General features: G+C 47.8%; 1 protein-coding gene and 1 pseudogene across 1 annotated transcript; both read right to left on the bottom strand.

The window, feature by feature from the left end:
* Window positions 1-4003: 4003 nt before the first annotated feature.
* On the bottom strand, window positions 4004-22689 carry LOC147119266 (uncharacterized; annotated as a pseudogene).
* A 414-nt stretch (window positions 22690-23103) lies between these two features.
* On the bottom strand, window positions 23104-30691 carry LOC147119265 (uncharacterized). The gene is made up of 4 exons (XM_085984059.1): window positions 30362-30691; window positions 30072-30277; window positions 27945-29063; window positions 23104-25115 (listed from the first exon to the last, which is right to left on the bottom strand). Exons 1-4 carry the CDS (start codon window positions 30608-30610, stop codon window positions 23273-23275), a joined length of 3417 nt encoding a protein of 1138 aa, XP_085840185.1. The 5' UTR covers window positions 30611-30691; the 3' UTR covers window positions 23104-23272.
* Window positions 30692-63142: the final 32451 nt, after the last annotated feature.

Raw genomic sequence — 63142 nt, 5'->3', positions numbered from 1 at the left:
CCCTGCCTTCTCCCCATACCCCTTGATCCCATTAGCCTTGAGAAATATATCCAACTCCTTCTTGAATATATTTAATGAATTGGCCTCTACTGCCTTCTGTGGTAGAGAATTCCACAGGTTCACCACTCTCTGGGTGAAGAAATTCCTCCTCATTTCTGTCCTAAATGGCTTACCCCTTATCCTTAGACTGTGACCCCTGGTTCTGGACTCCCCGACCATCGGGAACATCTTTCCTGCATCTACTCTCTCCAGTCCTGTCAGAATTTTATAAGTTTCAATGAGATCCCCTCTCATTCTTCTAAACTGCAGCGAGTACAAGCCCAATCGACCCAATCTCTCCTCATACGTCATTCCTGCCATCCCAGGTATCAGCCTGGTGAATCTTCGCTGAACTCTCTCCATGGCAAGAACATCCTTCCTCAGATAAGGCGACCAAAACTGCACACAATACTCAAGGTGTGGTCTCACCAAGGCCCTGTACAACTGCAGCAAGACACCCTTGTTCCTGTACTCGAACCCTCTCGCTACGAAGGCCAACATACCAGTTGCCTTCTTAACCGCCTGCTGCACCTGCATGCTTACCTTCAGCGAGAGGAGAAGAGAGGTGAAGGAAGAGAGAGTTTTATATTCAACTTTCCAGGTGATGTTAAATTAGGAGGCACAGTAAGATGTGTAGATGGGAGCAGGAAGTTACAAAGGGACAGAGACAGATTAAGTGAGTGGGCAACACTGTGGCAGATGGAGCTCAATGTGGGGAAATGTGAAGTCGTCCACTTGGGATGCAAGAAAGATAAACCCGAGTGTGAGAGACTGGGAACTGTGGAGGAGCAGAGGGATTTGGGAGTCGATGTACACAAATCACTAAAAGCCAGGGCACAGATACAGAAAGTAATGACAATGGTAATGGAATGTTGTCCTTTATCTCGAGGGGCTGGAGTACAAAGGGGGGAAATGATGCTTCAGTTGTACAGAGCCTGGGTCAGAGCCCATCTGGAGAACTGTGTTCAGTACTGGGCACTGATCCTCAGGAAGGATAGACTGGCCTTGGAGGGGGTGCAGTGCAGATTCACCAGACTGATACTGGGGCTTGAAGGCTTCAATTATGTCAGGTTGTATAAACTTGGTTTCTAACATTGAGGGGTAATCTGATCAGGGTATTTAAAATGAGAAAGGGATTTCCTAATGTCCAAATAGAAACTATTTTCTCTGGTAGGCGAGTCCAGAACAAGAGGGCATCACCTTCAAATTAAGGCTCGGCCACCTAGGAGTGAAATCAGGAAGCACTTTTTCACAAAAGGGTAGTGGAAATCTGCCCAGGGTGATTGAAGTGAACCTTGTGATATAATAGAATTTTCTGCCCCGTCAGACTTGGACATCTTGTAGATCCATCTTTTAAATATTACACAGAATACACAGCACAGAAACAGGCCATTCGGCCCAACCAGTCCATGCCGGTGTTTATGCTCCACTCGAGCCTCCTCCCGTCTTTCCTCATCTAAATCTATCCGCATAACCCTCTATTCCTTCCCCCTCATGTGCTTATCTAGCCTCTCCTTAAATGCATCTACACTATTCGACTCAACGGGATTCTTTTATTTTTCCTACCACTGATGTTAAGCTGACTGGTCTATTGTTCCTTGGACATATTCTATCTCCTTTCTTAAATATAGGTATTACGTTAGCTATCCGCCAGTCCTCTGGCACTACACCTTTTCGTAAAGAATTATTAAATATGTGTAACAGTGTCTCTGCTATGTCTTTGGATTCTTTTAAGATGTGCGGATGAAATCCATCCGGACCAGGGGATTTATCTTCTTTGAGTTTGATTAGTTTACTTAATATTTCTCTTTTTATTTTAAATACGGTTATATCATTTCTAATCACAGCTTCCGATGTCATGCCCACCTGCTCTGTCTCCATGGTAAATACTGAAGCAAAGTAATTAATATTTCTGCCATTTTGCCTGTGAGATTATCCTGTCCATCCCTTCGTGGCCCTATTTCCATCCCAACTTTCCCTTTTTTTAATTTATGTGTCTGTAGAACATTTTACTATTTTGTTTTGGATTCCTTGATAATTTAATTTCATAGTTCCTCTTTGCCTTCCTAATTGTTTTTTTGACTTCTCTCCTAATCTCTTTGTATTCTCTCTTGTCATGCTCATCCCTGCTGTCCACGTACTTAGTCTATGCCTCTTTCCGTACCCTCAATTTGTCCCTCATGTCTTTATTCATTCATGGTGACCCATTACTGTTTAGTCTGTTCTTTTTTTTAGCGGAATATATTATTCCTGGACTCTGTTGAACACCGTTTTAAATGTTTCCCATTGCTGTTCTACATCAATGTTTGCCATTATTGTTGTCCATTTGATTTTCCCAAGTTCTATTCTCAGCTCCTCAAAATCGGCTTTTCTCTAATCTATTACCCTGGTCTTTGTCATGGTTGTGTCATTATCATTTATTATCTTAAAGCATATTATATTATGGTCACTATTGCCTCGATGTTCCCCTACTTTTATTTCTCTTATCTGCTCTGGTTCATTCCCCATTACTAGATCAAGTAGCAAATCCTCCCTTGTTGGACTTCTTACACACTGGGTTAGAAAGGAGTCCTGTACACATTGTACGAACTCCATTCACTTATCCCCTTTACCTATCTCTTCTGGCCAATTAAGTTTGGGACAATTGAAATCCCCCATGATTATTATTCTGTGTTTTACGTTGTTTGCTTGTTTCGTCCTCCAGCTCCCTTTCTCTATTAGTTTGACTGATCCTTTATTATCTTTTATCTCCATTCACATGGATTCTATTTCTGTCTTTCTACTGCCATTCTGTTATCTCTAATAAGTACAGATACTCCACCTCGCCCTTTTCCCTCTGTATCTTTTCTAAATATGTTATACCCTGCAATGTTTAAATCCCAGTCTTATTTTTTTCTGTAACCATGACTCAGTAATCCGTACTATTTCTGATTCCTTGCAACATATTATTGCCTCCAGTTCCCCTTTTTTATTATGGGCAATCTGTTCTTGGAACACAGTTCCAAGATTGCACTCACTTCATAACAAGTCCTCAATCAGCTCGTCTTATCATGAAGATATCAAGGACTAGACACACTGGGGGAAAAATTGGGTGAGTAGCGCCACCTGTTAGCGCCTAAAGAGGCAGTCAGTGGCTGTAGCACCAGTGGCTGCGCCTCCCGCGATATTCAGCAGGGGCGCTAATGGTGGCGTTAGCCATTTGCGCTGCGCCGCCACCGATGACGTCATCGGTGTGCGCAGCGCCCCATTCACGCCCCGTTCGCGATATTTGGTAACGAACGCTGCAGTTGTGCCGTTCGCTACCCGCGCCCGGTTCACGGGGCCTTACTGTGCCGGCAGCGGCACAAGTTAAGGTGGAGGTGCGGGGCGGTCGCCTTTTTCAGCGGCCGCCTGCCAGCACCTCCGTCCCCGGCCTCCTGACCGCCCCCCCCCCCCGCGGCATTGCCGGCTGTTTCCCGAGAGCCCGGCACTTCTCCTTGGTGCCGGGCTCATTTGCCGGCACTCGCAAGTGGGGATCGCGCTGTTGCAGGCCCCTCCCCCTTAACAATGGGGGGAAGGCCTGCAGTACCGCAGCGTGCCGTGCCGCAGCGTGTGGCGCTGCGGCACGTTGCGCTGCGATATTCAGTTTCAGTGCCCTAAGAGGGACGCGGAGCGCCTCGAGCCTCGCCCCATCTCCCTGTAGGGGCAATGAAACTGAATATCTGACGATCGCTAAAGCCTCGAACGCTGCGCTAAATCCTGTGCTCAGGCGGCTTTGGCGCCAGTTTGGCGCCCCAACCCAATTTCTAGGCCACTGTGTTTAAAAGAAAGCTGATATAATTGACATTTATCCAGAATATCAAACTATCGCCCAGTTATGGATGTTATTAACATCAGCAGAAACAAACCCCAACTATCAGAATGAACATGGTTCAGTCCTGGTTGTGATTAACAGCAGCAAAACTGCAGAATCCAACCCTTGCAGTCATTTGTGAACTCGCTGGTGTCTCAGCAGGTGGGATGAATAAGTGAATCTCATCCCACACACGGAGCATGTGAATGGCCTCTCCCCAGTGTGAACTCACTGGTGAATCTGCAGGTTGGATGACCGAGTGAATCTCTTCCCACACACAGCGCAGGTGAACAGCCTTTCCCCAGTGTGAATGCGCTGCTGTGTCAGCAGTTCCCTTCTGCATTTAAAGCTCTTCTCACAGTTAGAACATTGAAAAGGTCTCTTATCAGAGTGAACCCGTTGGTGGTCAATCAGGGTGGATGAATTAAAGAATCCCTTCCCATACACGGAGCAGGTGAACAGTCTCTCCCCAGTGTGAGTGCATTCGTGTCTCAGCAGATCACTTCTGCTTTTAAAGCTCTTCTCACAGTCAGAACACTTAAAAGGTCTATTATCAGAGTGACCACGTTGGTGTTCAATGAGGTGAGATGACTGAGTGAATCCCTTCCCACACACGGAGCAGGTGAACGGCATCTCCCCAGTGTGACTGCGTTGATGAGTTTCCAGCTCACATGGGTAATTGAATCCCTTCCCACAGTCCCCACATTTCCACGGTTTCTCCGTGGTGCGGGTGTCCTTGAGTCCCTCGGTTGAAGCCTCGGTCACACACAGAACACGTGTACGGTTTCTTCCCGCTGTGAACGGTGTAATGTTTTTTCAGGCTGTGTAACTGTAACTGTGTAACTGTGTAACTGAAAGTTACTCTTTCCACAGTCAGTGCACTGGAACACTCTCACTTGGGTGTGTGTGTCTCAGTGCTTTTCCAGTCACACTGATGTTTGAAATCTTTTCCCACAGACAGAACAGACAAACATTTCTCCTTCCACATTCAGAGGATGATGATATTCGGGTCCTGATTAATGGAGTGACTCTGTCAGATCTCGATGTGATGTTTGGTTTGAGTTTGCGGTGTGTAAATGCTGCCCTTCTCACAGCCTGTAAAAGGAGTTTACAAAAGCCATCACTGTGAGTCCAGGATAGAAATTGACAAGATTCTCTCCTCCTGGTTCCTGGCCAAGGGGGCCGCACATGCGCCCTGCTGCCCCCTGAGCCTCTCAAGATGGCGGCCGTTACCCCGGACCTGTCACCGGGAGAAAGCCCCGCAGCTGCCGCCCCGCTCGGGGCAAACGCCCGGCCCGGAGGCTCTTGTTCGGGCCTGAGGCCCACCCCGGGTGTGTGTGAAGCGGATAATGTTGAGTGTTTTAATTACGGAGCCTGGGGCCGCACTCGGGGTGTGAGCAGCCCACGCCCCCCCCCGGGGTTCATGAACCCGCTCCCGAGCTCTCTCACCTGATGTGTCAGCGGCTGCTGCCAAGTCCGCGCATGTTCAGCTCACACCGCCCGGGTGATTGACGGAGCTCCGGACCAATAAGAAGTGCGAGGTGGGGCGGGAGGAGCGAACGGGCGGCGGGTCCTCCAACCAATGGCGGCGCAGCAAGGGGGTAGGACCTGGTGAGTAGCTCAGGTGCGCTGGGGCCGATTGTGACGCGCTGTCCCCAGGTGAGAGCAGCTCAGTCAGCACAGAGCTGGGGCTGGAATCTGGGAGAGGGGCCACAGTCAGCACAGAGCTGGAGCTGGAATCTGGGAGAGGGGCCACAGTCAGCACAGAGCTGGGGCTGGAATCTGGGAGAGGGGCCACAGTCAGCACAGAGCTGGGGCTGGAATCTGGGAGAGGGGCCACAGTCAGCACAGAGCTGGGGCTGGAATCTGGGAGAGGGGCCACAGTCAGCACAGAGCTGGGGCTGGAATCTGGGAGAGGGGCCACAGTCAGCACAGAGCTGGAGCTGGAATCTGGGAGAGGGGCCACAGTCAGCACAGAGCTGGGGCTGGAATCTGGGAGAGGGGCCACAGTCAGCACAGAGCTGGGGCTGGAATCTGGGAGAGGGGCCACAGTCAGCACAGAGCTGGGGCTGGAATCTGGGAGAGGGGCCGCAGTCAGCACAGAGCTGGGGCTGGAATCTGGGAGAGGGGCCGCAGTCAGCACAGAGCTGGGGCTGGAATCTGGGAGAGGGGCCACAGTCAGCACAGAGCTGGGGCTGGAATCTGGGAAAGGGGCCACAGTCAGCACAGAGCTGGGGCTGGAATCTGGGAGAGGGGCCACAGTCAGCGGGCCCGGCATATGGCCAGAGCCACAGCAGCTTCACTAAAGAAGGTTATTTAAAGACAAATTTCCTGCAGTTTCACAGGCAGCCTTGGTCACTCTGCAAAAACTGAAATGTTTAATAATGAAATAAGGGAGTGAAAACCATCAGGTGAGTCAGTTTAAAAAGACAGTCCCTGACTAGAGATTGCTGGATGCTGACACTCGGTGCTCACAAGGATAGAATGTCCCATTCCCCGGGCACTGACATCCAGCACCTCGATGACAGCAAATATTCACAAAACAATGGCAATATAACTTGGAGCAGAGATGGTTAAGTGAAGATGTGATAAAGATGTTAAAATTACGAGGGTTTTTTAAGAGCAAAGAAGGAGAAACTGTTGTCGCTGGCAGGAGGGTCGGAAACGAGAGGACACAGATTTCAGATAATTGGCAAAAGAATCCAGAGGGGGAATGAGGAGACATTTTTTTACGCAGCGAGTTGTTATGATCTGGATTGCACTGCCTGAATGGGTAGTTGTGATATCCGAGTGGTAAGGTCAGAAACTGAGATAAGCCAGACTTCAGGAACCAAAACTTTAACTTTTTAATTACACGGTTTAGGAGAGAAACATCGCTTACAGGCTGCAAAGCAAAGCACTTCCAATTCTTACTGCACGAGCAAGATGAAGGATCAACCTCTGAGTCATACCCAGAATGCAATGCCACTACCTTAATAAGTGGTGTGCCAGGACATTACCTTAAAACACTAGTAATTGTGATCCCTTACTATTTGTCTCCATCTGGTGGATAACTTAAGCATTACATCCTAGATTACTATATCAGTAGAAGCAGATTCAATAGTGACTTTCAAAAGGGAATTGGATAGATACTTGAATGCAGAATTTTGCAGGGCTGTGGGGAAAGAGCAGGGCAGTGGGACTAATCGCATCGCTCTTTCAGAGAGCCGGCACCAGCACGATGGGCTGAAAGGCATCCTACTGTGCTCTGTGATTACGTAACATCAGCTTCTCTCTGCTCACTAGTACTGAGAGAACAGCGAATAATCTTTATATCCAGCCCAGTTATTGGGGGCTCTTAACATTAACAAGCCCCAGTTGCCTGAATTAGCATGGTTCAGTCCTGGATGTGATTAAAGGCATCGGAATCAGTCAAATCGAACCACCGCAGTCACAATGTGGACACTCTGGTGTGTCAGTGGGTGGGATACACCAGGGAATCCCTTTCCACACACTGAGGTTGACTCCAATGATCGGGAGTCACAGGGTTTCAGATACCAGATAATCAAGCTCACAAGAACACAAATTGTCTCTCCAGGCTTTGTAAGGGCGCTGCATAACACAGATCTGGTGATCATTTCCTCAATCTGGAGAACAGAAGTACAGTGGATTCACGCCTGATCTTCTCCAGTCTGTTCCAACTGACAACGTGGCCTGTTCTTATACACAAGCTTGGTTACCGCTCCGGAAATGGGATTGTTTGGAGCTGTCTGTTGACCACCTCCTGAACACCTGATAATTGGGGGAATTTAGTTCATCTGTGACCAGACTATAACCACAAACATGTCTGGTTATCACACCTATACGGTCCGTGAGCTTATTATTAGATTAACACCCAGACATTGTGCCTTTACTTGTCTGGCACTTCATCCCATAACAGGGGTACAGGGCCTCAGCAATGTTTCATTCATCAGAAAAAGAAAAAGTACAGCAGCGTACTGATCAGCTTAACAGAATCTCATCATATTTATGGGGCCATAAATATAAGATGGTCACTAATAAATCCAGTAGGGAATTCAGGATAAATTTCTTTACCCACACCTCCATCCTCCACCAGGACGGCCTTCGGGTGATCCGTTTCTTCCTTGAACAGAGGCCCAACCAGTCCCCATCCACCACCACCCTCCTCCGCCTGGCTGAACTTGTTCTCACATTGAACAACTTCTCTTTTGACTCCACTCACTTCCTCCAAATTAAAGGTGTTGCTATGGGAACCCGCATGGGCCCTAGCTATGCCTGCCTGTTCATGGGATATGTGGAACATTCTTTGTTCCAGTCCTACTCAGGTCTCCTCCCTCACCTCTTTTTCCGGTACATCGATGACTGTATTGGTGCCGTTTCCTGCTCTCGCCCTGAACTAGATAAGTTCATTCACTTTACTTCCAATTTCCACCCTTCCCTCACCTTCACACGGTCCATCTCCGACTCTTCCCTTCCCTTCCTTGACTTCACCGTCTCCATTTCTGGCGATCAGCTTTCGACAAACATCCACTACAAGCCCACCGACTCCCACAGCTACCTGGACTACACTTCCTCCCACCCCGCTTCCTGTAAGGACTCTATTCCATTCTCCCAGTTTCTCCGTCTCCGCCGCATCTGCTCCGACGATGCCACCTTCCATACCAGTGCTTCCGACATGTCTTGCTTTTTCCTCAACCGAGGATTCCCCTCTACCGTGGTTCACATGGCCCTTGACCGTGTCCTTTCTATTTCCCGCACTTCTGCTCTCACCACTTCCCCTCCCTCCCAGAACCACGATAGGGTTCCCCTTGTCCTCACCTTTCACCCCACCAGCCTCCACATTCAACGGATCATCCTCCGCCATTTCCGCCACCTCCAACGTGATCCCACCACCAAACACATCTTCCCCTCACCTCCCCTTTCAGCATTCCGAAGGGACCGCTCCCTCCACAACAACCTGGTCCACTCCTCAATCACCCCCAACAGCCCTTCTCCTTCATCTGGCACCTTACCGTGCAAGCGCAGGAGATACATAGAAACATAGAAGATAGGAGCAGGAGTAGGCCATTCGGCCCCTCGAGCCTGCTCCACCATTCAATGCGATCATGGCTGATCATCCAAATTCAGTACCCTGTCTCTGCTTTCTCCCCATATCCCTTGATCCCTTTAGCCTTGAGAAATATATCCAACTCCTTCTTGAATATATTTAATGAATTGGCCTCCACCACCCTCTGTGGTAGAGAATTCCACAGGTTCACCACTCTCTGGGTGAAAAAATTCCTCCTCATCTGTCCTAAATGGCCTACCCTTATCCTTAGACTGTGACCCCTGGTTCTGGACTCCCCGACCATCGGGAACATTCTTCCTGCATCTAGTCTGTCCAGTCCTGTCAGAATTTTATAAGTTTCAATGAGATCCCCTCTCATTCTTCTAAACTCCAGCGAGTACAAGCCCAATCGATCTAATCTCTCCCCATACATCATTCCTGCCATCCCAGGTATCAGCCTGGTGAATCTTTGCTGAACTCCTTCCATGGCAAGAACATCCTTCCTCAGATAAGGCGACCAAAACTGCACACAATACTCAAGATGTGGTCTCACCAAGGCCCTGTATAACTGCAGCAAGACATCCTTGTTCCTGTACTCAAACCCTCTCGCTACAAAGGCCAACATACCATTTGCCTTCTTAACCGCCTACTGCACTTGCATGCTTACCTTCAGCGACTGGTGCACAAGGACACCCAGGTCTCGTTGCACTTCCCCTTCTCCCAATCTATTGCCATTCAGATAATAATCTGCCTTCCTGTTTTTGCTACCAAAGTGGATAACCTCACATTTATCCACGTTATATTGCATCTGCCGTGCTTCTGCCCAATCACCCAACCTGTCCAAATCATCCTGGAGTTTCTCGGCATCCTCCTCACAGCACACACGCCCACCCAGCTTTGTGTCGTCTGCAAATTTGGAGATATTACATCTAGTTCGCTTGTCTAGATCATTAATATATATTGTGAATAGCTGGGGTCCAAGGACCAATCCCTGCGGTACCCCACTAGTCACTGCCTACCACTCGGAAAAAGACCCGTTTATTCCAACTCTTTGCTTTCTGTCTGCCAACCAGTTCTCTATCCAAGTCAGTACCTTGCCCCCAATCCCATGTGCCTTAACTTTACACGCTAATCTCTTATGCGGGACCTTATCGAAAGCCTTCTGAAAGTCCAAATACACCACATCCACTGGTTCTCCCTTATCTATTTTACCAGTTACATCCTCAAAAAATTCCAGTAGATTAGTCAAGCACGATTTACCCTTTGTAAATCCATGTTGACTTTGTCCGATCCGGTCACTGTTTTCCAAGTGCTCTGCTATTGCATCTTTTACAATGGACTCTAGCATTTTCCCCACTACCGATGTCAGGCTTACCGGTCTGTAATTTAATGTGGTAAACCACTGTTTGTATTCCACTGTGTACATGCCTGGATATGCCTCGGCTGACTCCTCCCACAAGTCCTAGTATAAAGGTGACTGCTCCCCAGCCCCTTTGTATTCTGGACCGGTCGACCACTCGAGGCAGACCTTCATTCTTTTGTTAATAAAAGCCTTTAGTTACTCTCTTAGCTCTCAGTCTTTTATGAGTAATTGATAGCGCATCAATTTTATTAACAAAATTTTTATAATGGAGAAGATCCTCACACCAGCATGCCTGGACTTAGATCATCGGGAGGCGGACTCATCCACCAAGTTTACTCACTGGCTTAAGTGTTTCGAAAAATTCCTGACCGCCTCCGCAGCAATCAAATCGGACGAGGACAAACTGGATGTCCTGACCTCCAAAGTGAACCACCGAGTGTACTCGGTCATCCAAGACGCGACCTCGTACGCGGACGCTATCAAGCTCCTCAAGGACCAGTACACGCGCCCAGTGAACGAAGTGTACGCCAGGCACCTTCTGGGGAGTCGTAAACAACAACCTGGGGAATCGACCGTGGAATACCTTCAGGCACTGTCTGTGCTTGGCCGGGCCTGTGGTTGTAAGGATGTAAAGGCCGCCGTGTACACAGAGGAACTTATCCGGGACGCTTTTGTAGCGGGCCACAGATCCAATTACACCCGACAGCGACTGTTGGAGCAGAGTGACCTCGACCTCAACAAGGCCTCTGAACTCGCACTATCACTGGATGCAGCCTACCGGGGCATGGATGCCTACTCCTCTGCACCGTGGACGCCGCGGGGAATGACAGCCTGGGACACGGTAGGACCGCCTCATAGCGCCGTGCCACCCCAGCCACACCCCAGCAACGGCCCAACTACCGCAGCAGTGTCCCAAGGCCAGACAGCAGTGCCCCAAGGCCAGAAATGCTACTTCTGTGGCCAGGCAAAACACCCCAGAGCGCGCTGCCCGGCGAAAAATGCGATCTGCTCAGGCTGCGGGAAGAAGGGACACTACGCTAACGTCTGCAGGGCCAAAGCCACCCCGAACCCCAGCAGCGCCGCGTGTGGGCCATGCGGGCCGCCATCTTGGGCCTCCCCGGCCATGTGCGAACCACCGGTACAGCAGCCATTTTGGACGCCTCCAGCCACATGGGGATCATGGACGCCGCCATCTTGGACGACAGCCGGAACGCAGCACCGCCTCATCTGATACCCGCAGCGACACACCGACCCCTACGCTGGCATCCGTTACACTGGACCAAGCGAGACCGCACCAACTGGCCAGTTCCACAATGGACATTAAGGTAAATGGCCACGATACAATCTGCCTTTTTGACTCTGGGAGCACGGAGAGCTTCATCCACCCCGACACGGTGCGGCGTTGCTCCCTCCCAGTCCTGCCTGCGCACCAGCGGATTTCTATGGCCTCCGAGTCCCAGTCGGCGGACATCGGCGGCTACTGCGTCGTGACACTCGTAGTAGACGGGACCGTGTACGATCATTTTAAACTTCTGGTCCTGCCCGACCTCTGCGCTGCCGTCCTGCTGGGGTTAGATTTTCAGTGCCACCTTAAAAGTGTTACGATGGCGTACGGTGGACCCCTACCCCCACTCACAGTCCGCAGCCAGCAGCTCCCAAATTGCCCGCCGCGCACCAGGTGCAACCTCTCCACACTCAGAGTCACCCCCCCCCCAACTGTTTGCTAACCTCACCCCCGACTGTAAGCCCATCGCCACAAAGAGCAGGCGATACCGTGCCGGGGACAGGGTTTTCATTAAAACCGAAGTGGAGCGGCTCCTGAAGGAAGGGATTATTGAGGGCAGCACCAGCCCCTGGCGAGCCCAGGTTGTGATCGTTAAGACCGGCGAGAAGCAGCGCCTGGTCATCGACTACAGCCAGACAATAAATCGCTACACCCTGCTGGACGCCTACCCACTCCCCCGCATAGCTGATATGGTCAACCAGATCGCGCAGTACTGCGTCTTCTCGACCATTGACCTGAAATCAGCGTACCACCAGCTCCCTATCCGCCCTGAGGACCGCCAGTATACTGCCTTTGAGGCAAACGGCCGCCTCTATCACTTCCTTAGGGTTCCCTTTGGCGTCACCAACGGGGTCTCCGTCTTCCAAAGGGAGATGGACCGGATGGTAGATCAAAATGCGTTGCAGGCCACTTTCCCATATCTGGACAATGTGACCATCTGCGGCCGTGACTTGCAGGACCATGACGCAAACCTCGAAAAATTCCTCCGCACCGCCCAACTCCTGAACCTGACATATAACAAGGAGAAGTGCATATTCCGCACAAACCGCCTCGCCATCCTTGGCTGTGTTGTGGAACACGGAGTCATCGGCCCCGACCCCGACCGGATGCGTCCCCTTATGGAACTCCCACTGCCTCAAGGCCCTGAAGAGGTGCCTAGGGTTTTTCTCCTATTATGCCCAGTGGGTCCCCTACTATGCGGACAAGGCCCATCCGCTGATCAAGTCCACCTCTTTTCCCTTGACGGCAGAGGCCCGCTTAGCCTTCCACCGTATCAAGGAAGACATTGCCAAAGCCACCATGCACGCAGTGGACGAATCCATCCCCTTCCAGGTGGAAAGCGACGCGTCCGACTTTGCCCTGGCCGCTACCCTCAATCAGGCGGGGAGACCCGTGGCCTTCTTTTCACGAACCCTCCAAGGCCCGGAGACCAGACACTCCGCTGTTGAGAAGGAGGCCCAGGCGATTGTGGAGGCTGTGCGTCATTGGAGGCACTACCTGGCCGGAAAACGATTTACCCTGCTCACTGACCAACGTTCAGTTGCTTTCATGTTTAACAACAAGCAGAGGGGCAAAATCAAAAATGACAAGATCTTGAGGTGGAGAATCGAACTTTCCACCTACAATTACGAGATCTTGTACCGGCCCGGGAAGCTCAATGAACCCCCGGATGCGCTATCGCGTGGCACCTGCGCCAGCGCGCAGATCGATAGACTGCGGGCCCTCCACAATGACCTCTGCCACCCGGGGGTCACCAGGTTCTTCCACTTCATCAAGGCCCGCAACCTGCCTTACTCTATTGAGGTCAGGACCATGACGAGGAACTGCCAAGTCTGCGCTGAGTGCAAACCGCACTTTTATAGACCAGACAGGGCCCACCTGATAAAAGCCACTTGCCCCTTTGAGCGCCTGAGCGTTGATTTTAAAGGGCCTCTCCCCTCCTCCGACCGCAATGTGTACTTCCTCAATATTATTGATGAGTACTCCCGTTTCCCATTCGCCATCCCCTGCCCGGACATGACCAGTGCCACGGTCATTAAATGTCTGAACGACCTCTTCACCCTGTTCGGTTTCCCCAGCTATATCCATAGCGACCGGGGCTCATCGTTTATGAGCGACGAACTCCGTCAGTACCTGCTAACTAGGGGTATTGCCACAAGCAGGACCACCAGTTACAACCCCCGGGGGAACGGACAGGTGGAAAGAGAAAATGCGACAGTTTGGAAGGCCGCCCTGCTAGCCTTAAAGTCTAGGGGCCTCCCAACCTCCCGCTGGCAGGATGTGCTCCCCGATGCGCTCCACTCTATTCGGTCACTGCTCTGCACTGCCACTAACGCCACCCCTCATGAGAAAATGTTTGTCTTCCCAAGGAAGTCCACATCGGGGACATCGCTACCGCCATGGCTGACGTCCCCAGGGCCGGTCCTACTGAGAAGGCATGTGAGGGCCCATAAAATGGACCCCCTGGTCGAGAGGGTCGACCTCCTCCACGCCAACCCCCAGTATGCTTACATTGCATACCCGGACGGGCGGGAGGACACAGTCTCCATAAGAGACCTTGCACCCTCGGGGGCCGCAGTAACCCACTACTCACTACCACCCCCCCCCACGATCCGATATCCAGCCCCAGCAGACGGCAGGCCTGGGCCCAGCGACCCGCTCGACACCTACGAGGACGACACGCCTGTGCCACAGCCTACGCGGGACTCGACGCCGGAAGCTCCACTACCCCTGCCGTCGCCACGCCGATCACAGCGGCAGACAAGACCTCCGGAGAGACTCCAATACACTAACTTTTAATACACTTCACCCCGCCGGACTCAATTTTAAACAAGGGGTGAATGTGGTAAACCACTGTTTGTATTCCACTGTGTACATGCCTGGACATGCCTCGGCTGACTCCTCCCACAAGTCCTAGTATAAAGGTGACTGCTCCCCAGCCCCTTTGTATTCTGGACCGGTCGACCACTCGAGGCAGACCTTCATTCTTTTGTTAATAAAAGCCTTTAGTTACTCTCTTAACTCTCAGTCTTTTATGAGTAATTGATAGCGCATCACTAATCTCTTATGCGGGACCTTATCGAAAGCCTTCTGAAAGTCCAAATACACCACATCCACTGGTTCTCCCTTATCTATTTTACCAGTTACATCCTCAAAAAATTCCAGTAGATTAGTCAAGCACGATTTACCCTTTGTAAATCCATGTTGACTTTGTCTGATCCGGTCACTGTTTTCCAAGTGCTCTGCTATTGCATCTTTTACAATGGACTCTAGCATTTTCCCCACTACCGATGTCAGGCTTACCGGTCTGTAATTCCCCGTTTTCTCTCTACCACCTTTTTTGAATAGTGGGGTAACATTAGCTACCCTCCAATCCATGGGTACTGTTCCAGATTCCATCGAATGTTGGAAGATGATCAGCAATGCATCTACTATTTCTAGGGCCACTTCCTTAAGTACCCCTGGACAGTGGGGAGGAGGTAAAAGGGCATGTGTTGCACCTTAAGTGTAAGATGCAACACATGCCCTTTTACCTCCTCCCTTCCCACTGTCCAGGGCCCCAAACAACCCTTCCAGGTGAAACAGTGATTTACTTGTACTTCTTGCAATCTAGTATACTGTATTCACTGCTCACGATGCGCTCTCCTCTACATTGGGGAGACCAAACGCAGATTGGGCGACCGCTTTGCGGAACACCTCCGTTCAGTCCGTAAGGGTGACCCTGAGCTTCCGGTTGCCTGTCACTTTAATTCTCCGCTTCACTCCCACTCTGATCTCTCTGTCCTTGGGCTATTGCATTGTTCCAATGAAGCTCAACGTAAGCTCGAGGAACAGCACCTCATCTTTCGATTGGGCACTTTGCAGCCTGCCAGACTCAACATCGAGTTCAACAATTTCAGATAATTATCCCTGCCCCCATTTTTCATGCAGTATGATTTTTGCCATTCCCATTTGCAACATTTTATCTTTCCTGCCTCTTACAAAAGTACAGGATGTTCTTTCAATTCCTTCCTCCCCTCCTAACCCCCCCCCCCCCGCACTGTCTCTGCACTTGCTTAATATCTGTTACATCTCCAGCTTTTTCCAGTTCTGATGAAGGGTCCCAGACCTGAAACATTAACTCTGTTTCTCTCTCCACGGATGCTGCCTGGCCTGCTGAGTATTTCCAGCATTTTCTGTTGTTATTTCAGATTTCCAGCATCTGCAGTATTTTGCTATTATATATTATTATAACAGAGATAATACTGTTTACTGTTTAAAATCTAAATTTCCCAGCTTCAAGCAGGGTTAAAAAGGGATAAACAAGTCCTACAACTCAGAGCAGCTGAAGGCAGTTAACAAGGGAAACTGGAGTAATCTGGTTAACCTGGTTCTGCTGTAGCTGGGCTCAGCTCAGCAAGTCTTTGTTTCAGGGCCGATAAAAACAGGCTTTGAAGTGCGATTTTGCACTGAGTGCAATTTTCAACAGAGTGCTGAGAGTTGGGTGAGTCAGGGAGTTAGGTGAGGCAAGGCCTCAGAGCTTCGGCGGGTGCTTCAGCGGCAGAGCGGGCCTACAAAGGGCTCCAGAGACCAGGTAAGGCTTACTTTACTGGTGGTATTGAACTAAGTTAACTTAAATTGATTAAAGGGGTAGGCCATGCCAGGAGAGCCCAGCCCCGTGATGTGCTCCTCTTGCTCTATGTGGGAATTCAGGGACGCTGCCAGTGTCCCTGACCAACACGTGTGCCAGAAATGCATCCAGCTGCAGCTACTAACGGGCCGTCTTGCGGCGCTGGAGCTGCGGGTGGATGGGTTGTGGAGCATTCACGATGCTGAGAGGGTCGCGAATTACTCGTACAGTGAGTTGGTCACACCGCAGGGTAGGGCTGCACAGGCAGAAGGGAAATGGGTGACCACCAGGCGGAACAATAGAAGCAGGCAGGTAGTGCAGGGGACCCCTGTGGCCATCCCCCTTTCAACCAGGTATACCGCTTTGGATACTGTTGAGGGGGATGACTTACCAGAGGAAGGCAGCAGCAGCCAACTTCCTGGCACTGGGGGTGCTCCTGCTGCCCAGGAAGGGAGGAAAAAGAGTGGGAGAGCAATAGTGGTAGGGGATTCTATAGTAAGGGGAACAGATAGGCGTTTCTGTGGCCGTAGACGTGAATCCAGGATGGTTTGTTGCCTCCCTGGTGCCAGGGTCAAGGATGTCACTGAGCGGCTGCAGGGCATTCTGGAGGGGGAGGGCGAACAGCCAGAGGTCGTGGTCCACATTGGTACCAACGACATAGGTAAAAAGAAGGATGAGGTCCTGCAGCAAGAATTTAGGGAGCTAGGTAGAAGATTAAAGAGCAGGACCTCAAAGGTTGTAATCTCTGGATTACTCCCGGTGCCACGTGCCAGTGGGTATAGGAATAGGAAGATAGAACAGATGAATGCGTGGCTAAAGAGTTGCTGCAGGAGGGAGGACTTTAGTTTCCTGGATCACTGGGTCTGCTTCTGGGAAAGGTGGGACTTGTACAAGTCGGACGGTTTACACCTGAACCAGAGGGGGACCAATATCCTTGCGGGGAGGTTTGCTAGCACTGTTGGGGGGGGTTTAAACTAACTTGGCAGGGGGATGGGATACAGAGTGGAACTATAGTAGGGGGTGAATTACAGCCAAATACGGAGGAAAAAACAAGTCAGCTGGGAAGGCAGAGCAAATATGTGAAGGCAAAAGGGAATATGGCAAGGCTGGAAGGCATTTATTTTAATGCAAGGAGTCTTGCAAATAAGGTGGATGAACTGAAGTTGTTGTTGAACACATGGGAGTACGATATTGTTGCTATCACGGAGACATGGTTGAGGGAGGGTCAGGACTGGCAGCTCAATATTCCGGGGTATAGAATCTTCAGGCGAGACAGAGGGGGGTGTAAAAGGGGAGGGGGTGTTGCAATATTAATTAAGGAGTCAATTACTGCTGTAAGGAGGGATGATATATTAGCGGGTTCCTCTAATGAGGCCATATGGGTAGAACTTAAAAACAAAAAGGGGGCAAGCACTTTGTTGGGAGTGTACTATAGGCCCCCAAACAGTCAGGGGGAGATAGAGGAACAGATATGCAGGCAAATCTCAGAGAAGTGCGAAAATAATAGGGTAATAATAGTGGGGGATTTCAACTTCCCCAATATTAATTGGGATAGTCAGAGTGTGAAAGGCTTAGAGGGTGCAGAATTCTTAAAGTGCATCCAGGAGAGCTTTTTGAGCCAGCGTGTAGAAAGTCCTACAAGAGAGGGGGCGGTACTGGACCTAATTCTAGGGAATGTAGCTGGGCAAGTGGTGGAAGTGTCAGTTGGAGAGCATTTTGGCGACAGTGACCATAATTCGGTGAGATTTAAGGTGGTCATGGAAAAAGACAAAGACGGCCCGGAAATAAGGGTTCTAAATTGGGGGAAGGCCGATTTTAATATGATAAGGCAGGATCTGGCCAAAGTGGACTGGGAGCAGCTACTTATAGGAAAATCCACATCAAAGCAGTGGGAGACTTTCAGAAGGGAAATAGAGAGAGTACAATGCCAACATGTTCCCGTAAAGGTCAAGGGTGGTACCAACAAGCAAAGGGAACCTTGGATGACAAGGGATATACAAAAATGCATTAGGGAAAAAAGGGGGGCTTTTGGCAGTTACAAAAGACCAAAGACGGAGGAAGCCCTAGAGGAGTATAAAAAGTGCAGGGGCATACTTAAAAAAGAAATTAGGAGAGCGAGGAGGGTCCATGAAATAACACTGGCGAGCAAAATAAAGGAAAATCCTAAGATGTTTTATAAGTATATTAAGGGCAAGAGGATAACCAGGGAAAGGGTAGGGCCCATTAGGGACAAAGTGGCAATCTGTGTGTAGAGCCAGATGATGTAGGCGGGGTTTTAAATGAATTTTTTGCATCTGTGTTCACTATGGAGGAAGACGATGTAGACATAGAAATCGGGCAAGGGGACTGTGATATACTTGAACATATTAGCATCGAGAGGGAGGAGGTACTAGCGGTTTTAGCAGGCCAAAAAGTGGATAAATCCCCAGGCCCGGACGAGATGTATCCCAGGCTGCTGTGTGAGGCAAAGGAGGAGATTGCAGGGGCTCTGACACAAATTTTCAGAACCTCTCTGGCCACAGGGGATGTACCAGAGGACTGGAGAACAGCTAACGTAGTACCATTATTCAAGAAGGGTAGCAGGGATAAACCAGGGAATTACAGGCCAGTGAGCCTAACATCTGTGGTAGGGAAATTATTGGAAAAAATTCTGAGGGACAAAATTAGTCTCCACTTGGAGAGGCAAGGATTAATCGGGGATAGTCAGCATGGCTTTGTCAAGGGTAAATCATGTCTGACCAATCTGATTGAATTTTTCGAGGGGGTGACTAGGTGTGTGGATGAGGGAAATGCTGTGGATGTGGTATACATGGACTTCAGTAAGGCTTTTGACAAAGTCCCGCATAGGAGACTGGTCAAGAAGGTAAGAGCCCATGGGATCCAGGGTGCCTTGGCACGTTGGATCCTAAACTGGCTGAGTGGCAGGAGGCAGAGGGTGATGGTCGAAGGTTGCTTTTGTGACTGGAAGCCTGTGTCCAGTGGGGTACCTCAGGGATCGGTGCTGGGTCCCTTGCTGTTTGTGATCTACATAAATGATTTGGATGAGAATGTAAAAGGTATGATCAGTAAGTTCGCAGATGACACGAAAATTGGTGGGGTGGTAAATTGCGAGGAGGAAAGCCTCAGGCTACAGGACGATATAAACGGGTTGGTCAGATGGGCGGAAAAGTGGCAAATGGAATTTAACCCTGAAAAGTGCGAGGTGATGCATTTTGGACGGACAAATAAGGCAAGGGAATACACAATGAGTGGTAGGGCCCTAGGAAGCACAGAGGGTCAGAGGGACCTTGGTGTACATGTACATAGATCCCTGAAGGCAGCGGATCAGTTAGATAAGGTGGTTAAAAAGGCATATGGGATACTTGCCTTCATTAGCCGAGGCATAGAATATAAGAGCAGGGAGGTTATGATGGAGCTGTACAAAACGTTGGTAAGGCCACAGCTGGAGTACTGTGTGCAGTTCTGGTCGCCTCACTATAGGAAGGATGTGATTGCTTTGGAGAGGGTGCAGAGAAGATTCACCAGGATGTTACCTGGGATGGAGCGCCTCAGCTATGAAGAAAGACTAAACAGGCTGGGGTTGTTTTCCTTGGAGCAAAGAAGGCTGAGGGGGGACCTGATTGAGGTGTACAAAATGATGAGGGGCACAGATAGGGTAGATAAAGAGGAACTTTTCCCCTTAGTAGGGGGGTCAATAACAAGGGGGCATAGATTCAAGGTAAGGGGCAGGAGGTTTAGAGGGGATTTGAGGAGGAACTTTTTCACCCAGAGGGTGGTTGGAGTCTGGAACTCACTGCCTGAAAGGGTGGTAGAGGCAGGAACCCTCACAACATTCAAGAAGCATTTGGATGAGCACTTGAAATGCCATTGCATACAAGGCTATGGACCAAATGCTGGAAAATGGGATTAGATTAGACAGGGCTTGATGGACGGCGCAGACACGATGGGCCGAAGGGCCTCTTTCTGTGCTGTATAACTCTATGACTCTATGACAGTGGATTCAGAGCTCTCTTCTCCCCAGGTCTGTTCTAACAAGCTGCGACTACACTGGCGATATTTATATTTAACTTGTTTACTACATTATTGACCTGGCCCTGCCCAAACCATAACCACAAGGATATCTGTGCATTGTTCTGACTGTGACTACAAGGCTGTGTCACTATCACACACACACACCGTTTCCTTCTTTCACATCTCCATACACAGACCATCTCTTTACACATCCCCTTTCTACACAATTGCAGCCGACATGAGCATTAAAAGACACACTTATTCCATGACTGCAAAGGCTACACTGGGACAAATCTTCAGTTATTTTCCATTACAGGCACAATGCAGAGCAGTCCAACAGCACATGGCAACTTAACAGAGTCTCATCGACCTACAATATAGAGCTGGAGGATGGGCCATGATCTGTTTACTTGTTCATCTCTTGTTCAATACATTTGCTGAGTGCATTTAAATTTAAAACCAGGTTTGCAGTAATAGTCATGATCGCACCCCAGTGGATGTTCCGGGTCGTGTATTTTTAGTTATCCTGGTGACTAACACACACACATCAATAAAACCGGGAATTCCTGGAAACACGCTGCAGGTCCTTCTTTATCTGGAGATCAAAGGTCTGGACCTGATGGCTTACATCCTAGGGTTTTGAGGGAAGTGGCGGTAGGGATTGTGGATGCATTGGTAATAATTTTCCAAAACTCCCTGGACTCGGCAATGGTCCCGGCAGACTGGAAAACTGCTAATGTAACACCCTTATTTAAAAAGGGCAGTAGACAGAAGGCTGGAAACTATAGACCGGTTAGCCTAACATCTGTGGTAGGTAAAATTTTGGAGTCCATTATTAAGGAGACAGTAACAGGGCATTTGGATAATCATAATTTAATAGGACAAAGTCAGCATGGTTTTATGAAGGGGAAGTCATGTTTGACAAATTTGCTGGAGTTCTTTGAGGAAGTAACGTATAGGGTGGATAAACGGGAACCAGTGGACGTAGTGTATTTAGACTTCCAAAAGGCATTTGACAAGGTGCCACACAAAAGATTACTGCTTAAGATAAAAAATCACGGGATTGGGGGTAATATTCTGGCATGGATAGAGGATTGGCTATCTAACAGAAGGCAGAGAGTTGGGATAAATGGTTCATTCTCAGACTGGCAATCAGTAACTAGTGGTGTTCCGCAGGGGTCAGTGCTGGGTCCCCAACTCTTTACAATCTATATTAACGATTTGGAGGAGGGGACCGAGTGTAACATATCAAAGTTTGCAGATGATACTAAGATGGGGGGGAAAGTAGTGAGTGAGGAGGACATAAAAAACCTTCAAGGGGACATAGACAGGCTAAGTAAGTGGGCAGAGATTTGGCAGATGGAATACAATACTGGAAAGTGTGAGGTTATGCACTTTGGCTGGAAAAATCGTAGAGCAAGTTATTATCTTAATGGCAAGAAACTGGAAAGTACTGAAGTACAAAGGGATCTGGGGGTCCTGGTGCACAAAACTCAAAAGGTTAGTATGCAGGTGCAGCAAGTGATTAAGAAGGCCAATGGAATGTTGGCTTTCATTGCTAGGGGGATAGAATATAAAAATAGGGAGGTATTGCTTCAGTTGTACAAGGTATTGGTGAGACCGCACCTGGAATACTGCATACAGTTTTGGTGTCCATACTTAAGAAAGGGCATACTTGCTCTCGAGTCAGTACAAAGAAGGTTCACTCGGTTAATCCCGGGGATGAGGGGATGGACATATGAGGAGAGGTTGAGTAGATTGGGACTCTACTCATTGGAGTTCAGAAGAATGAGAGGCGATCTTATTGAAACATGTAAGATTGTGAAGGGGTTGGATCGGGTGGATGCGGGGAAGATGTTCCCGATGATGGGTGAAACTAGAACTAGGGGGCATAGTCTTAGAATAAGGGGCTGCTCTTTCAAAACTGAGATGAGGAGGAACTACTTCACTCAGAGGGTGGTAGGTCCATGGAATATGCTGCCCCAAAAAGCTGTAGAAGCTACATCATTACATAAATTTAAAACAGAAATAGACAGTTTCCTAGAAGTAAAGGGAATTAAGGGTTACGGGGAGCGGGCAGGAATTTGGACATGAGTCTAGGTTCGGATCGGTCATGGCCCTGTGGGTAGCGGAGCGGGCCCAGGGGCCGTGTAGCCTAATCCTGCTCCTAGTTCGTGTGTCTAATTCTGTTAGATTCAGGAGATGGTTCTGTGATAGTGGATTGGCGGTTAGGATCAGATCAGCCATGATCTTATTGAATGGCGGAGCAGGCTCGAGGGGCCGATTGGCCTACTCCTGCTCCTATTTCTTATGTTCTTATGTATAATTGTACCAGCAGTTAACAGGCTCCTGTGAACTCCTCCATCTGCTATTTTAATGCAGACTTTAACCAACTTATTTTAAACGGGTTTATTTTAAATGAATTAATGCCTGCCTTAAAATGTTGGACTCAGGACTGTCCCACAAACTTGTTAAATGTTCGTGGAATAATTACCACAGTCATCTTTAGACTGGAAACTTAAACCTGTTCCACTTTCAGTCAGGAACAGATCGCAGTTTGACCCCAATCTCTGATTTGACAGCCCGTTTCCAGCATTCACCATTATTCTTCCTGACTCTAAACACAGCTGTAAAGGAGCCTTCTGTTCCGTGCCTAGGAGCTCTGAACCATGGCAGAGAGCGGCTGGGACATATTTCTCACACACCTCGAGATTAACCCGCACGGGGACTTTGCTGTCAGTGAAGAGAGTCGAGAAAGACCAAAGTGCCGTTTGCCCCTCTCAGTGTGGCCCTGAAGGACTGTGTCCAGGCTGAAGTTCTGCTCCCGCCATACGATCCTCCCCCAGATTGTCCTTTCTGAGCTCCAGCCAGGTGATGCTAAACACTCAGGTGGGAAAGAAGAAAATCTACAACAATGTGTTTAAAACAAAGCTGATTTATTTGACATCTATCCAGAATATTAAACTCCAGCCCAGTTATAGGAGTTATTAGCACCAGCAGAAACAAACCCCAACTGTCAGAATGAGCATGGTTCAGTCCTGGATGTGATTAACAGCAGCAATAACAACAGAATCCAACCCCTGCAGTCACTTGTGAACTCGTTGGTGTCTCAACATGCTGGATAAATGAGTGAATCCCTTCCCACACACGGAGCAGGTGAACGCCCTCTTCCTAGAGTGAATTCGCTGGTGTATCAGCAGGCTGGATGACACAGTAAATCCTTTCCTACACACGGAGCAGGTGAACGGTCTCTCCCCAGTGTGAAGTCGATGGTGTATCACCAAATCCTTTTTGTATTTAAAGCTCTTCTCACAATCAGAGCATTGAAAAGCTCGATCACCAGTGTGAACAAGTTGGTGTTCAGTGAGGTGGGATGACCGAGCGAATCCTTTCCCACACACGGAGCAGGTGAATGGCTTCTCTCCAGTGTGAACTCGCTGGTGTGCTAGCAAATCCCTTTTGCTTTTAAAGCTCTTCTCACAGTCAGAGCATTGAAAAGGTCTGTCATCAGAGTGAACAAGTTGGTGTTCAGTGAGGTGGGATGACCGAGTGAATCCCTTCCCACACTCAGAGCAGGTGAACGGCCTCTCCCCAGTGTGAGTGCTTTGATGTGCCTGCAGATCCTTTTTGCATTTAAATCTCTTATCACAGTAAGAACATTTCAAAGGTCTCTTATTGGTGTGAACAAGTTTGTGTTTAGTGAGGTTAGATGACTCAGAGAATCCCTTCCCACACTCAGGGCAGGTGAACGGCCTCTCCCCAGTGTGAACTCGCTGGTGTGCCACCAGGTGGAATGAACGAGTGAATCTCTTCCCACAGACGGAGCAGGTGAACGGCCTCTTCCTGGTGTGAGTGCGTTGGTGTACAGTGAGTTCAGATGATCGCCTGAACCCAGTCCCGCACTGAGAGCACCTGAACGGTCTCTCATCAGTGTGAACACACTGATGACACGACAGGTCCTTGGATCTTTTATAACACTTCCCGCAGTCCGAGCATTTAAAAGATCTCTTGTTAGTGTGAACTCGCTGATGACACGTCAGGTCCTTGGATCTTTTATAGCACTTCCCACAGTCTGAGCATTTAAAAGATCTCGCGTTAGTGTGAACTCGCTGATGACACGTCAGGTCCTTGGATCTTTTATAACACTTCCCACAGTCTGAGCATTTAAAAGAGCTCTTGTTAGTGTGAACTCGCTGATGACACGTCAGGTCCTTGGATCTTTTAAAGCACTTCCCGCAGTCCGAGCATTTAAAAGATCTCTTGTTAGTGTGAACTCGCTGATGACACGCCAGGTCCTGGGATCTTTTATAACACTTCCCACAGTCCAAGCATTTAAAAGAGCTCTTGTTAGTGTGAACTCGCTGATGACACGTCAGGTCCTTGGATCTTTTAAAGCACTTCCCGCAGTCCGAGCATTTAAAAGATCTCTTGTTAGCGTGAACTCGCTGATGACACGCCAGGTCCTGGGATCTTTTATAACACTTCCCACAGTCCGAGCATTTAAAAGAGCTCTTGTTAGTGTGAACTCGCTGATGACACGTCAGGTCCTTGGATCTTTTATAGCACTTCCCACAGTCCGAGCATTTAAAAGATCTCGCATCGGTGTGAACTCGCTGATGACACGTCAAGTCCTTGGATCTTTTATAGCATTTCTCACAGTCCGAGCATTTAAAAGGTCTCTCGTCAGTGTGAACTCGCTGATGACACGCCAGGTCCTTGGATCTTTTATAACACTTCCCACATTCCGAGCATTTAAAAGATCTCTTGTTAGTGTGAACACACTGATGACACGTCAGGTCCTCAGAACTTTTATAACACTTCCCGCAGTCCGAGCATTTAAAAGATCCCTCGTCAGTGTGAACACATTGATGGCACATCAGGTCCTCGGAACTTTTATAACACTTCCCACAGTCCGAGCATTTAAAAGATCTCTCGTCAGTGTGAACACATTGATGGCACGTCAGGTCCTCAGAACTTTTATAACACTTCCCACAATCCGAGCATTTAAAAGATCTCTCGTCAGTGTGAACACACTGATGACACGTCAGGTCCTCAGAACTTTTATAACACTTCCCACAGTCCGAGCATTTAAAAGATCTCTCATCAGTGTAAACACAGTGATGGCACATCAGGTCCTCGGAACTTTTATAACACATCCCACAGTCCGAGCATTGAAAAGGTCTCTCGTCAGTGTGAGCACATTGATGGCACGTCAGGTCCTCAGAACTTTTATAGCACTTCCCACAGTCCGAGCATTTAAAAGATCTCTCGTCAGTGTGAACACACTGATGGCACCTCAGGTCCTCGTTACTTTTATAACACTTCCCACAGTCCGAGCATTTCAAAGATCTCTCGTCAGTGTGAACACATTGATGAGACGTCAGGTCCTCAGAACTTTCATAACACTTCCCACAGTCCGAGCATTTCAAAGATCTCTCGTCAGTGTGAACACATTGATGAGACGTCAGGTCCTCAGAACTTTCATAACACTTCCCACAGTCCGAGCATTTCAAAGATCTCTCGTCAGTGTGAACACATTCATGACACATCAGGTCTTCAGAACTTTCATAACACTTCCCAGAGTCCGAGAATTTAAAAGATCTCTCGTCAGTGTGAACACATTGATGACACGTCAGGTCCTCGGAACTTTTATAACACTTCCCACAATCCGAGCATTGAAAAGGTCTCTCATCAGTGTGAACACACTGATGGCACGTCAGGTCCTCAGAATTTTTATAACACGTCCCACAGTCCGAGCATTTAAAAGACCTCTCGTCAGTGTGAACACATTGATGACACCTCAGGTCCTCAGAACCTTTATAGCACTTCCCACAGTCCGAGCATTTAAAAGGTCTCTCATCAGTGTGAGCACACTGATGGCACGACAGGTCCTCGGAACTTTTATAACACTTCCCGCAGTCTGAGCATTTAAAAGACCTCTCGTCAGTGTGAACACACTGATGGCACGTCAGGTCCTCAGAACTTTTATAACACTTCCCACAGTCCGAGCATTTAAAAGATCTCTCGTCAGTGTGAACACACTGATGGCACATCAGGTCCTCAGAACCTTTATAGCACTTCCCACAGTCCGAGCATTTAAAAGATCTCTCGTCAGTGTGAACACATTGATGACACGTCAGGTCCTCAGAACTTTTATAACACGTCCCACAGTCCGAGCATTTAAAAGATCTCTCGTCAGTGTGAACACATTGATGGGATGTCAGGTCCTCAGAACTTTTATAACACTTCCCACAGTCCGAGCATTGAAAAGGTCTCTCGTCAGTGTGAACTCGCTGATGACACATCAGGTCCTCGGAACTTTTATAACACTTCCCACAGTCCGAGCATTGAAAAGATCTCTCGTCAGTGTGAACACACTGATGACACATCAGGTCCTCAGAACTTTTATAACACTTCCCACAGTCCGAGCATTTAAAAGATCTCTCGTCAGTGTGAACACATTGATGACACCTCAGGTCCTCGGAACTTTTATAACACTTCCCACAGTCCGAGCATTTAAAAGATCTCTCGTCAGTGTGAACACGCTGATGGCACGTCAGGTCCTCGGAACTTTTATAACACTTCCCACAGTCCGAGCATTTAAAAGATCTCTCGTCAGTGTGAACTCGCTGATGACACGTCAGGTCCTCGGAACTTTTATAACACTTCCCACAGTCCGAGCATTTAAAAGATCTCTCGTCAGTGTGAACACATTGATGACACCTCAGGTCCTCGGAACTTTTATAACACTTCCCACAGTCCGAGCATTGAAAAGATCTCTCGTCAGTGTGAACACATTGATGGGATGTCAGGTCCTCAGAACTTTTATAACACTTCCCACAGTCCGAGCATTTAAAAGATCTCTCGTCAATGTAAACACACTGATGACATGTCAGGTCCTCGGAACTTTTATAACACTTCCCACAGTCCGAGCATTTAAAAGATCTTTCGTCAGTGTGAACACACTGATGACACGTCAGGTCCTCGGAACTTTTATAACACTTCCCACAGTCCGAGCATTTAAAAGATCTCTCGTCAGTGTGAACACATTGATGAGACGACAGGTCCTCGGAACTTTTATAACACTTCCCACAGTCCGAGCATTTAAAAGATCTTTCGTCAGTGTGAACACATTGATGGGATGTCAGGTCCTCAGAACTTTTATAACACGTCCCACAGTCCGAGCATTTAAAAGACCTCTCGTCAGTGCGAACACACTGATGACACGTCAGGTCCTCAGAACTTTTATAAAACTTCCCACAGTCCGAGCATTTAAAAGATCTTTCGTCAGTGTGAACACATTGATGACACATCAAGTCCTCAGAACTTTTATAACACTTCCCGCAGTCCGAGCATTTAAAAGATCTCTCATCAGTGTGAACACATTGATGACACGTCAGGTCCTCAGAACTTTTATAACACTTCCCACAGTCCGAGCATTTAAAAGATCTCTCGTCAGTGTGAACACCCTGATGGCATATCAGGTCCTCAGAACTTTTATAACACTTCCCACAGTCCGAGCATTTAAAAGATCTCTCATCAGTGTGAACTTGTTGATGGCACGTCAGGTCCTCGGAACTTTTATAACACTTCCCACAGTCCGAGCATTTAAAAGATCTCTCGTCAGTGTGAACACATTGATGACACCTCAGGTCCTCGGAACTTTTATAACACTTCCCACAGTCCGAGCATTTAAAAGATCTCTCATCAGTGTGAACTTGTTGATGGCACGTCAGGTCCTCGGAACTTTTATAACACTTCCCACAGTCCGAGCATTTAAAAGATCTCTCGTCAGTGTGAACACATTGATGACACCTCAGGTCCTCGGAACTTTTATAACACTTCCCACAGTCCGAGCATTTAAAAGATCTCTCATCAGTGTGAACTTGCTGATGGCACGTCAGGTCCTCGGAACTTTTATAACACTTTCCACAGTCCGAGCATTTAAAAGATCTCTCGTCAGTGTAAACACACTGATGACATGTCAGGTCCTCGGAACTTTTATAACACTTCCCACAGTCCGAGCATTTAAAAGATCTTTCGTCAGTGTGAACACACTGATGACACGTCAGGTCCTCGGAACTTTTATAACACTTCCCACAGTCCGAGCATTTAAAAGATCTCTCGTCAGTGTGAACACATTGATGAGACGACAGGTCCTCGGAACTTTTATAACACTTCCCACAGTCCGAGCATTTAAAAGATCTTTCGTCAGTGTGAACACATTGATGGGATGTCAGGTCCTCAGAACTTTTATAACACGTCCCACAGTCCGAGCATTTAAAAGACCTCTCGTCAGTGCGAACACACTGATGACACGTCAGGTCCTCAGAACTTTTATAAAACTTCCCACAGTCCGAGCATTTAAAAGATCTTTCGTCAGTGTGAACACATTGATGACACGTCAGGTCCTCAGAACTTTTATAACACTTCCCACAGTCCGAGCATTTAAAAGATCTCTCGTCAGTGTGAACACCCTGATGGCATATCAGGTCCTCAGAACTTTTATAACACTTCCCACAGTCCGAGCATTTAAAAGATCTCTCATCAGTGTGAACTTGTTGATGGCACGTCAGGTCCTCGGAACTTTTATAACACTTCCCACAGTCCGAGCATTTAAAAGATCTCTCATCAGTGTGAACACCCTGATGGCATATCAGGTCCTCAGAACTTTTATAACACTTCCCACAGTCCGAGCATTTAAAAGATCTCTCGTCAGTGTGAACACATTGATGACACCTCAGGTCCTCGGAACTTTTATAACACTTCCCACAGTCCGAGCATTTAAAAGATCTCTCATCAGTGTGAACTTGCTGATGGCACGTCAGGTCCTCGGAACTTTTATAACACTTTCCACAGTCCGAGCATTTAAAAGATCTCTCGTCAGTGTAAACACACTGATGGCACGACAGGTCCTCGGAACTTTTATAACACTTCCCACAGTCCGAGCATTTAAAAGATCTCTCGTCAGTGTGAACACACTGATGGCACATCAGGTCCTCGGAACTTTTATAACAATTCCCACAGTCCGAGCATTTAAAAGATCTCTCGTCAGTGTGAACACATTGATGGGATGTCAGGTCCTCGGAACTTTTATAACACTTCCCACAGTCCGAGCATTTAAAAGATCTCTCGTCAGTGTGAACACATTGATGGCACGTCAGGTCCTCGGAACTTTTATAACACTTCCCACAGTCCGAGCATTTAAAAGATCTCTCGTCAGTGTGAACACATTGATGACACCTCAGGTCCTCGGAACTTTTATAACACTTCCCACAGTCCGAGCATTTAAAAGATCTCTCGTCAGTGTGAACACATTGATGGCACTTCAGGTCCTCAGAACTTTTATAACAATTCCCACAGTCCGAGCATTTAAAAGATCTCTCGTCAGTGTGAACACATTGATGGCACTTCAGGTCCTCAGAACTTTTATAACAATTCCCACAGTCCGAGCATTTAAAAGATCTCTCGTCAGTGTGAACACATTGATGGCACGTCAGGTCCTCGGAACTTTTATAACACTTCCCACAGTCCGAGCATTTAAAAGATCTCTCGTCAGTGTGAACACATTGATGACACCTCAGGTCCTCGGAACTTTTATAACACTTCCCACAGTCCGAGCATTTAAAAGATCTCTCGTCAGTGTGAATACACTGATGACACATCAGGTCCTCAGAACTTTTATAACACTTCCCACAGTCCGAGCATTTAAAAGATCTCTCGTCAGTGTGAGCACACTGATGACACGTCAGGTCCTCGGAACTTTTATAACACTTCCCACAGTCCGAGCATTTAAAAGATCTCTCATCAGTGTGAACACACTGATGACACGTCAGGTCCTCAGAACTTATATAACACTTCCCACAGTCCGAGCATTTAAAAGACCTCTCGTCAGTGTGAACACACTGATGGCACATCAGGTCCTCGTTACTTTTATAGCACTTCCCACAGTCTGGGCATTTCAAAGGTCTCTTGTCAGTATGAAGTCGCTGGTGTCTCAACAGGTGAGATGATGTCCTGAACCTCTTCCTGCAGTGAGAGCAGCTGAACGGTGTGTAACCAGTGTGAATATACTGGTGCTCTGTCAGTGCCTCAGGGCGTTTAAAGCTTTTCTTGCAGTCGGAGCATTTAAACTTTCTCTTTTCAGCGTGGACTCGGTGGTGTCTCAGCAGGGCAGATGACTGAGTGAATCCCTTCCCACACACGGAGCAGGTGAACGGTCTCTCCCCGGTGTGATTGCGCCGATGAATTTCCAGCTCAAATGAGTAATTGAATCTCTTCCCACAGTTCCCACATTTCCACGGTTTCTCCCCGGTGTGACTGCGCTTGTGTCTCGACAGGTCAGATTCTTGGCTGAATCCTCGTCCACACACAGAACATATGTACGTTTCCTCCCCATCGTGAACGGTGCTTTTTGCTTCCATGTTCAAAGGCCGATGATATTCCGGTGCCAATGTAAGAGTGACTCTGTCAGATCTTGATATGGTGTTTGGTTTGAGTTTCCCGTCTACAAATCCTCCACTTCTTAGTACCCTGTAACATGGATTTAATACAGCAAAAAGGGAGTGTGAGAGCGAGACCCCACAAAAAAGCAGGTTGTGAAATTGAGCTTAATGAATCTGGTCATTAGTGGGGCCGGTATTAGAAAAAAGTGACCGTGAAAGCTGCTGGATTGTTGAAAAAACACAAGTGGTTCACTAATGTCCTTCAGGCAAGGGAACCGACCACCCCATCTGTCCCACGACTGCCTAGAAGGAAAAAGGCAGAAGGCGCATGGGAGCACCATCACCTCCAAGTTCTGCTCCAAGTCACACACCATCCTGACTTGGACATATATCACCATTCCTTCATCGTCGCTGGGTCAAAATCCTGGAACTCTAACGGCACGGTGGGAGCCCTTCACCACACAGACTGCAGCGGTTCAAGTAGGCGGCTCACCACCACCTTCTCAACGGGCAACTGGGGATGGGCAATAAATGCTGGCCTTGCCAGTGGTGCCCACATCGCAAAAATTAATTTAAAAAACTTGTATACGTAAACTGGATTAAAAGCCTCTACACAAATACTTGTTCCTGAAACAATACTTTTTTACATTGTATGTACGGTGTCTATTTAACAACCTAATCTCCCCCAGAATCCACCTCCCTTGACAGTCTCACATTGGAAATTGTTGGGCCCTCCTGGACTCAAAGTACTGGGGGTTAAACCCAGCAGCTTCTCCTCCATCTCCACTCCAGCTCAAAACTGAAGCAACAAAAAGACCTACACAGGCAGCCAGGGACCTACCTTCCGTCAGCCTGCAATAAAACTCTTCCCGACAGCCACTGACTAATGGCGGCCGCAGCACCCACAATTCCCCGCGCCCCAGAAACCGCTCTATCCAATGCGCTGATTTCCCCGCTGTGAGTGCGCATGCTCCCCGGGGCCGCGGGCCATTCTGGGAGCCTGGCTCCTGTCCTTTGTCCTGAGTTGGACTCGGTGGAACCAGCTGAAGAAACTGGGAAGTGGCGGCTCGGATGGGGGAGGCGCTGCACCCTGGGTTTCCTGGTGCCGGGGCCCTGGCCGCACGTCTGCCGGGCCCGGCCGCTCTGATTCTGATTGAGTTTTTTGATGAGGTAACAGAGAGGGTTGATGAGGCTAATGCGGTTAACATGGTGTACATGGATTTCCAAAAGGCGTTCGACAAGTGCCACATAATAGGCTTGCCAGCAAAGTTGAAGCCCATGGAATAAAAGGGACAGTGGCAGCATGGATACAAAATTGGCTAAGTGACAGAAAACAGAGAGTAGTGGTGAACGGTTGTTTTTCGGACTGGAGGAAGGTACACAGTGGTGTTCCCCAGGGGTCGGTACTAGGACCACTGCTTTTCTTGATATATATTAATGACTTAGACTTGGGTTTACAGGGAACAGTTTCAAAATTTGAAGATGACACAAAATTTGGAAGTATAGTGAACAGTGAGGAGGATAGTGATAGACTTCAAGAGGACATAGACAGGCTGGTGGGATGGGCGGACACGTGGCAGATGAAATTTAACGCAGAAAAGTGCGAAGTGGTACTGTAGTGTATGTGCTTTAAGTCAGAACTAGTTTTTACAGCTCCTGTATACTGTAGTACCGGCAGTAACCACACCGGTATATACGCTGTGCGCATGCCTCTGTACCCCAGTCTAGAGATGACCCTCCTCCAGTAAAGACCTGTTATTTGTTTATGTACAGCATCCGTGTAATTATTTATCCACTGAACCACGGATCCAACAGTGGCGACGAGTGTTGATGCAAATCTACCTGCAACATAAAAAAATAATAGTCGAGTCCAGGAACACGGGCGTCGACCGCGAGCAACTGCCCAGCAGTCAGGCAGAGATCCAACTTCGCTGGGGAGGCTGTGGAGAGCCGGGCTTGGTTCCCCAGCCACAACGGGCAGTAAGAGACCGACGACAGGTCCAGAGCAGACCCTTCCCGAGCAGCGGCGGCTGGAGCCGACCGACGGCAGAGAGAGAGAGCCGGGCAGCGTCGACGGGGTAAGAAAGCGGGTGAAGAGAGCAGGGCGCAGCCGGGGGTTGATCACCGAGCGGCGTCGAGGAAAAATACTGCAAACCGGAGAGAGGGTAAGAAACAGCCGGGTTCTAGACTGAGCGGCATCGACAAATATCAAGAGAAGAACGCGCAGAGCACAGCCAGGGATCACGGGCTGATCAGGGTCCGCGGGGCGAAGCAAGGGGAGACGCCATTGAGCTGCGGAGAAGAAGGAAGAGCACGGGAGATGCCATTTTGCGAAGCCGCAGCGGAGAAGACGGGCGAGCGCGTGAAGGAAGGAAAGCGCGGGAGACGCCATTTTGTGCCAGCGGAGAAGAAGGGGAAGCGCGGGAGGCGCCATTGGGGATAGTTAACGCACAACCAAAGATGCCGAAGAGTGGCAGTATCTCTACGTTCGACAATGAAGTCGAAGATTGGGCGACATATGTGGAACGTATTGAGGTGTACTGCAGGGCGAATGAAGTGCCAGATGCTAATAAAGCACTGGTTCTGTTAAATTCCATGGGTGCAAAAACTTATGGGTTACTGCGAAATCTAATAACCCCAGAGAAGCCGGTAAACAAGAATTTTGAAAGCATAGTAGAAATCCTACAGGACCACTTAAACTCCACACCGCTGCTGATAGCAGAACGATTTAAGTTCCATAAAAGGAACCAACACAAAGACGAAAGCAATGCTGAGTACCTAACGGAACTGCGCAAACTATCGAAATACTGCCAGTTTGGAGCGGGACTAGCAGACACTTTAAGGGACAAGTTTGTATGTGGGCTACAAAGTGAAGGAACCCAGAAATGGCTTCTATCAGAAAAGGACCTTACGCTGGACAAAGCTTTCAATATGGCAGTATCACACGAAGCAGCCGCAAGGGGCGCTGCAGAGATACAACGGAGACCGCAAGAATACGGCACCAACGAAATGACCTATGGAACAGGGAAGTGCTATCGCTGCGGCAGAACAACACATGACCAGAAAGATTGTCGGTTCAAGGACCAAGTGTGCAGACAGTGTGGGAAAGCAGGACACATAGCAAGAGTCTGCAGGTCTGGGAAGAAAACCAACAGTAAGAAATCTCCACAGGAGAAGTATAAAAAGATACACCAGGTGATGGACAGTGGTTCAGACAAACAGAAAAGTGACACAGACTCCGGAAGCAAGGAGCTGGGTTGTCTGAAACTACATAATGTAACCGAAATGGAGGATCACCAGACTATCTGGGTTACACTCAAGATAGACGGAGTCCAAGTGGAAATGGAATTGGACACAGGGTCAGCTCTAACAGTCATAAATCAAAGAGACTACAAGTGGCTATTTTCACACACACCCTTGAAAGCTACAGAGATTGTCTTGAAGACGTATACGGGGCAAAAAGTCTACCCCAAAGGAAAAATAAGGGTGAAAGTGACATATAAAGGTCAGGAGATACCTAAAATGGATATATATGTATTGCCAAATGGAGGACCACCACTGCTAGGATGTGAATGGATCCGGAAGATACATTTAGATTGGCATTCCATACAGGCACTGAAGGTGGAGGCCAAAAAGGATGATGACGTCACACCTGGACGACTGTCAAAAATGCTAACTGACGCAAAAGAAGTGTTCCAGGAGGGACTAGGAACACTAAAAGGAATAACAGCAACAATTAAAATAGAGGATAATGCAAGCCCAAAGTTTCTGAAGGCCAGACCAGTGCCTTATGCGATCAGACCAGCAGTTGAAGCAGAGCTGGAAGGGTTGGAACGTTCAGGAGTACTGTCCAAAGTGGACTGGAGCGAGTGGGCTACGCCCATCGTTCCTGTAATGAAGAGGTCGTTGAGTAATACGCCTCGGGAACCAAAGAAGGTCCGCATCTGTGGGGATTTTAAGGTGACAGTGAACCCAGTCCTTCACACGGTACAATATCCGCTTCCACAAATTGAGGATATTTTCATAAGAACATAAGAACATAAGAACATAAGAAATAGGAGCAGGAGTAGGCCAATCGGCCCCTCGAGCCTGCTCCGCCATTCAATAAGATCATGGCTGATCTGATCCTAACCGCCAATCCACTATCACAGAACCATCTACTGCATCTAACAGAATTAGACACACGAAATAGGAGCAGGATCAGGCTACACGGCCCCTGGGCCCGCTCCACTACCCACAGGGCCATGACCGATCCAAACCTAGACTCATGTCCAAATTCCTGCCCGCTCCCCATAACCCTTACTTCCCTTTACTTCTAGGAAACTGTCTATTTCTGTTTTAAATTTATGTAATGATGTAGCTTCTACAGCTTTTTGGGGCAGCATATTCCATGGACCTACCACCCTCTGAGTGAAGTAGTTCCTCCTCATCTCAGTTTTGAAAGAGCAGCCCCTTATTCTAAGACTATGCCCCCTAGTTCTAGTTTCACCCATCATCGGGAACATCTTCCCCGCATCCACCCAATCCAACCCCTTCACAATCTTATATGTTTCAATAAGATCGCCTCTCATTCTTCTGAACTCCAATGAGTAGAGTCCCAATCTACTCAACCTCTCCTCATATGACCACCCCCTCATCCCCGGGATTAACCGAGTGAACCTTCTTTGTACTGACTCGAGAGCAAGTATGTCTTTTCTCAAGTATGGACACCAAAACTGTATGCAGTATTCCAGGTGCGGTCTCACCAATACCTTGTACAACTGAAGCAATACCTCCCTATTTTTATATTCTATCCCCCTAGCAATAAAAGCCAACATTCCATTGGCCTTCTTAATCACTTGCTGCACCTGCATACTAACCTTTTGAGTTTTGTGCACCAGGACCCCCAGATCCCTTTGTACTTCAGTACTTTCCAGTTTCTTGCCATTAAGATAATAACTTGCTCTACGATTTTTCCTGCCAAAGTGCATAACCTCACACTTTCCAGTATTGTATTCCATCTGCCAAATCTCTGCCCACTTACTTAGCCTGTCGATGTCCCCTTGCAGGTTTTTTATGTCCTCCTCACTCACTACTTTCCCTCCCATCTTAGTATCATCTGCAAACTTTGATATGTTACACTCGGTCCCCTCTTCCAAATCGTTAATATAGATTGTAAAGAGTTGGGGACCCAGCACTGACCCCTGCGGAAGACCACTAGTTACTGATTGCCAGTCTGAGAATGAACCATTTATCCCACTCTCTGCCTTCTGTTAGATAGCCAATCCTCTATCCATGCCAGAATATTACCCCCAATCCCGTGATTTTTTATCTTAAGCAATAATCTTTTGTGTGGCACCTTGTCAAATGCCTTTTGGAAGTGTAAATACACTACGTCCACTGGTTCCCCTTTATCCACCCTATACGTTACTTCCTCAAAGAACTCCAGCAAATTTGTCAAACATGACTTCCCCTTCATAAAACCATGCTGACTTTGTCCTATTAAATTATGATTATCCAAATGTCCTGTTACTGTCTCCTTAATAATGGACTCCAAATTTTAACCTACCACAGATGTTAGGCAAACCGGTCTATAGTTTCCAGCCTTCTGTCTACTGCCCTTTTTAAATAAGGGTGTTACATTAGCAGTTTTCCAGTCTGCCGGGACCTTTGCTGAGTCCAGGGAGTTTTGGAAAATTATTACCAATGCATCCACAATCCCTACCGCCACTTCCCTCAAGACCCTAGGATGTAAGCCATCAGGTCCAGGTGATTTATCCGCCTTGAGTCCCATTATTTTACCGAGTACCACTTCCTTAGTGATTTTGATCGTGTTTAGCTCCTCCCCCCCTTTAGCCCCCTGTTTGTCCAGTGTTGGGATATTCTTAGTGTCTTCTACTGTAAAGACTGATGTAAAATATTCATTCAGTGTTTTTGCCATCTCCATATTTCCCACCATTAATTTCCCGGTCTCATCCTCTAAGGGACCAACATTTACTTTAGCCACCCTTTTTCTTTTTATATAACTATAAAAACTCTTACTATCTGTTTTTATATTTTTTGCTAATTTACTTTCATAATCTATCTTCCCTTTCTTAATCAATCTTTTTGTTATTTTTTGCTGTCTTCTAAAGTTTTCCCAATCCTCTATCCTCCCACTAGATTTGGCTACCTTATATGCCCTTGTTTTTAGTCGAATACTATCCTTAATTTCTTTACTTAGCCACGGATGGCTGTCTTTTCTTTTACACCCTTTTCTTCTCAGTGGAATATATTTTTTTTGGAAGTTGTAAAATAACTCCTTAAATGTACACCACTGATCATGTATCGTCTTACCCTTTAATCTATTTTCCCAATCCACTCTACTCAATTCCGCTCTCATACCTTCATAGTCTCCTTTATTCAAGCTTAGCACGCTTGTTTGAGATCCAACCTTCTCACCCTCTAATTGAATATGGAATTCAACCATGTTATGGTCACTCATTCCAAGGGGATCCTTTACTAAGACATTTTTAATTAATCCCATCTCGTTACACAGGACCAGATCTAAGGTTGCTTGCCCCCTGGTCGGTTCAGTTACATACTGCTCAAGAAACCCATCCCTAATACACTCAATGAACTCATCCTCAAGGCAGCCCTGCCCAATTTGATTTGTCCAATTAATATGATAGTTAAAATCCCCCATAATTATAGATGTTCCCTTATTACAAGCCTCAACTATTTCCTGATTGATACTCCGTCCAACAGAGTTGCCACTGTTCGGAGGCCTATAGACTACACCCACTAGTGTTTTTTTCCCCTTATTATTCCTTACCTCCACCCAAACTGTTTCATTATCCTGATCTTTTGACCCAATATCATTTCTCTGTATTACACTGATTTCTTCCTTTATTAACATAGCCACCCCACCTCCCCTTCCTTCCTGCCTGTCCTTCCTGATCGTTAAATAACCTGGTATGTTTAATTCCCAGGCATTGTCACCCTGCAGCCATGTTTCTGTAATGGTCATGGATGTCACTGAGCAGCTACAGGGCATTCTTAAGGGGGAGGGGGAGCAGGCAGAGGTCGTGGTCCACATTGGGACCAACGACATAGGTAGGAAGGGGGATGAGGTCCTGCATCAAGAATTTAGGGAGCTAGGTAGCAGATTAAAAAACAGGACCTCAAAGGTTGTAATCTCTGGATTACTCCCAGTGCCACGTGCTAGTAAGTATAGGAATAGGAGGATAGAAAAGATGAATGCATGGCTAAAGAGTTGGTGCAGGAGGGAGGGTTTTAGTTTCCTGGATCACTGGGCCTGCTTCTGGGAAAGGTGGGACTTGTACAAGTCGGACGGGTTGCACCTGAACCAGAGCGGGACAAATATCCTTGCGGGGAGGTTTGCTAGCACTGTTGGGGGGGGTTTAAACTAACTTGGCAGGGGGATGGGATACAGAGGGGAGCTGAAATAGGGGGTGATGTGCTGCCAATTATAGAGAAAAAAACAAGTCAGCTTGGTAGACAGGGCGAATATACAAGGGCAAGGCTGGATGGCATCTATTTTAATGCAAGGAGTCTTGCAAATAAGGTGGATGAACTGAAGGTGTTGATAAACACATGGGAGTATGATATTGTTGCTATCACGGAGACATGGTTGAGGGAGGGGCAAGACTGGCAGCTCAATATTCCGGGGTACAGAATCTTCAGGCGAGACAGAGGGGGAGGTATAAGAGGAGGGGGTGTCGCAATATTAATTAAGGAGTCAATTACTGCAGTAAGGAGGGATGACATATTAGCAGGTTCCTCTAATGAGGCCATATGGGTGGAGCTTAAAAACAAAAAGGGGGCAAGCACTTTGCTGGGAGTGTACTATAGGCCTCCAAACAGTCAGGGGGAGATAGAGGAACAGATATGTAGGCAAATCTCAGAGAAATGTGCAAATAATAGGGTAATAATAATGGGGGATTTCAACTTCCCCAATATTAACTGGGATAGTCAGAGTGTGAAAGGCACAGAGGGTGTAGAATTCTTAAAGTGCATCCAGGAGAGCTTTTTGAGCCAGCATGTAGAAGGTCCTACAAGAGAGGGGGCGGTACTGGACCTAATTCTAGGGAATGTGGCCGGCCAAGTGGAAGAAGTGCTAGTAGGTGAGCACTTTGGTGACAGTGACCATAATATGGTGAGATTTAAGGTGGTCATGGAAAAGGACAGGGATGGGCTGGAAATAAAGGTTCTAAATTGGGGGAAGGCCGATTTTAATAGGATAAGGCAGGATCTGGCCAAAATGGACTGGGATCAGCTACTTGTAGGAAAATCCGCATCGGAGCAATGGGAGGCTTTCAGAAGGGAGATTGAGATCATACAATGGCAACATGTTCCCGTAAAGGTCAAGGGTGGTTCCAAAAACCACAGGGAACCTTGGATGTCAGGGGATATACGAGAATGGATTAGAAAAAAAAGGAGGGCTTTTGGCAGATACAAAAGGCTAAAGACGGAGGAAGCCCTAGAGGAGTACAAAAAGTGCAGAGGGATACTTAAAAAAGAAATTAGGAGATCAAGGAGGGGCCATGAAATAACACTGGCGAGCAAAATAAAGGAAAATCCTAAGATGTTTTATAAGTATATTAAGGGTAAGAGGATAACTAGGGAAAAAATAGGGCCCATTAGGGACAAAAGTGGCAATCTGTGTGTGGAGCCGGAAGATGTAGGAGGGGTTCTAAATGAATTTTTTGCATCTGTTTTCACTATGGAGAGGGACGATGTAGACATAGAAATAGGGCGGGGGGACTGTGATATGCTCGAACATATTAACATCGAGAGGGAGGAGGTATTGGCGGTTTTAGCAGGCCTAAAAATGGATAAATCCCCAGGCCCGGACGAAATGTATCCCAGGCTGCTGTGTGAGGCAAAGGAAGAGATTGCGGGGGCTCTAACACATATATTCAGAACCTCTCTGGCCACAAGGGATGTGCCAGAGGACTGGAGAACCGCTAATGTAGTACCATTATTCAAGAAGGGGAGTAGGGAAAAACCGGGGAACTACAGGCCAGTGAGCCTAACATCAGTGGTAGGAAAATTATTGGAAAAAATTCTGAGGGACAAAATTAGTCTCCACTTGGAGAGGCAAGGATTAATCAGGGATAGTCAACATGGCTTTGTCAAGGGAAGATCATGTCTGACTAATTTGATTGAATTTTTTGAGGGGGTGACTAGGTGTGTGGATGAGGGTAACGCAGTGGATGTGGTATACATGGATTTCAGTAAGGCCTTCGATAAAGTCCCGCACAGGAGACTGGTCAAGAAGGTAAGAGCCCATGGAATCCAGGGTGCCTTGGCACATTGGATACAAAACTGGCTTAGTGGCAGAAGGCAGAGGGTGATGGTCGAAGGTTGTTTTTGTGACTGGAAGCCTGTGGCCAGTGGGGTACCACAGGGATCGGTGCTGGGTCCCTTGCTGTTTGTGGTCTACATTAATGACTTGGATATGAATGTAAAAGGTATGATCAGTAAGTTCGCGGATGATACAAAAATTGGTAGGGTGGTAAATAGCGAGGAGGGTAGTCTCAGTCTGCAGGACGATATAGATGGGTTGGTCAGATGGGCGGAACAGTGGCAAATGGAATTTAACCCGGAAAAGTGCGAGGTGATGCACTTTGGGGGGACTAACAAGGCAAGGGAATACACAATGAATGGTAAGACCCTAGGCAAGACGGAGGGTCAGAGGGATCTGGGTGTGCAAGTACACAGATCCCTGAAGGCGGCGGAACAGGTGGATAAGGTGGTAAAAAAGGCATATGGGATACTTGCCTTCATTAGCCGAGGCATAGAATATAAGAGCAAGGAGGTTATGATGGAGCTGTATAAAACACTGGTTAGGCCACAGCTGGAATACTGTGTGCAGTTCTGGTCGCCACACTACAGGAAGGATGTGATAGCTTTGGAGAGGGTGCAGAGGAGGTTCACCAGGATGTTACCAGGGCTGGAGCGCTTCAGCTATGAAGAGAGACTGGGCAGATTGGGTTTGTTTTCCTTGGAGCAGAGGAGGCTGAGGGGGGACATGATTGAGGTGTACAAAATTATGAGGGGCATAGATAGGATGGATACTAAGGAGCTTTTTCCCTTAGTAGAAGGGTCAATAACTAGGGGGCATAGATTCAAGGTAAAGGGCGGGAGGTTTAGAGGGGATTTGAGAAAGAACTTTTTCACCCAGAGGGTGGTTGGAGTCTGGAACTCACTGCCTGAAAGCGTTGGGGAGGCTGGAACCCTCACAACATTCAAGAAGCATTTGGATGAGCACTTGAAATGCCATAGCATACAAGGCTACGGACCAAATGCTGGAATATGAGATTAGATTAGATAGGGCTTGATGGCCGGCGCGGACACGATGGGCCGAAGGGCCTCTATCCGTGCTGTATAACCCTATGACTCTATGACTCTAAGATCATACCCATATGTAGTTATTTGTGCCATTAACTCGTCTATTTTGTTACGAATGCTACGTACATTCAGATAGAGAACTTTCAAAGATGTTTTGTGACACTTAGTTCCTGCTTTTGCCCTTTTTATTACTTTACCTTTTACTCCATACCTTCTGCCCCTTCCTGACACGCTCTGGTTTTTAATTTCCCCACTGCTACCTAAGTGTATGACCTTCTCTGTTGTCATTTTTATTATTTGCTCTCTCGGAATCTCCCCCCCACTAGTTAGTTTAAAGCCCTCTCTACAGCCCTAGTTATATGATCCGCCAGGACTCTAGTCCCAGCACTGGCCAAGTGAAGCCCGTCCCAACGGAACAGCTCCCTCCTGCCCCAGTACTGGTGCCAGTGTCCCAGGAAGCAAAACCCATTTCTCCCACACCAGTCTTTGAGCCACGCATTTAACTCTCTAATTTTATTTGTCCTAGCCAAATTCGCTCGTGGCTCAGGTAATTATTACCCTTGTGGTTCTGCTTTTTAATTTGGCCCCTAGCTGCTCAAACTCCCTCAGCAGAACCTCCTTCCTTGTCCTATCTATGTCGTTGGTACCAACATGGACCACGACAACTGGATCCTCCCCCTCCCACTCCAAGTTTCTCTCCAGTCCAGAGGAGATGTCCTTAACCCTGGCACCGGGCAGGCAACACAGCCTTCGGGACTCTCGCTCTCGGCTGCAAAGAACTCTATCTATCCCCCTAACGAATTGAGGATATTTTCGCCTCGCTATCTGGTGGTAAACGCTTCACCAAAATTGATCTAGCCCAGGCGTACTTGCAAATGGAGGTAGAAGAAGCTTCGAAACATTACCTTACGATCAACACCCATAAAGGTCTCTATCAATACAACCGGCTGGTGTTTGGAGTAGCCTCGGCTCCGGCTATCTGGCAAAGGGCGATGGATCAGGTCCTGCAAGGGATTCCAGGGACCCAGTGTTATTTGGACGACATCTTGGTCACGGGCGAAAATGACGGTGATCACCTCACTAACTTGGAGAAGGTGCTCACCAGATTAAAGGAATATGGGCTACTAGCTAATCGCCACAAGTGCGAGTTTTTCCAGAAACAGATCTCGTATTGCAGCCACGTCATCGATGAAGAGGGGTTACATAAGTCCCCTGACAAGGTTGAGGCAGCAGTCAAGGCTCCAGCACCGGAAAATGTGTCACAACTGAGGTTGTTCCTCGGGCTGGTAAACTATTACCACAAGTTCTTACCAAATTTGTCTACGGTATTACACCCGCTGAACACCCTACTGCAAACAGGGGTACCATGGAAGTGGGATGACGAACGTAGACAAGCTTTCCAGAAGTGTAAAGAATTGATCACATCAAAAGAGGTGTTGGCCCATTTCAACCCAGCACTACCAATTCGTTTGGCATGTGATGCATCACCCTACGGCATTGGAGTGGTGCTGTCGCACAAATTCCCAGACGGGTTGGAGAGGGCAGTAGCCTTTGCGTCTCGGTCACTAACCTCAGCCGAGCGCAACTACGCCCAGATTGACAGGGAGGCCCTCAGCCTAGTATGGGGAGTAAAAAAATTCAACCATTATCTGCATGGGCAGAAGTTCACCTTGCTGACTGACCACCAACCACTTGTCTCCATCTTTAATCCTAAGAAGGGCATGCCAGTAATGACTACACAGCGGTTACAAAGATGGTCCCTGTTTCTAGGGGCGAGTCAATATGAAATAGAATATAAAGGCACGAAACAGCATGGGAACGCTGATGGGCTATCGCGCCTGCCACTGCCTATGGTGGAGGAAGCACCAGCAGTGGACCCTATCGAGATATTTTATTCGTCGATAATTGAATGATTGCCAGTAACAAATGCGGATATAGAGAAGGAGACCCGCAATGAACCGACGCTGTCACGGGTATATGAATTGACGGTGAGGGGATGGCCAACATATGGCGACTCACTGTTGCCAGCATTCTCATCCAGAAGCGAACAGCTGTCAGTATGCCAGGGGACAGTGATGTGTGGATCCAGGGTGGTGATTCCACCCAAGTTAAGGGAGAGAGTGCTAAAGGAGCTACATGAAGGTCATCTGGGGGGAGTGAAAATGAAAAGCCTTGCTGGGGCTTATGTGTGGTGGCCGGGAATCGATCAACAAATCGAAGACCTAACTAAGAGCTGCTTAGGATGCCAGAAGGTCCAAAATGCACCACCACATGCCCCTCTACACCCATGGGAGTGGCCCTCCTCTCCATGGCAACGGGTGCACATTGATTTCGCTGGTCCATTCATGGACTCAATGTTCTTAATAGCAGTGGATGCTCATTCAAAGTGGCCTGAGGTGATAAAGATGTCTTCAACCACTACAGAGAAAACGATTGCAGTCCTACAGACCATATTTGCCAGAAACGGTTTGCCAGAGCAGATCTGCTCTGTTAATGGACCACAGTTTGTGTCCGACGAGTTCCAAAAATTCATGAAAAGGAATGGGGTAAGGCATTACACATCCGCCCCGTATCATCCAGCCACCAATGGATTGGCTGAGAGGTTCGTACAAACCTTTAAGAAGGCGATAAAGGCCATGTGCGACGAGGAAATTCCACTACAGCATAAGATGGACAATTTCTTATTAGCCTACCGAAACGCGACACATGCAGTTACCAACCAGACCCCGGCCATGATGTTCTTTAACCAAAGGTTGAGATCTCGTCTGGACTTGCTCAGACCAAATGTGCGAAGAAATGTTGAGGACAAACAATTCCAGCGCATCAACGAGAAGCCGATAAGGAGCTTCAATGTAGGGCAACCAGTCTTGGCCCGTGACTATCGAACAGAGAAGTGGCAACGCGGAACGATATGTACAAGGCAGGGGCCATTAATGTACACAGTGGATGTCGAGGAGAACATTGTGAGACGCCACGTCGATCAGATCTTAGCGTCACAGGAAGGCGTCAACCCCATGTCTCGAGTACCTGGGGATGAACCCGACATACCGGTAGCATCTACTTCAGACCCAGTAGCAGTGGAACCCAATGAACTACCTGATGAAAAGGGGTCAGAATCGCCTCCGCACCAAGAACAACAACCTCCGGAAAGGCGCTATCCCGAAAGGGTCCGGAAGCTGCCCCAAAGACTGAATCTATAAATGGACTTTTGTTATTGAATGTACATGTAAAAATGTAATTGTTATTTGAATATTAAGGGGGTATTATTAATCTAAAAAGGGAGGAATTGTAGTGTATGTGCTTTAAGTCAGAACTACTTTTTACAGCTCCTGTATACTGTAGTACCAGCAGTAACCACACCGGTATATAAGCTGTGCGCATGCCTCTGTACCCCAGTCTAGAGATGACCCTCCTCCAGTAAAGACCTGTTATTTGTTTATGTACAGCATCCGTGTAATTATTTATCCACTGAACCACGGATCCAACAGATACATTTTGGTAGAAAGAACGAGGAGAGGCAATATAAACTAAAGGGTACAATTCTAAAGTGGGTGCATGAACAGAGAGACCTGGGGGTATGTGTGCACAAATCATTGAAGTTGTCAGGGCAGGTTGAGAAAGCGGTTAAAAAAGCATACCGGATCCTGGGCTTTATAAATAGAGGCATAGAGTCCAAAAGCAAGGAAGTTATGATGAACCTTTATAAAACACTGGTTCGGCCTCAACTGGAGTATTGCGTCCAATCCTGGGCACCGCACTTTATGAAGGATGTGAAGGCCTTAGAGAGGGTGCAGAAAAGATTTACAAGAATGGTTCCAGGGATAAGGGATGAGGGACTTCAGTTACGTGGATAGACTGGAGAAGCTGGGGTGGTTCTCCTTAGAGCAGAGAAGGTTGAGAGGAGATTTGATGGAGGAGTTCAAAATAATGTGGGGTCTAGACAGAGTAGATAGAGAGAAACTGTTCCCATTGTCGGAAGGGTCGAGAACCAGAGGACACAAATTTAAGGTGATTGGCAGAAGAACCAAAGGCGACATGAGGAAAAACTTTTTTACGCAGCGAGTGGTTAGGATCTGGAATGCACTGCCTGAAAGGGTGGTGGAGGCAGATTCAATCACGGCTTTCAAAAGGGAATTGGATAAGTACCTGAAGTAAAGAAATGTACAGGGTTACGGGGAAAGGGCGGGGAGTGGGACTAGCTGGAGTGGTCTTGCAGAGAGCCGGCGCAGGCTCGATGGGCTGAATTATTAGAAAGTTTGTGCCACAGAAGCACGAGGTTTATCTGCTTTTATTGATGAATTTAAAAAGTCTCTATTAAAACCTGAGCCAGTGTGTTGTGAGACAAAGAGCCTTGTGTCCAATAAGGGCCCACAGCCTCCCCTGGCCCCGGGCCCTGAACAAGGGACTGGAGAAACTCGCTGCCCTGCGGATCAGTCAATCAGCCGGCGCTAGTCCCGCCCCTCGAGCTCCCCGATTGGTTGGAGGACCCGCCGCCGGGTCGCTCCCTATTGGTCAGAAACTCCCGTCAATCAGGCCGAGGGCCTAGGTCACGTGCCCCCGAGGCGCTCACGTTTTATCCCGTCCAACTAACGCCGCTCGGTCCGCGGCCTCGCGGACTCTCAGGTTTTTCTATTTCTCTTTATTCTCTCCCGATCCACCCCTTCCCCCCGACCCTGCGCGATTCTCCACCCAATCGGAGCGGAGAAAACTCACTTTGCGTCACCGATCTGCGACTCTGTAACCGACACCAAGGCCTTTCCCCGGAATCCTCGCGCCGACTCCGTCCGACAGGATCCAAGTGCGCAGGCGGAGCTCCGAGTGGGGTTGGTCTCCTCTGGGCATGCGCGGTTATTACCTATGACCGGGAGGGGTCGCTGTGCCGGACTCGGCCCAAACGGCCGTCCCGCGTACGCATACGCGGACTCTCGGCTGTCAATCAACCAACAGCCAGAAGAGGTCGCTGGTGAGACCAGTGAAGAAAGAAAGACTTGCATTTCGATAGCGCCTTTCACCACCACCGGACGTCCCAAAGCGTTTTACAGTCAATGAAATACTTTTGAAATGTAGTCACTGTTGTAATGTAGAAAACACGGAAGTCAATAATCGCACAGCAAGCACCCACAAACATCAATGTGATAATGACCAGATAATCTATCTTTTTGTTATGTTAATTGAGGGATACACATTGGCTAGGACACCAGGGATAATTCCCCTGCTCTTTCCCACATTATAACAGTGACTACACTCCAAAAGTACCTCGTTGGTTGTAAAGCACTTCAAGACATCTGCTGGTCATGAAAACACTGTATAAATGCAAGCCTGTCTGTCTCGAAATAGTGCCATGGGATCTTTTACATCCACCTGAGAGAGCAGACAGGGCCTCAGTTTAATGTCTCATCCGAACAACGACACTTCCGACAATGCCGCATTCCCTCAGCACTGCACTGGAGTGTCAGCCTAGATTTCTATGTTCCAAGTTTCTAGGCTGGGACTTGAACCCACAACTTTCTGATTCAGAGGCGAGAGTGCTACCAACTGAGCCACTGGCTGACACTAAAGAACAAGCAGTTCTGACGAAAGGTCATCGACCTGAAACGTTAACTCTGTTTCTGTCTCCACAGATGCTGCCTGACCTGCTGAGTATTTCCAGCATTTTCTGTTTTTATTAAAGAAACGAGGGAGTGATTGCTGACAGGAAGAATGTTGGGTCGTCCTGCGCACGCGCACCTTCCTGGCGGCTGAGGTGAAACTCCGACTCGCCCCCACCTGAGCCGCGCACGTGTACCAGATGTTGCGGCTCTGCATGCGCGCCTGGTGTTCCAACCGCGGGGTTTTGTGCGCTGAGCATGCGCGTTGCGGACCAATTGGGACGGGCGATTGTGGAGCAGGAGGGAGAGCGCGGGGGCCATGAGCACATGCGCGGGACTCAGAGTCAACAGAGCGCTTTCTGGAGCGCCGGGGCTTGTGGGTATTACAGCCGCCATTACTGCTGATCCTTTCAACCAACCTGTGCAGCAGCTGGAGCCTGAAAATCAGTTTCACTGCCCCTTGGTTCAGAAAGAGGAAAATTAAACAACAGTTTGCCTCTGATCCTTTTCTGATCTCAATTTACAGGGTTATAGAAGTGGAGCAGTTACAGGCGGGAAGCTCAGACCAAACATCACGTCAAGATCTGACAGAGTCGCTTGATTCATCCGGACCGGAATATTATTGGCCTTTGCACATGGAAGGAGAAAGCAGCGATCGCAGCGATGACAAACCGCACACGTGTTCAGTGTGTGGACGCGGATTCATCCGATCGCCTGACCTGACAACACACGTACACCGTCACACTGGGGAGAAACCGGGTAAAGGTGGGGACGGCAGGAAGGGATTCAGTTTCCCGTCTGCATTGGAAGTTCAACGGCGCAGTCACACCAGGGACAGTCCATTCACCTGCTCCGAGTGTGGAAAGGGATTTGTTTGTTCATCCCACCTGCAAACACACCAGCGAACTCTCACTGACGAGAGACCATTTCAGTGTTCTGACTGTGGGAAAAGCTTTAAAAGCCCCGGGTATCTGAAGAAACACCACCTTGTTCACATTGACGAGAGACCCTTTCAGTGTTCTGACTGTGGGAAGAGCTTTAAAAGCTCCGGGGAACTGAAGCGACACCAGCTTGTTCACACTGGGGAGAGACCATTTCAGTGTCCTAACTGTGGGAAGAGCGTTAAAAGCCCCGGGGAACTGAAGCAACACCAGCGAGCTCACACTGATGAGAGGCCGTTTAACTGTCCTGACTGTGGGAAGAGATTTAAAAGCTCTAAGAACCTTAAGGGACACCAGCGTCTTCACACTGATCATAGAATCTAACAGCACAGAAGGAGGTGATTCAGCCCATCGTGTCTGTGCCGGCTCTTTGAAAGAGCTGTCCAATTTAGTCCCAAACCCCAGCTTTATCCCCAGAACTCTGCAAACTAGTCCTCTTCAAGTACATGTCCAATTACTGTTTGAAAGTTCCTGTGGAACCTGATTCCAGCATCCTTTAAGATGGTACGTTCCAGATCTTAACAACCCTCTGTGTGAAAACAATTCTCCTCATTTCCCTCTAGTTCTTTTAGCAACTATTTTAAATCTGTGACCTTTGGTTACCGACCCACTTGCCAGAGTGAACAGTTTCTCCCTACTTGCTCGATCAAAATCCCTCATCATTTTGAACACCTCTATTAGGTCTCCTCTTAACTTTCTCTGCTCTAAGGGGAACAATCCCAGCTTCTCCAATCTGTCCACATAACTGAAGTCCCTCATCCCTGGTACCATTCTGGTCAACCTCCTCTGCACCCTCTCCAAGGCCTTGACATCCTTCCTAAAGTGTGGTGCCCAGAACTGTACACAAGACTCCAGCTGAGGCCAAAACCCTGCAGCTGTACAAAACCCTGGTTAGACCACACCTGGAGTACTGTGAGCAGTTCTGGGCACCACACCTTAGGAAGGATATATTGGCCTTGGAGGGAGTGCAGCGTAGGTTTACCAGAATGGTACCCGGACTTCAAGGGTTAAGTTACGGGGAGAGATTATACAAATTAGGGTTGTATTCCCTGGAATTTAGAAGGTTAAGGTGTGATCGGATCGAAGTTTTCAGGATATTAAGGGGAACAGATAGGGTAGATAGAGAGAAACTATTTCCGCTGGTTGGGGATTCTAGGACTGGGGGCATAGTCTAAAAATTAGAGGCAGACCTTTCAGGAGTGAAATTAGGAAACACTTCTACACACAAAGGGTGGTAGAAGTTTGGAACTCTCTTCCGCAAACGGCAATTGATGCGAGATCAATTGTTAATTTTAAATCTGAGATTGATAGGTTTTTGTTACCCAAAGGTATTAAGGGATATGGGCCAAAGGCAGGTGTATGGAGTTAGATCGCAGATCAGCCATGATCTCATTGAATGGCGGAACAGGCTCGAGGGGCTGAATGGCCTCTTCCTGTCCTATGTTCCTCACTAGTGATTTGTAAAGGTTTAGTGTAACTTCCTTGTTTTTGTATTCAATGGCCCTATTTACAAAGCCAAGTATCCCATACGCTTTCTGAACCGCCTCACCAACTTGCCGTGGCACTTTCAAAGATTTGTGAATATGGACCCCCAGGTCCCTCTGCTCTTGCACCCCCTCAAAATAGTCCCATTTAGATTATACGGCCTCTCCCTGTTGTTTCTCCCAAAGTGCATCACTTCACACTTATCCTCATTTAATTTCATCTGCCTTGTGTCTGCTCATTTCACAGTCTGTCTCTGTCCTCCTGAAGTCTGCTACTACTATGCTCACTATTTACTACATTGCCAAGTTTTGTATCATCCGTAAACTTCAAACTTGTACACCTATACCCAAGTCCAGGTCAGTTATATATAACAAGAAAAGCAGTGGTCCTAATCCCGACCCCTGGGGGAACCCACTGCATACTTCCCTCCAGTCAGAAAAACATCCCTCAGCACTGCTCACTGTCTCCTCTCCCTTAGCCAATTATACCCAAATTACCATCAGCCCTTTAATTCCCTGTGCTTCTATTTTCCGAGTAAGTCTCTTATGTGGTACTTTATCAAAAGCCTTTTGAAAGTCCATGTATACAACATTGCTGCACTACCTTCATCAACCCTCTGTTACTTCATCAAAGAACTCAATCAGGTTAGTGTGGTAAACCACTTTTATCGTTCACTATCGTTACACTATAGTTATCACTGTTGTATTGTTATCACTGTTCTCACTGTTGTATCACTATACGAGGTCGCCTCTTGTCGCGCTGTTATACCTGGGCTGACCACCTCCGACTCCGCCCATGGCTCCACCTACCTGCCCAGGTATAAAGGTAGTCGACTGGCTGGTATTCCTCCTTGTTGGACCCGATCACCCACGAGGGTGGGCTCTGTTATTTAGTCAATAAAAACCTTTAGTCACGTTCCTAACTCGTCGCTTTTTATTGGACGAATTGATAGGTATATCAGTTAGTCAGACACGATTTACCTTTAACAAATCCATATTGGCTGCCCCTTATTAACCCATGCTTCTCCAAGTGAGAATTAATGGTCTCTAGTCGTTCACCCACCATTGACATTAGACTGATTGGCCTGTAGTTACCAGGTTTATCCCTCTCCCCTTTTTTGAACAGGGTGTAACATTTGCAATCCTCCAGTCCTCTGGCACCACTCCCATATATCTGAGGGAGATTGAAAGATTGTGGTCAGAGCTTCTGCTATCTCCACCCTAGCTTCCCTCAGCAACCTAGGATGCATCACATCTGGACCGGGTGACTTGTTAACTTTGAGTGATGACAACCTATTTAGCACCTCCTTTCTATCCATTTTTATCCAATTTTTCTACTCCCCCCTCCTCTACTGCGACATTAACTTCATCCTCTTCTTTTGTGAAGACAGATGCTAAGTACTCATTCAGTACCTCAGCCACGCCCTCTGCCTCCGTATGATGAGCTCCTATTTGGGCTCTAATCGGCCCCACCATTCCTTTAACTATCCTTCTACTTTTCATACAAGATTTTTGGGTTCTCTTTTATGTTATCCACTAATTTTTTGTTGCATTCTGTCAGCTGTGGCTCAGTGGGTAGCACACTCGCCTCTGAGTCAGAAGGTTGTGGCTTCTAGTCCCACTCCAGGGACTTGAGCACATAAAGCTAGGCTGACACTCCAGTGCAGTGCCGAGGGAGTACTGCACTGTCGGAGGTGCTGTCTTTCTGATGAGACTTTAAACCGAGGCCCCGTCTCCTCCCTCAGGTGGATGTAAAAGATCCCATGGCACTATTTTGAAGAGTAGGGGAGTTATCCCCAGTGTCCTGGCCAATATTTATCCCTCAACCAACGTAACAAAAACATTGCTGTTTGTGGGGGGCTTGCTGAGCGCAAATTGGCTGCCGTGTTTCCCACATTACAACAGTGAATTTGAGATGTCCGGTGGTCGTGAAAGGCGCTATATAAATTAAAGTCTTTCTTTCATATATCCTTTTTCAATTTCCCCGCACTCTCTGTATTCTCCTGGTTTTTGACTGTATTCTGTACCTGACATTTGTCGTAAACCTCCTTTTTCTGTTTTATTCTAACCTCTACATCCTTTGTCATCCAGGGAGCTCGAGCTTTGGACGCCCCATCTTTCCTCCTTATGGGAATATGCTTGGTTTGTACCCGGTGTTAGATTTTATTTTATAACCCTCCCATGAAGCGCGTTGGGAGTTTTTTCAACATTATTGTTGTGTATGTCCCTTTAAGGGAATAACTGGTCTCAGACTGCAGTACCGGCAGTGACCATCCCTGTATAAAAGGCCCTGGCAGGCTTCTGTAGGTTCAGTTTCCAGATTGTCTCCATTCAGTAAAGACTTGTTAAACCAACTCCTGAATTCCGTGTCTCCATTAACACACGGATTTAATACTGGCGACGAGTAAGAAACAAACTTACCTGCAACTCGGCAGCACCTCAGACGACGTTATTGAAGGTCGAAGCCAGAAAAGAAAAAAAATAATCCAAAGAAACTCGAGAAATGGGCGTCGACCGTGGGCAACCACCCTCCAAATCATCGGATTGAAAACTTGCAGGGGAGACTGTCAAGAGCCAGGCTTGGTTCCCCAGTCTGTGGTTTCCCAGCTAATCGGGCTGGTGGCAGGTAGTGCACTGATCCTTCCTGGGCTGTGGCGGGCTAGAGCTCGATCGGGTGGCTCTGCAACGGTGCCGGGCAGCGAGTCGGGAAGCAAAGAGAGAGAGAGAGGGTGGAGCACACAGGGTACGGCCGGTGCTTCGCAGCCGGGCAGCGTTCGGACCTAAGAAGAGGGAGGGAAGTGTCCCAGAGGGTCCGCTCCATGACGGGAACGGTTAAAAATAAAAATACCGCAGAGAGCGGCGTTGACAGCAGCGGCGGGAGGCGCCATCTTAACTCGGCGGGGAAGAAGGAAAAGCGCGGGAGGCGCCATTTTGATCCATCAGGGACGAAGGAAAAGCGCGGGAGACACCATCTTAGATTTTCAAGATGCCAAAGACTGGCAATATCACTGCCTTCGATAATGCAATAGAAGACTGGACCACGTATGTGGAAAGAATCGAGGTATATTGCGAGGCAAACGAAATAGCCGAGGGGAAAAAGGCATCGGTATTGCTAAATTTAATGGGCGCAAGAACGTACGGCCTATTGCGGGACCTGATTACTCCAGCCAAACCGAAGGCGAAGAGTTTTAACGAAATTGTTGCTATCCTACAGGAACACCTAAATCCTACACCGCTGCTGATAGCAGAAAGATTTAAATTCCACAGGAGAAATCAGCATAAAAATGAGAGCAATGCTGATTACCTTACAGAACTATGCAAGCTATCAAAGCACTGCCAGTTCGGAGCAGGACTGGCCGATACCTTACGGGACAAATTTGTCTGTGGACTCCTGAGTGAAGGAACCCAGAAGAGGTTACTCTCAGAGAAAGAGCTGACGCTAGATAAGGCTTTCAGCGTGGCATTATCGTACGAAGCAGCAGCAAGGGGAGCTGCGGAAATACAACAAAACCCACAGGAATACAGCACCTACGAAATGACACGGGGATTTGCAAAATGTTATCGCTGCGGCAGAACAAATCATGACCAGAAGGACTGCTGGTCCAAGGACAAAATATGCAGGCAATATGGAAAGATGGGACACATTGCACGAGTTTGCAGGTCTGAGAAGAAGACCAACGACAATAAAAAGGCTACTAAGGAACCGTACAGGAAAGTACAAAAGATGACGGACAGTAGTTCCGAAGACCAGATGAGCGATAGTGAATCCGGGAACAAGAGACTAAGCTGTCTCAAACTTCACAACGTAATCGCAAAAGAGGATCACTGAACCATTTGGGTCACCCTCACGATAGCAGGGTCTCAAGTCAAAATGGAATTGGACAGCTCTAACCATCATGAATCGACGCGACTACGAGCGGCTATTCTCACACATACCCTTGAGAGAGACATCCATTGTCTTGAGGATGTATACAGGGCAAAAAGTATACCCCAGAGGAAAAATAAGGGTGCCTGTCGAATACAACAGCAAGAAAATACGGAAATTGTATCTCTACATTCTGCAAGATGGTGAACCACCGTTATTGGGATGTGAATGGATCAGAAAGATAAGTTTAGACTGGCACTCCATTCAGGCACTGACGGTGGCTGGTCAAAAGGATGACGACGTCACTCCTGGACGATTGTCAACAATCTTAGCTGACGCCAAAAAGGTATTTCAACAAGAACTGGGCACTCTTAAAGGCATAACCGCCTCGATAAAAATAGAGGAGAATGCAATTCCCAAGTTTTTCAAAGCAAGACCGGTACCATATGCAATTCGCCCAGCCGTCGAGGCAGAGCTGGAGAATCTGGAGAATGCAGGCGTGTTATCTAAGGTAGACTGGAGCGAGTGGGCGACACCCATCGTTCCTGTCATGAAGAAAACGTTAAACAATAAGTCTGAGGAGTCAAGGAAGGTTCGCATCTGTGGGGACTTCAAGATGACAGTGAACCCAGTCCTTCACACAGTACAATATCCTCTTCCAAGGATAGAAGATATCTTCGCCTCACTATCCGGAGGGAAGCGTTTTACAAAAATTGACCTAGCACAAGCATATTTGCAGATGGAGGTTGAAGAATCCTCTAGGAAGTATCTCACGATAAACACTCACAAAGGTCTTTACCAGTATAATCAACTGGTATTCGGAGTAGCATCAGCTCCGGCGATATGGCAAAGAGCGATGGAACAAGTCCTGCAAGGGATTCCGAGGACTCAGTGTTACTTGGACGACATCCTAGTGACAGGTGAAGATGACAGTGAGCACCTTGTCAACCTAGAGCAGGTGCTCACTAGACTACGTGAACATGGGCTATGAGCCAATCGCCCCAAGTGTGAGTTTTTTAAGAAACAGATATCGTATTGTGGCCACGTGATTGATGAAGAGGGGTTGCATAAGTCCCCTGACAAAATTGAAGCGGTAGTTAAGGCTCCAGCGCCTGAAAATGTGTCACAACTGAGGTCATTCCTCGGATTGGTGAATTACTACCATAAGTTTTTGCCGAATTTGTCCACAATTCTGCATCCACTGAACGCCCTACTACAAACGGGAGTAGCATGGAAATGGAGCAATGAATGTAAGCGGGCCTTTCAGAAGAGTAAGGACCTAATCACTTCAAGAGAAGTATTGGCTCACTACAACCCATCACTACCGATAAGACTGGCGTGTGATGCGTCTCCCTACGGCATTGGGGCGGTAATGTCACATAAATTCCTTGATGGTTCTGAGAGGCCAATAGCTTTTGCGTCATGCTCGTTAACTTCAGCCAAGCGTAACTACGCCCAGATTGACAGAGAGGCCCTCAGCCTGGTGTGGGGGGTGAAGAAGTTCAATCACTACCTGCACGGTCAGAAATTTACTCTACTAACTGATCATCAACCTCTCGTCTCCATTTTCAACCCTCAGAAGGGCGTACCGATAATGACGGCACCACGGCTACAGAGGTGGTCCCTTTTCCTAGGGGCATACCAATATGACATCGAGTACAAAGGAACTAAATAGCATGGGAATGCTGATGGATTGTCGCGCCTACCGTTGCCGACGGTGGAAGAAGAACTGGCAGTGGATCCAGTGGAGTTATTCCACTCGACTATTGTCGAATGTCTCCCTGTGATGAATGCAAACATAGAAAAGGAAACACGAAATGACCCAACACTCTCCTGGGTCTGTGATTTAACGGTGAAGGGATGGCCAGCACATGGCGAACCACTGCTGCCAGCATTCTCGCCGAGAAGAGAACAGCTGTCAGTGTGCAGAGGAACCTTGATGTGTGGATCCAGAGTAGTAATTCCACCCAAATTGAAGGATAGAGTGCTCAATGAGCTTCATGAGGGTCATCTGGGAGGGGTAAAAATGAAGAACTTAGCCAGAGAGTTTGTGTGGTGGCCGGGAATCGATAGAGAAATCAAAGAGATGACCAAGAGCTGTACAGGATGCCAGAAGGTCCAAAACGCCCCACCACAAGCCCCTCTACATCCATGGGAGTGGCCCTCATCTCCATGGCAAAGGGTGCACATTGATTTTGCTGGTCCCTTTATGGACTCAATGTTTTTAATTGCGGTGGATGCACATTCAAAGTGGCCAGAGGTAATAAAAATGTCCTCAACCACCACAGAAAAAACTATCACAGTCTTACGAACCATATTCGCCAGGAATGGGCTGCCTGAACAGATTTGCTCTGACAATGGACCACAGTTTGTGTCTGAAGAGTTCCGGAGGTTCTTAAAGAACAATGGTGTTAAGCATTACACATCCGCCCCATATCATCCAGCCACTAATGGATTGGCCGAGAGGTTTGTTCAAACATTCAAGAAGGCTATCAAGGCAATGTGTAATGAAGATATATCCCTACAACACAAGGTGGATAACTTCTTGTTTGCCTACCGGAATGCGACACATGCGGCTACCAACCAAACTCCAGCCATGATGTTCTTCAATCGAAGACTATGATGCCGCTTGGATTTGGTTAAGCCAAACGTCAGAAGAGATGTGGAGAACAGGCAGTTTCAGAATATGAATGAAAGGCCGACCAGGAATTTTAAGATAGGTCAACCAGTTTTGGCCCGGGACTACCGCACAGAGAAATGGCAGCCAGGAACGATCTGTACACGGCAAGGACCTCTAATGTATACCGTGGACGTTGGAGAGAGCATTGTAAGACGCCATGCTGACCAGATTCTAGAGTCACTGGAAAACCTCAACTCCACACCACGATCTGATACACCTGGCGATGAAACCGAAGTACCAATTGCATCTACCGCAGAATCGGTGATATTGGAAGCAGACGAACCAAACAACGACATTGATCCCGACTCAACCTTGCCAGAAGAACCTGATATCCCAAAGAGGCGTTATCCAGACAGAATCAGGAAGCCTCCTCAAAGACTGAACTTATAATTGCTTAACTTCAACTAATGTATCTAGCAACCGTAATTGTAATTGTAATTAGTTATTATTTAGTTGTTAAATGAATGTTATGTACTGTTTATCTAAAAGGGGAGGAATTGTTGTGTACGTCCCTTTAAGGGAATAACTGGTCTCAGACTGCAGTACCGGCAGTGACCATCCCTGTATAAAAGGCCCTGGCAGGCTTCTGTAGGTTCAGTTTCCAGATTGTCTCCATTCAGTAAAGACTTGTTAAACCAACTCCTGAATTCCGTGTCTCCATTAACACACGGATTTAATACTGGCGACGAGTAAGAAACAAACTTACCTGCAACTCGGCAGCACCTCAGACGACGTTATTGAAGGTCGAAGCCAGAAAAGAAAAAAAATAATCCAAAGAAACTCGAGAAATGGGCGTCGACCGTGGGCAACCACCCTCCAAATCATCGGATTGAAAACTTGCAGGGGAGACTGTCAAGAGCCAGGCTTGGTTCCCCAGTCTGTGGTTTCCCAGCTAATTGGGCTGGTGGCAGGTAGTGCACTGATCCTTCCTGGGCTGTGGCGGGCTAGAGCTCGATCGGGTGGCTCTGCAACGGTGCCGGGCAGCGAGTCGGGAAGCAAAGAGAGAGAGAGAGGGTGGAGCCCACAGGGTACGGCCGGTGCTTCGCAGCCGGGCAGCGTTCGGACCTAAGAAGAGGGAGGGAAGTGTCCCAGAGGGTCCGCTCCATGACGGGAACGGTTAAAAATAAAAATACCGCAGAGAGCGGCGTTGACAGCAGCGGCGGGAGGCGCCATCTTAACTCGGCGGGGAAGAAGGAAAAGCGCGGGAGGCGCCATTTTGATCCATCAGGGACGAAGGAAAAGCGCGGGAGACACCATCTTAGATTTTCAAGATGCCAAAGACTGGCAATATCACTGCCTTCGATAATGCAATAGAAGACTGGACCACGTATGTGGAAAGAATCGAGGTATATTGCGAGGCAAACGAAATAGCCGAGGGGAAAAAGGCATCGGTATTGCTAAATTTAATGGGCGCAAGAACGTACGGCCTATTGCGGGACCTGATTACTCCAGCCAAACCGAAGGCGAAGAGTTTTAACGAAATTGTTGCTATCCTACAGGAACACCTAAATCCTACACCGCTGCTGATAGCAGAAAGATTTAAATTCCACAGGAGAAATCAGCATAAAAATGAGAGCAATGCTGATTACCTTACAGAACTATGCAAGCTATCAAAGCACTGCCAGTTCGGAGCAGGACTGGCCGATACCTTACGGGACAAATTTGTCTGTGGACTCCTGAGTGAAGGAACCCAGAAGAGGTTACTCTCAGAGAAAGAGCTGACGCTAGATAAGGCTTTCAGCGTGGCATTATCGTACGAAGCAGCAGCAAGGGGAGCTGCGGAAATACAACAAAACCCACAGGAATACAGCACCTACGAAATGACACGGGGATTTGCAAAATGTTATCGCTGCGGCAGAACAAATCATGACCAGAAGGACTGCTGGTCCAAGGACAAAATATGCAGGCAATATGGAAAGATGGGACACATTGCACGAGTTTGCAGGTCTGAGAAGAAGACCAACGACAATAAAAAGGCTACTAAGGAACCGTACAGGAAAGTACAAAAGATGACGGACAGTAGTTCCGAAGACCAGATGAGCGATAGTGAATCCGGGAACAAGAGACTAAGCTGTCTCAAACTTCACAACGTAATCGCAAAAGAGGATCACTGAACCATTTGGGTCACCCTCACGATAGCAGGGTCTCAAGTCAAAATGGAATTGGACAGCTCTAACCATCATGAATCGACGCGACTACGAGCGGCTATTCTCACACATACCCTTGAGAGAGACATCCATTGTCTTGAGGATGTATACAGGGCAAAAAGTATACCCCAGAGGAAAAATAAGGGTGCCTGTCGAATACAACAGCAAGAAAATACGGAAATTGTATCTCTACATTCTGCAAGATGGTGAACCACCGTTATTGGGATGTGAATGGATCAGAAAGATAAGTTTAGACTGGCACTCCATTCAGGCACTGACGGTGGCTGGTCAAAAGGATGACGACGTCACTCCTGGACGATTGTCAACAATCTTAGCTGACGCCAAAAAGGTATTTCAACAAGAACTGGGCACTCTTAAAGGCATAACCGCCTCGATAAAAATAGAGGAGAATGCAATTCCCAAGTTTTTCAAAGCAAGACCGGTACCATATGCAATTCGCCCAGCCGTCGAGGCAGAGCTGGAGAATCTGGAGAATGCAGGCGTGTTATCTAAGGTAGACTGGAGCGAGTGGGCGACACCCATCGTTCCTGTCATGAAGAAAACGTTAAACAATAAGTCTGAGGAGTCAAGGAAGGTTCGCATCTGTGGGGACTTCAAGATGACAGTGAACCCAATCCTTCACACAGTACAATATCCTCTTCCAAGGATAGAAGATATCTTCGCCTCACTATCCGGAGGGAAGCGTTTTACAAAAATTGACCTAGCACAAGCATATTTGCAGATGGAGGTTGAAGAATCCTCTAGGAAGTATCTCACGATAAACACTCACAAAGGTCTTTACCAGTATAATCAACTGGTATTCGGAGTAGCATCAGCTCCGGCGATATGGCAAAGAGCGATGGAACAAGTCCTGCAAGGGATTCCGAGGACTCAGTGTTACTTGGACGACATCCTAGTGACAGGTGAAGATGACAGTGAGCACCTTGTCAACCTAGAGCAGGTGCTCACTAGACTACGTGAACATGGGCTATGAGCCAATCGCCCCAAGTGTGAGTTTTTTAAGAAACAGATATCGTATTGTGGCCACGTGATTGATGAAGAGGGGTTGCATAAGTCCCCTGACAAAATTGAAGCGGTAGTTAAGGCTCCAGCGCCTGAAAATGTGTCACAACTGAGGTCATTCCTCGGATTGGTGAATTACTACCATAAGTTTTTGCCGAATTTGTCCACAATTCTGCATCCACTGAACGCCCTACTACAAACGGGAGTAGCATGGAAATGGAGCAATGAATGTAAGCGGGCCTTTCAGAAGAGTAAGGACCTAATCACTTCAAGAGAAGTATTGGCTCACTACAACCCATCACTACCGATAAGACTGGCGTGTGATGCGTCTCCCTACGGCATTGGGGCGGTAATGTCACATAAATTCCTTGATGGTTCTGAGAGGCCAATAGCTTTTGCGTCATGCTCGTTAACTTCAGCCAAGCGTAACTACGCCCAGATTGACAGAGAGGCCCTCAGCCTGGTGTGGGGGGTGAAGAAGTTCAATCACTACCTGCACGGTCAGAAATTTACTCTACTAACTGATCATCAACCTCTCGTCTCCATTTTCAACCCTCAGAAGGGCGTACCGATAATGACGGCACCACGGCTACAGAGGTGGTCCCTTTTCCTAGGGGCATACCAATATGACATCGAGTACAAAGGAACTAAATAGCATGGGAATGCTGATGGATTGTCGCGCCTACCGTTGCCGACGGTGGAAGAAGAACTGGCAGTGGATCCAGTGGAGTTATTCCACTCGACTATTGTCGAATGTCTCCCTGTGATGAATGCAAACATAGAAAAGGAAACACGAAATGACCCAACACTCTCCTGGGTCTGTGATTTAACGGTGAAGGGATGGCCAGCACATGGCGAACCACTGCTGCCAGCATTCTCGCCGAGAAGAGAACAGCTGTCAGTGTGCAGAGGAACCTTGATGTGTGGATCCAGAGTAGTAATTCCACCCAAATTGAAGGATAGAGTGCTCAATGAGCTTCATGAGGGTCATCTGGGAGGGGTAAAAATGAAGAACTTAGCCAGAGAGTTTGTGTGGTGGCCGGGAATCGATAGAGAAATCAAAGAGATGACCAAGAGCTGTACAGGATGCCAGAAGGTCCAAAACGCCCCACCACAAGCCCCTCTACATCCATGGGAGTGGCCCTCATCTCCATGGCAAAGGGTGCACATTGATTTTGCTGGTCCCTTTATGGACTCAATGTTTTTAATTGCGGTGGATGCACATTCAAAGTGGCCAGAGGTAATAAAAATGTCCTCAACCACCACAGAAAAAACTATCACAGTCTTACGAACCATATTCGCCAGGAATGGGCTGCCTGAACAGATTTGCTCTGACAATGGACCACAGTTTGTGTCTGAAGAGTTCCGGAGGTTCTTAAAGAACAATGGTGTTAAGCATTACACATCCGCCCCATATCATCCAGCCACTAATGGATTGGCCGAGAGGTTTGTTCAAACATTCAAGAAGGCTATCAAGGCAATGTGTAATGAAGATATATCCCTACAACACAAGGTGGATAACTTCTTGTTTGCCTACCGGAATGCGACACATGCGGCTACCAACCAAACTCCAGCCATGATGTTCTTCAATCGAAGACTATGATGCCGCTTGGATTTGGTTAAGCCAAACGTCAGAAGAGATGTGGAGAACAGGCAGTTTCAGAATATGAATGAAAGGCCGACCAGGAATTTTAAGATAGGTCAACCAGTTTTGGCCCGGGACTACCGCACAGAGAAATGGCAGCCAGGAACGATCTGTACACGGCAAGGACCTCTAATGTATACCGTGGACGTTGGAGAGAGCATTGTAAGACGCCATGCTGACCAGATTCTAGAGTCACTGGAAAACCTCAACTCCACACCACGATCTGATACACCTGGCGATGAAACCGAAGTACCAATTGCATCTACCGCAGAATCGGTGATATTGGAAGCAGACGAACCAAACAACGACATTGATCCCGACTCAACCTTGCCAGAAGAACCTGATATCCCAAAGAGGCGTTATCCAGACAGAATCAGGAAGCCTCCTCAAAGACTGAACTTATAATTGCTTAACTTCAACTAATGTATCTAGCAACCGTAATTGTAATTGTAATTAGTTATTATTTAGTTGTTAAATGAATGTTATGTACTGTTTATCTAAAAGGGGAGGAATTGTTGTGTACGTCCCTTTAAGGGAATAACTGGTCTCAGACTGCAGTACCGGCAGTGACCATCCCTGTATAAAAGGCCCTGGCAGGCTTCTGTAGGTTCAGTTTCCAGATTGTCTCCATTCAGTAAAGACTTGTTAAACCAACTCCTGAATTCCGTGTCTCCATTAACACACGGATTTAATACTGGCGACGAGTAAGAAACAAACTTACCTGCAACTCGGCAGCACCTCAGACGACGTTATTGAAGGTCGAAGCCAGAAAAGAAAAAAAATAATCCAAAGAAACTCGAGAAATGGGCGTCGACCGTGGGCAACCACCCTCCAAATCATCGGATTGAAAACTTGCAGGGGAGACTGTCAAGAGCCAGGCTTGGTTCCCCAGTCTGTGGTTTCCCAGCTAATTGGGCTGGTGGCAGGTAGTGCACTGATCCTTCCTGGGCTGTGGCGGGCTAGAGCTCGATCGGGTGGCTCTGCAACGGTGCCGGGCAGCGAGTCGGGAAGCAAAGAGAGAGAGAGAGGGTGGAGCCCACAGGGTACGGCCGGTGCTTCGCAGCCGGGCAGCGTTCGGACCTAAGAAGAGGGAGGGAAGTGTCCCAGAGGGTCCGCTCCATGACGGGAACGGTTAAAAATAAAAATACCGCAGAGAGCGGCGTTGACAGCAGCGGCGGGAGGCGCCATCTTAACTCGGCGGGGAAGAAGGAAAAGCGCGGGAGGCGCCATTTTGATCCATCAGGGACGAAGGAAAAGCGCGGGAGACACCATCTTAGATTTTCAAGATGCCAAAGACTGGCAATATCACTGCCTTCGATAATGCAATAGAAGACTGGACCACGTATGTGGAAAGAATCGAGGTATATTGCGAGGCAAACGAAATAGCCGAGGGGAAAAAGGCATCGGTATTGCTAAATTTAATGGGCGCAAGAACGTACGGCCTATTGCGGGACCTGATTACTCCAGCCAAACCGAAGGCGAAGAGTTTTAACGAAATTGTTGCTATCCTACAGGAACACCTAAATCCTACACCGCTGCTGATAGCAGAAAGATTTAAATTCCACAGGAGAAATCAGCATAAAAATGAGAGCAATGCTGATTACCTTACAGAACTATGCAAGCTATCAAAGCACTGCCAGTTCGGAGCAGGACTGGCCGATACCTTACGGGACAAATTTGTCTGTGGACTCCTGAGTGAAGGAACCCAGAAGAGGTTACTCTCAGAGAAAGAGCTGACGCTAGATAAGGCTTTCAGCGTGGCATTATCGTACGAAGCAGCAGCAAGGGGAGCTGCGGAAATACAACAAAACCCACAGGAATACAGCACCTACGAAATGACACGGGGATTTGCAAAATGTTATCGCTGCGGCAGAACAAATCATGACCAGAAGGACTGCTGGTCCAAGGACAAAATATGCAGGCAATATGGAAAGATGGGACACATTGCACGAGTTTGCAGGTCTGAGAAGAAGACCAACGACAATAAAAAGGCTACTAAGGAACCGTACAGGAAAGTACAAAAGATGACGGACAGTAGTTCCGAAGACCAGATGAGCGATAGTGAATCCGGGAACAAGAGACTAAGCTGTCTCAAACTTCACAACGTAATCGCAAAAGAGGATCACTGAACCATTTGGGTCACCCTCACGATAGCAGGGTCTCAAGTCAAAATGGAATTGGACAGCTCTAACCATCATGAATCGACGCGACTACGAGCGGCTATTCTCACACATACCCTTGAGAGAGACATCCATTGTCTTGAGGATGTATACAGGGCAAAAAGTATACCCCAGAGGAAAAATAAGGGTGCCTGTCGAATACAACAGCAAGAAAATACGGAAATTGTATCTCTACATTCTGCAAGATGGTGAACCACCGTTATTGGGATGTGAATGGATCAGAAAGATAAGTTTAGACTGGCACTCCATTCAGGCACTGACGGTGGCTGGTCAAAAGGATGACGACGTCACTCCTGGACGATTGTCAACAATCTTAGCTGACGCCAAAAAGGTATTTCAACAAGAACTGGGCACTCTTAAAGGCATAACCGCCTCGATAAAAATAGAGGAGAATGCAATTCCCAAGTTTTTCAAAGCAAGACCGGTACCATATGCAATTCGCCCAGCCGTCGAGGCAGAGCTGGAGAATCTGGAGAATGCAGGCGTGTTATCTAAGGTAGACTGGAGCGAGTGGGCGACACCCATCGTTCCTGTCATGAAGAAAACGTTAAACAATAAGTCTGAGGAGTCAAGGAAGGTTCGCATCTGTGGGGACTTCAAGATGACAGTGAACCCAGTCCTTC

Source organism: Somniosus microcephalus, chromosome 4 (assembly GCF_052327205.1).
Source record: "Somniosus microcephalus isolate GS21.2 chromosome 4, FLI_Smic_1.0, whole genome shotgun sequence".
NCBI classification, from domain to species: Eukaryota; Metazoa; Chordata; class Chondrichthyes; order Squaliformes; family Somniosidae; genus Somniosus; species Somniosus microcephalus.
The sequence above is the reverse complement of the archived record's forward strand: the minus strand, read 5'-3'. Positions and strand labels throughout refer to the sequence as shown.

Bases quoted from the DNA above. Each gene is read 5' to 3' on its own strand.
- LOC147119265 (XM_085984059.1), bottom strand. From the start codon at position 30,610: ATGGAAGCAAAAAGCACCGTTCACGATGGGGAGGAAACGTACATATGT. The intron at 30,278-30,361 runs GCCCTGCTGAGA...AAACGCCCTGAG, and splicing joins AGGGATTCACTCAGTCATCT to GCACTGACAGAGCACCAGTA. The intron at 25,116-27,944 runs GTGTTATAAAAG...CACTGACGAGAG, and splicing joins AAATGCTCGGACTGTGGGAA to ATCTTTTAAATGCTCGGACT.